The 65000-nt window shown below is 40.0% G+C and overlaps 4 protein-coding genes across 5 annotated transcripts in view; 2 read left to right on the top strand and 2 right to left on the bottom strand.

Annotated features, from left to right (window-relative positions):
* The window catches only part of smyd1a (SET and MYND domain containing 1a), a 35345-nt gene extending 25990 nt beyond the window's left edge, over window positions 1-9355 (bottom strand). The window contains exons 1-2 of one of the 2 annotated variants that reach the window (XM_079873238.1): window positions 9142-9355; window positions 3935-4111 (exon numbers count right to left, since the gene is read on the bottom strand). In XM_079873238.1, coding sequence (XP_079729364.1) covers window positions 3935-4111; window positions 9142-9278 — 314 coding nt within the window. In that variant the 5' untranslated portion in view covers window positions 9279-9355. Of the gene's footprint in view, window positions 1-3934; window positions 4822-4924; window positions 5124-9141 lie in introns of those variants that run through there. The other variant, XM_079873239.1, reaches the window with a different exon arrangement.
* Window positions 9356-15178: 5823 nt separating this feature from the next.
* Window positions 15179-32329, bottom strand: spra (sepiapterin reductase a). Its single transcript, XM_079873237.1, has 3 exons — window positions 31881-32329; window positions 30411-30701; window positions 15179-16231 (listed from the first exon to the last, which is right to left on the bottom strand). The coding sequence occupies exons 1-3, from the start codon at window positions 32212-32214 to the stop codon at window positions 16041-16043; spliced, it is 816 nt and encodes a 271-aa protein (XP_079729363.1). The 5' UTR covers window positions 32215-32329; the 3' UTR covers window positions 15179-16040.
* Window positions 32330-33705: 1376 nt separating this feature from the next.
* Window positions 33706-52371, top strand: exosc2 (exosome component 2). Its single transcript, XM_079872063.1, has 9 exons — window positions 33706-33917; window positions 34555-34656; window positions 36675-36720; window positions 36910-36999; window positions 37742-37807; window positions 49513-49581; window positions 49931-50107; window positions 51734-51862; window positions 51963-52371. The coding sequence occupies exons 1-9, from the start codon at window positions 33715-33717 to the stop codon at window positions 52041-52043; spliced, it is 963 nt and encodes a 320-aa protein (XP_079728189.1). The 5' UTR covers window positions 33706-33714; the 3' UTR covers window positions 52044-52371.
* A 5153-nt stretch (window positions 52372-57524) lies between these two features.
* Window positions 57525-65000, top strand: part of abl1 (c-abl oncogene 1, non-receptor tyrosine kinase) — a 44232-nt gene continuing 36756 nt past the window's right edge. Inside the window, exons 1-2 of the mRNA XM_079872094.1 lie at window positions 57525-58288; window positions 58443-58682. Coding sequence (XP_079728220.1) covers window positions 58547-58682 — 136 coding nt within the window. The 5' untranslated portion in view covers window positions 57525-58288; window positions 58443-58546. The remainder of the gene's footprint in view (window positions 58289-58442; window positions 58683-65000) is intronic.

The following is a 65000-nucleotide window of genomic DNA, read 5'->3' as shown; positions in this document are numbered from 1 at the left end:
AGTGCATCTATCCATCATAAAGTGTATCTATCCATCATAAAAGTGCATCTATCCATCATAAAAGTGCATCTATCCATCATAAAGTGCATCTATCCATCATAAAAGTGCATCTATCCATCATAAAAGTGCATCTATCATCATAAAAGTGCATCTATCCATCATAAAGTGTATCTATCCATCATAAAAGTGCATCTATCCATCATAAAAGTACATCTATCCATCATAAAGTGTATCTATCCATCATAAAAGTGCATCTATCCATCATAAAGTGTATCTATCCATCATAAAAGTGCATCTATCCATCATAAAGTGTATCTATCCATCATAAAGTGTATCTATCCATCATAAAAGTGCATCTATCCATCATAAAGTGTATCTATCCATCATAAAAGTGCATCTATCCATCATAAAAGTGCATCTATCCATCATAAAAGTGCATCTATCCATCATACAAGTACATCTATCCATCATAAAGTGCATCTGTCCATCATAAAGTGCATCTGTCCATCATAAAAGTGCATCTGTCCATCATAAAGTGTATCTATCCATCATAAAAGTGCATCTATCCATCATAAAGTGCATCTATCCATCATAAAAGTGCATCTATCCATCATAAAAGTGCATCTATCCATCATAAAAGTGCATCTATCTATCAAAAAGTGCATCTATCCATCATAAAAGTGCATCTATCCATCATAAAGTGCATCATAAAGTGTATCTATCCATCATAAAAGTGCATCTGTCCATCATAAAAGTGCATCTATCCATCATAAAAGTGCATCTATCCATCATAAAGTGCATCTATCCATCATAAAAGTGCATCTATCCATCATAAAGTGCATCATAAAGTGCATCTATCCATCATAAAAGTGCATCTGTCCATCATAAAAGAGCATCTGTCCATCATAAAAGTGCATCTGTCCATCATAAAAGTGCATCTATCATCATAAAAGTGCATCTGTCCATCATAAAGTGCATCTGTCCATCATAAAAGTGTATCTATCCATCATAAAAGTGCATCTGTCCATCATAAAAGTGCATCTATCCATCATAAAAGTGCATCTATCATCATAAAAGTGCATCTATCATCATAAAAGTGCATCTATCCATCATAAAGTGCATCTATCCATTATAAAAGTGCATCTATCCATCATAAAGTGCATCTATCCATCATAAAAGTGCATCTATCCATCATAAAGTGCATCTGTCCATCATAAAGTGCATCTATCCATCATAAAAGTGCATCTATCCATCATAAAGTGCATCTATCATCATAAAAGTGCATCTGTCCATCATAAAGTGCATCTATCCATCATAAAGTGCATCTGTCCATCATAAAGTGCATCTATCCATCATAAAGTGCATCTATCCATCATAAAGTGCATCTGTCCATCATAAAGTGCATCTATCCATCATAAAAGTGCATCTACCCATCATAAAGTGCATCTATCCATCATAAAAGTGCATCTATCCATCATAAAGTGCATCTATCCATTATAAAAGTGCATCTGTCCATCATAAAGTGCATCTGTCCATCATAAAGTGCATCTATCCATCATAAAAGTGCATCTATCCATCATAAAAGTGCATCTGTCCATCATAAAGTGCATCTATCCATCATAAAAGTGCATCTGTCCATCATAAAGTGCATCTATCCATCATAAAAGTGCATCTATCCATCATAAAGTGCATCTATCCATTATAAAAGTGCATCTATCCATCATAAAAGTGCATCTATCCTTCATAAAGTGCATCTATCCATCATAAAAGTGCATCTGTCCATCATAAAGTGCATCTATCCATCATAAAAGTGCATCTATCCATCATAAAGTGCATCTATCCATTTTAAAAGTGCATTTATCCATCATAAAAGTGCATCTATCCTTCATAAAGTGCATCTATCCATCATAAAAGTGCATCTGTCCATCATAAAGTGCATCTATCCATCATAAAAGTGCATCTATCCATCATAAAGTGCATCTATCCATTATAAAAGTGCATCTATCCATCATAAAAGTGCATCTGTCCATCATAAAGTGCATCTATCCATCATAAAAGAGCATCTATCCATCATAAAAGTGCATCTATCCATCATAAAAGTGCATCTGTCCATCATAAAAGTGCATCTATCCATCATAAAGTGCATCTATCCATCATAAAGTGCATCTATCCATCATAAAGTGCATCTATCCATCATAAAGTGCTCCACAGGCTCCGGGAGTTAATAAAGCCCTTCTGAAGTGAAGTGATGCGTTTGTGTAAAAAAATATCCATATTTAAAACGTTATAAAGTAAAATAACCAGCTTCCGGCCAAACGAACATACGGATTTGACTTAAATGTAAAGCACAACTTACGCAACTCATGAAGTCAGAAGTAGCGCAGTGTGTCATGGCATCGCGTAAATATCAGCGATACGTCGCATTACTCACATAAGTTGCGCTTTAGACTTCTCGAATCTGTATGTTCATTTGGCCGGAAGCTGGTTATTTTACTTTATAACGTGTTAAATATATTATAAAGCTTGGAAGAGTCAGGACAGTTTTTAATATAACTCTGATTGTGTTCGTCTGAAAGAAGCATATACACCTAGGATGACTTGAGGGAGAGTAAATCATGGGCTAATTTTCATTTTTGGGTGAACTATCCCTTTAACTATTCCTGACTCTAAAGGCCCCGATATACTTCAAGAGAAATTGAAGAAACGAATTGGTGCAATGATGTCATTACGAACAAAATCAGGCCAGTTTGTTTCTGGAGTTTGAACTGTTTTTTAACTAAAACTAAACATTTCTGTTCATTGAAATGAAGCTAAAATAACAAAAAACATAAATATTAGTTGAAAAACTTAAAGTAAATGAAAATCAGAAAATATAAACTGAAATGAGTTTAAATTGAAGCACTAAATTATTAACTGGAAATAAATAAAAACTAAACCTGAAAATAAATAAACCTAAATAACAACATAAAAAAAAAACCTGAATAAAACCACAAAGCCCACATAGCGAAATTACTAAAAACGTTAACATGAAAGCAAAAAATATAAAATAAAAATTTTAATTTAAAATATTAAAGTCCCCCTCTATTCAATAATTGTAAAACTAATCTTTGATCACCAAAATGACATATTTAAACGTTTCTGCCTTAAAATGTAACTCGACACCCTTGCCTCATTTCGTATATGCGGTTCTATGAATATAAAATGAGCCCCGCCTCCACTCACTCACTCACTCAGCTCAGAGATCCACTGGTTGACGATCACAAATTCATAAGTCGACAGCATTGCTGAGTATTTCCTCCTTAAAACTGCAGTGAACCAAAGACAGTCTCAAAAACACGCTTTGAAATCGCTGGTGTTTCTGACGTCACAAACTACCTTGTAACCAATCAGATCAACGTGTGATCGTCAACCAGTGGATCTCTGAGCTGAGTGAGTGAGTGAGTGGAGGCGGGGCTCATTTGCATATTCAAAGAACTGCACATACCAAATAAGGCAAAGGTGTCGAGTTACATTCAAGATATTTTAAAGCATGAATAATTTTTTTCAAGGAAAAAACTTTCAATATGTAATTTTGGTGATCAAATATGAGTTTAAAGGGATAAAATTATTGATTACAGTGGGACTTTAAGAATTTATATATTTATCTATATTATGGATGTCCTATTCGTATTGAGAGGAATGCGCAACACACAGGCCTATCTAACCCTAATCTATCTAACCCTATCTAAATGTGGATGTCATCAGGATGTTCGCTGACAGCAAATGTTTTCAAACCCTAAACGAAGAACGTTGTGCATATCGTGGCCTTAATACAAACACTAAAGCGCTACATTGTTTCAGCGTCATCACAGTATGTAAACATGTTACATTTAAAAATCCTTCGTTTTTCATTGGAACATTCTCAAGGTCAAGAAGGTCACATGACTGGACTCACCGCACATTCTCATTGGGAGCTTTTCCCAACTTTCTGATGGCAGAGCATTCGTGCTTGTGTTCGTCCCACGCGGCGCGCTGACACGTGCGATCGCAATAGTGCGCAAACTTACACTGAGCGCAACGGTGAGGGTTCGGCTGCCGGCGGAAACAGCTGTGACACACCTGCAGAGAGAGACTGACACACACACACACACACACACACACACACACACACACACACACACCTGCGTTACACTGCAGCTTCTCCATCCCAAACACAGCTCTCATAACGCCGTTAAGACTCTTCATTACAGTGACGCAATGTGACGCGCTCATGCTAACTGGGTGTTTATTAGAGCCCTAGAATCCAGTTATAAAATGGAATTTACTGTATAACGTGGAATGTCATGTAATTTGTATTAAATGTTTATAAATGTTAAAGTTTTATGAATTCAATTGATTAGACATTCAATTGAGATGACATATTATGCCCCTTTTCATAAGATGTAATATAAATCTCTGGTGTCCCCAGAATGTGTCTGTGAAACTTCAACTCAAAATACCAGATCATTTATTATTACTTGTCAAATTTGCCCCTTTTTGTGTGTGAGCAATAACGCACCGTTTTTGTGTGTGTCCCTTTAAATGCAAATGAGCTGTTGCTCCGCCTCCGTTCAGAAGAGGGCGGAGTCTTTACTCGAGCTTCAGAAACTCCGGCAATAACAGAACAGGCCAATCTCACTCATCCAGAATCCCAGTATAACCAGTAGCGAGTGCAGCCTTACGGAGAGACTCAGGAAGACCTTCTGAATGTTAGTGGAGACATTTCTGTAGTTGTTGTGGAGTTACACTGATCATCTCATCATCATGTTGAACTTCTCCACAAGTGTCCACAGTTCCTGAGGTCTTTATAAGACAGCGGTGACATGTTCTGGTCAATAGTGTTCAGTGCTCGCAAAATAATATAGAATTCATAGACAATTGGAAAAGTTTTTGGGGCAAACCTGACCTGTTGAAAAGAGATGGTATTCATCCCTCCTGGGATGGTGCTGCTCTTCTCTCTAGTAATATGGCTCATAGTCTTAGAGCTCAAACATGACAATCTGGGGCTCAGGTCAGGAAGCAGACAGACTGGCTAAACCGACCGTCTGCTAGCGGCCTCGCGTCACCAAGGTCAGATAAATCCCATCACATAGAGCCTCTTTCACCTAGATATCATCATATAGAGACTGTCTGTTCCCCGAATTAGGACATACAAAAAACTCCCAAACCCATCTAAGGTTAAAAATTTAATTGATGTTCAACAAATAAAAAACAGCTATAATACAGATGAGCAAATGCTAAAGCTTGGGTTGCTGAATATTTGTTCCCTTACTCCAAAAGCACTCATTGTTAATGAAATGATTTCAGATAATAACCTAGATGTGCTGTGTTTGACAGAAACCTGGCTAAAACCAAACGATTACATTACTTTAAATGAGTTCACCCCGCAAGATTACTGTTATAAACATGAGCCTTGTCTGACACGCAAAGGGGGAGGAGTTGCTGTAATTTATAGTAATATCTTCAGAATTACTAAGAAGTCAAGTTTTAAATATAATTCTTTTGAATTGTTGGTGCTTAATGTAAAAATATATAGTGTAAATGACAAATCACGTTTGAGATTTGTGCTGGCTTCTGTATACAGAGTTAGTACTGGCTGCAGATAAAGTACTAATTGTTGGTGATTTTAATATACACATCGATAATGAAAAAGATGCATTGGGATTGGCATTTAAAGACATTGTAAACTCTATTGGAGTTAGACAACACGTGTCAGGACCTACTCATTGTCGTAATCATACTCTAGATCAGGGTTCACCAATCTCGGTCCTGGAGGGCCGCTGTCCTGCAGAGTTTAGCTCCAACCCCAATTAAACACACCTGAACCAGCTAATCAAGGTCTCACTAGGCATACTAGAAACTTTCAAACAGGTGTGTTGGAGCTGGTTGGAGCTAAACTCTGCAGGACAGCGGCCCTCCAGGACCGAGATTGGTGAACCCTGCTCTAGATCTAATATTATCACACGGAATAGATGTTGATGCTGTTGAAATTCTGCAGCAGAGCGATGACATCTCAGATCATTACCTAGTCTCGTGTAAACTTCATTTAGCCAAGGCTGCAAAGCCGACTCCGTGTTTCAAATATGTGAGATCTATCACTTCTGCTACTAAAGATTGCTTTATTAATAATCTTCCTGATCAGTTTCACCATCTCAGCATCCCGGATAAGCTTAGAAGAACTCGATAATGCAACAGAAACTTTTAACTCTCTCTTTTCCAGCACTTTAGACACAGTTGCTCCGTTGCGCTTAAAGAAGATTAAAGAAAATAGTCCAACGCCGTGGTATAACGAGCACACTCGGGCCCTTAAGAGAGCAGCCAGAGAGATGGAGCGCAACTGGAAGAAAACAAAACTAGAGGTATTTCGCATTTCATGGAAAGAGAGCTCGATTGCTTACAGAGAGGCTTTAAAAGCTGCTAGATCTGCTTATTTTACAACCCTATTAGAAGAAAATAAACATAATCCTAGGTATTTATCTGAAACGGTGGCTAAACTAACGAAAAATAAATCTTCAAGCACCGAAGTTTCCAAGCAGCACAAAGGTAATGACTTTATGAACTTCTTCACTTATAAGATTGATAATATCAGGGAGAAAATTATAACTATGCAACCGTCTACTACAGTATCGCATCAGGCAGTGCATTGTAGTCTCCCTGAGGAAAAATTTGATTCATTCGTTGCTATAGGAGAGGAAGAATTTACTAAACTCGTTAAATCATCTAAATCTACAACATGTATGTTAGACCCTATACCGACTAAGCTACTGAAAGAGATGCTTCCAGAGGTCATAGATCCTCTTCTTAATATCATTAATTCATCTTTGTCTCTAGGATACGTACCAAAAACCTTTAAGCTGGCTATGATTAAACCGCTTGTTAAAAAAACGCAACTTGATCCTACAGAATTAGTCAATTACAGGCCGATCTCGAATCTACCTTTTCTGTCAAAGATATTAGAAAAGGCAGTATCCTCACAACTGTGTTCCTTTCTTGAAAGAAATGATATCTGCGAGGATTTCCAGTCCAGATTTAGACCGTACCATAGTACTGAGACTGCTCTCGTTAGAGTCACAAATGATTTGCTCTTATCATCCGATCGTGGTTGTATCTCGCTATTAGTGTTACTCGATCTTAGTGCTGCATTTGACACCATCGACCACAACATTCTTTTAAATAGACTTGAAAATTATGCTGGCATTAGTGGAATTGCACTAGCATGGTTTAAATCATACTTATCTGACCGTTATCAGTTTGTAGCAGTAAATGAAGAGATGTCTCATCGATCACAAGTTCAGTATGGCGTACCACAAGGCTCAGTACTAGGACCGCTGCTGTTCACTCTGTACATGCTACCCTCACACACACACACACACACACACACACACACACACACACACACACACACACACACACACACACACACACACACACACACACACACACACACACACACACACACACACACACTCTGTACATGCTACCCTTGGGAGATATCATTAGGAAGCATGGCATTAGCTTTCACTGTTATGCTGACGATACTCAGCTCTATATTTCTTCACGCCCAGACGAAACTTACCAATTCACAAAATTAACAGAATGCACAGCTGATATAAAAAACTGGATAACTAGTAATTTCCTACTACTTAATCCTGAAGAAACAGAGATTCTAATTATTGGACAAAAAACGTCCAATCTGACCTCTGACCTGTAACGCTGCCTGGATCATAATCACACACTGTTCGCTCGTTGGCCAGAGGAGAACTGACCGACTGAGTCAGGGTTCTCCCAGGTTTTATTCTCCATTCTGTCACTGATGGAGTTTTGGTTCCTTGCCACTGTCGCCTTGGCTTGTGGCTTGCTTAGTTGGGGACATTTCATATTCAACAATAGCACTATATAAATAAAGGTGACTTGACTTGACTTGTCTGTGCTCAACCACAGAACAGATTCATGCTTTGCTGGATCTTCTGCCATTGTGTTAGAACTGGTCTCTGTTGTCGCTTGTCGTGTGTGTAAACGTGCAGATTAAGGGCCGGTAATATTATAATAAGATCCTCTTCATACGTCGGAAGGAGAGCAAAATCTGATCGGCTTATTTTTTGACATGCTTGCAGAGAAAGGCTCACCAGAACACAGTTACTGGGTTTCACTTTTCACGTTCTGGGTTGGTAGAAGCACCGGGACCCGATTATAGCACTTACACACGGGAAAAGTCTGATTTTCATGAAACGTCCCCTTTAAAGTTTTTCATAGGGCCCTAAAAATTTCATTTTCATTACATTTTTTATTACTTTTTTGTCAAATTGAATGCGTTTTACGATTTGAATTAACTAAACGCTTTTTGATTATTAAAATTTAATTCACCTATTAAAAGTCCAGAAAAATTAAGGAGGAAATTCAGTCATAAAAATAGCATTTTCAATATAATGCAGAATGTCACATAATTTGTATCATTGTAAAAAAAAAAAAGAAAAAAAAAAAAGTTCAGTTGTTAAACCTTTATGAATTCAATTGATTAGACATGTTTTTTTGATTATTACAATGTAATTAAACCATTAAAATGGAACCAGAAAAATGAAGACAGAAAAATTAAATTCATAGGGTTCAACTTTTCATTCAAATGGTTAAACTTTTAAATAGTTTTCAATTAATTAATAAATAAACAAACATATAATTAATAAGTCCAGAAAAAAAAAAACTTAGCCAAGTTTAGTGTTTTGTTCAAACTCTAGACTTTTTAAGGAGGCGAAACTGTGATGGTGTCACATGAGAGTGGGATCTCTCCCATGAAAACGACAAGTCAATGTTTCTCCAGGGGAAAAACACAGAATGTGCAACTAACAGACTCCAAGGGTTTGCATTCCCAAAGCAATATTTAATGGAAAGCCACGGCGATAAGGAGAAACATCTCGACTGAATAATCACTGGTTTAAACCATCAGCCGACAAACATCTACACCCTGAGTGCAGAGATAAAATCATAAAGATGAATATGCCACGAGTTATTACAGAATCTCCGAGGTCAGCAGGTCAGAATCCTCAACAGTCTTCCGAAGTAAACCGTTCCCGGTTAAATCCCGATCTCACCTGTCGAGCCCGGTTAAACCCCACCTGTTAATCTCACCTGTCGAACACGACGGCGGCGAAGCTTGCCTCAGCGAACACCACCTCTCCCGCTGAAAGATGCTTCGTGACCCGGAGCCCACGGCCTTTCTCTCCGGCCGCAAACACTTCCACGGGATCCATGTTCTCCACAGTCATGACCACACACACACACACACACTGCTTGTGTTCCCAGCGCTTCTCTTCCCTTCCAGCCACTCCGGCTCGGCTAAAAATAGAGGAGAGTTACAGTTACTGTTGGAGTATTTCTGTCCGTCAGCTGCGTGTGCTCATCACACCAAACATGAGCTGACATCAGCAGACGAATAAATCATCTTTATCTGCATCCATATGATCTTTCAATAAGGGTCATTTCCATTTCATGTTCTTTTGGGTCAATTTTTTGGGTTATTTTTTCAGTGTTTGGGTAGTTTTTGTGTTACCCAGATCCTGGGTCAGACGTAACAACCCAGTGTTTGTGTAGTTTTTGTGTTACCCAGATCCTGTGTCTGACGTAACAATCCAGTGTTTGTGTAGTTTTTGTGTTACCCAGATCCTGGGTCAGACGTAACAACCCAGTGTTTGGGTAGTTTTTGTGTTACCCAGATCCTGGGTCAGACGTAACAACCCAGTGTTTGTGTAGTTTTTGTGTTACCCAGATCCTGGGTCAGACGTAACAACCCAGTGTTTGTGTCTTCTTTGTGTTGCCCAGATCCTGGGTCAGACGTAACAACCCAGTGTTTGTGTAGTTTTTGTGTTACCCAGATCCTGGGTCAGACGTAACAACCCAGTGTTTGTGTCTTCTTTGTGTTGCCCAGATCCTGGGTCAGACGTAACATCCCAGTGTTTGTGTAGTTTTTGTGTTACCCAGATCCTGGGTCAGACGTAACAACCCAGTGTTTGTGTCTTCTTTGTGTTGCCCAGATCCTGGGTCAGACGTAACAACCCAGTGTTTGTGTCTTCTTTGTGTTGCCCAGATCCTGGGTCAGATGTAACAACCCAGTGTTTGGGTAGTTTTTGTGTTACCCAGATCCTGGGTCAGACGTAACAACCCAGTGTTTAGGTAGTTTTTGTGTTACCCAGATCCTGGGTCAGACGTAACAACCCAGTGTTTGTGTAGTTTTTGTGTTACCCAGATCCTGGGTCAGACGTAACAACCCAGTGTTTAGGTAGTTTTTGTGTAACCCAGATCCTGGGTCAGACGTAACAACCCAATGTTTGGGTAGTTTTTGTGTTGCCCAGATCCTGGGTCAGACGTAACAACCCAGTGTTTAGGTAGTTTTTGTGTAACCCAGATCCTGGGTCAGACGTAACATCCCAGTGTTTGTGTCTTCTTTGTGTTGCCCAGATCCTGGGTCAGACGTAACAACCCAGTGTTTGTGTAGTTTTTGTGTTACCCAGATCCTGGGTCAGACGTAACAACCCAATGTTTGGGTAGTTTTTGTGTTACCCAGATCCTGGGTCAGACGTAACAACCCAATGTTTGGGTAGTTTTTGTGTTACCCAGATCCTGGGTCAGACGTAACAACCCAATGTTTGGGTAGTTTTTGTGTAACCCAGATCCTGGGTCAGACGTAACAACCCATTGGTTGAGTTATTTATCATGGGCTTTTTTTATATGGTTAGAAGATGGCTGTGTCTCATGTGACCTTGTTATTTGTACACGCTGTGACTATACAAATCACAACATGTAAATAGGAAAATGTTGGCGATATTTTGTCACTTATTGGGAGCAGTATGCTAGCTGGAGCCGTTTACCTCCAGTCTTTGTGCTATAGGCTAGCGGTGGGTGCATCAGGCAGAGTTACGGCACGCACGGAGATTAGAAGGGTATGTGTGGACTCATCTAACTCTGGGGGATACGCTGAATAAGCTAAAGTCCCAAAAACTGGGAGTATTCCTTTAAACAGTCAAACACACACAAAATCAGAATGCCGGTCGTGGCGAGTATTCACGTAAACACAGTCAGTTATGTTTTAACGTAAACAGTTGAGAAAGAAAACGCATGTGTAAAAGTATGATGGATCCGTGCGTCAGGTCTTAAAGTTACAGCAGCCTAACAAACCTGCTGCCAAATTATGAGATGGTATTGTGTCAGCTAGATCTGGTTATTTTTCTCAGATAATTGTCAGCAATCAGAGAAACCCTAAACAACTGTTTCACTCGATCAACAAGCTGCTTAAAAATCACAGCCTCTCTAATGTTCCTGCTTCAACTCACCTTTGAGTTTTTTAGCACCAAAATTGATAATATACGTAACCACATTTTTACCACTCATACTCTTGCTGCCTCCTCCTTAAATATTTCTGCATTTTCTGGTATCTCTTTCTCTAACTTTGCAATTCATGACTCCCAGTCTCTATGTAATATGGTTTCAAAACTGAAAGCCTCAACTTCCAGAGTTGATCCGATACCATCTTGTCTTTTTAAATCATGTTTTGATCCCTCTCTCCTGTTGTTTTGAGAATTATCAATAACTCTCTGTGCACCGGTGTTGTGCCGGCCGCACTTAAAATTGCTGCTGTCACCCCTGTACTAACAAAACTAGCCAAACTAACACCATGGACTTTGATAATCTGAATAATTTTCATCCCATCTCTAATCTTCCATTCCTTGCCAAAATTTTGGAACAAACAGTGGCTTCTCAACTGCTTTCTCATCTTTCCTCTAATGATCTTTTTGAGCCACTTCAGTCTGGATTCCGTGAACTCCACAGCACTGAAACAGCGCTAGTTAAAGTCACTAATGACTTGTTAATGGCTTCTGATTCTGGCCGTCTATCTATACTGATTCTTCTTGATCTTAGTGCCACTTTTGACACTATAGATCCCTCCATTTTAATCACCCGCTTAGAGACTATCTTTGAAGTTTCTGATTCTGCATTAAAGTGGTTTAAGTCCTACCTCTCTGATCGCAAGCAGTTTGTTGTGATGGATGATTGCAAGTCTGAGGTCGGTGTGGTGCACTCTGGTGTTCCCCAGGGATCAGTTTTGGGCCCTTTACTTTTTAGTATTTACATTTTTACATTTGGCCAACTTTTAAGAACACTTGGGGCTCTATCTTGCACCCAGCGCAATTGACTTTGTACACGACGCATGTTTCATTCCTATTCTGCTCCCGACGCACAGCGGACTTTTCCCTCCACAGACGCACGCCAGTAAATTAGGGAATGAACTTGCGCTCCCGGGGGCGGTTCAGGAAAAAGAGGAGGCGTGTTCCAGCGTAAACGTTCCCTGGTGCTATTTTGCAGTTTCAGAAAACAATTCCGCCACTGACCAGGAGAAACCTCGTCTAAAGTCAGTGGCGCGTTGCGCATGTTATTCAGATGCTATTTTAAGGGCGCATGCTTGGCCATAATCAATGTAGCGTGTGCACAATGCACACACACTTTGCTTCTCTCATCTACACAGAAACAGCAGTTTTCATTTTTGCAAATATAGGCTACATAATTACAAGGAAAAATATTAACACACGAGGGAAATCATTGTTGTATCCATGAAGATGTGAAAAAATCTAGCTTACACATTTACCCAAATTATCATACGCCTGTTTAACCGAAGCTAATCTGGGTGTGTTTCTCCATCCCCAATGTCACTTCTCTGTGTGTTACGGCCCTGACGAGAACGTTGGTCTCCTCGGCTGTGAACCGCTCCTGGCAAATCCGCCGTTATAATAGCAATCCGCCATGGAACAAGCGCGCCTGCTCTTAAAGGCAATGTGAGATGACGCTCTGATTGGTTTATTTCACGTTACGCCCAAACCACACCTATGAGTAATGAAGCGACTTCAGACCAACACATTTTAGATTTGCGTCGGGTGCAAGAGTCATTTATCCCGCCGGTATAACAGCAACAGCGCCCGAGATCCGCCCACAAAGTCACTTGCGTTTCGCGCTTGATACTTGCGTTTCAGATCGTTAAAACAGGGCCCTCAGTCTTAACTTTCACTTTTATGCCGATGACACTCAGATCTATATACATTCAAAACCTGATGTCAATATGCCTGTGTCTCTTCTTTCTCAATGTTTTACTGAGATTAAAAAATGGATGTCTGAAAATTGTCTCTGTCTAAACAGTGACAAGACTGAAGTGATGCTTATTGGTTCACCTCATCAGTTGCGTAGAGCAGAGTCCATAACCTTAAGTGTGGATGGCTCTGCTTTGCAATTCCAAACTAAACAAAAAAATCTGGGGGTGATATTTGACGCCAGTTTAACATTTGACCATCATGTTCGTAACACAGTCAAAGCATCATTTTTTCATCTCAGAAACATTGCCAAATTACATCCCATGTTGACTTTCTCTGTGGCTGAAAGTTAATCAACACTTTTGTTTTTTCACGTATTGATCATTGTAATGCTTTGCTGGCTGGAGTTTCTAAAGCTACCCTAAGTAAATTACATTAGCTGCTAGGATTCTGACTGGGACCAATGCAAGGGAGCACATCACACCTGTCCTGGAAAAATTGTACTGGCTTCCTGTTAGTTTTCGTATTGATTTTAAAATTCTCATGCTCATTTATAAGGCCTTGAATACTTTGGCCCCTCAATATTTGTATGAGCTTTGAACCCCTTACACTCCTACACGTGCTCTACGCTCTTCTGAAGCTGGTCTTCTGACTGTCCAAACAACACGGCTAAAAACTTTTCTGGCTCCTAAATTGTGGAATTCCCTGCCCTCTGAGATTAGGAATGCAGAATCCCTTAGTGTTTTTAAATCGTCCCTTAAAACTTACTTTTTTAGGGTAGCTTTTATGTGATTCATGTGATTACTTTGTTTGTTATTATATTGGCTTTTTATTTTTATTGTATGGTTAGTTTTTTACTGCCTGCACTGGTATGTGTATCTTTTAATTTCATATTTTTATGTAAAGTGCTTTGAGATGCTACTTTTAAAGGCGCTATATAAAATAAAGTTTATTATTATTATTATATTAAAAATATCTATATGGCAGTTTTTCCGAATGGTATCAATGTTGAAATTGTGGCCTGTGGAAAAGCTGTGTGGCTAACTTTGGAAAACCATTTGCCACAAAATGAATGTCAATCAAATGATCATCTTCGTGACACCAGCCTAAGATTTAAAAGACATCTATCTTTGATAAACACCCAATTTATACACTGAAAAATTAATATTATAAAAATAAAATTTACTTCTATATTTTTTTTTCTACTTACCACAGTAATGTACTGTTATATGTACAATTTATTTAATTTTACATTATTTTCTCTAGATTTTTCTACAGATCTTGAGAAACAAGTACACTAACTGTACAAATGACTTTATTGGGGACAAAACTGTGCTGGAAAAGACCGGGAGAGTTCAGTGTCTGAAAAATCAAAGCTCTTCAGTCAAAGATGTTCTCATATGGAGGATTTGGGAAAACGGCAGTGTTTACATCAGGTGTGTGTGAAACCCAGAGCTTCCAGACTTGATTGATTTTCGGAAAAAGTGCCATCGCTCCAAACAACTGTGTATGTTTTATCAAAACTGTTTACAGCAGGAGTGAGTGTGAAAGAGACGCTGGACACGATCAACACAAACATGACAGAGAAACACTGCAGGAACCAACAGGCTTTTAATCAGGAGACGCCAGAGACACACATTCACAATATTATATTAGTCATAATTATTTTACTGAATACACACAACACATACGCAAAAATCACAATTTTGATTATTGAAAAAACATTCTTAAAAACTACAAATAACATATATAAAATAATATCAGTATTTGAAAAAATATAGCAATTCAAGATATAAAGTGAGGAATCCTGAGTAAAAACCCATTTGCACATGAAAGCCTTTAGTGTAATTATTACATTCACCATTATATGAATGGAATAAAACATCAGTAAGGAATAATGTTTTTATGAGTTTGAGCACATACTGAAGAAACACTCGGCAAAACAATCAAAAACAGAGTTTTCTTTGGGTCCAGAACTTCAGGCTATAATCTGAGAGGAAATTAATCTGCAGTTTACGCATTAAGATCAAGGCACTTGAAATATTCCAAACCGTTTCAATACTGACTAAAGTCCACTTCTCTCTGACAGTGAGTTTTAATTAATTAGCTATACAGTATATGAGATTAGTTTATTACAGAAAGTCTGCCCTTGACGCAATCATTAAGTGAAATCAAAATGGACAATTATAGTTTTTAATGGATATATTTATTCTAAATGATTTATGGGTGCACATCATTATTGTGTTAATAATCTTGAATCAGAATAAGTTCCTCTTGCAGCGTCTCTTCTCTTCTCTGATGATGTGGGCGGGGCAACCTGTCACTCACATGAGATCAGCCAATAGCAAACCAAAATCATCCAATCAATTCCTCACAGACATGATCAAGCCCCGCCCACATTTGTTCTTGTTCCTGAAGCGTTTCACTCGTATATACGACACAATAGAGAAGAAAAGACCAGCACAACTTCAATTCAATGCCGAATTTAAAGTATTCGTTCACTTCAGAATTAAAATTTCCTGATACTTTATTCACCCCCACGTCATCCAAGATATTCTTATATTCACTCGAAAAGAAATTAAGGATTTTTCTCCATATAATGGATCTCAATGGGGTCCAACAGGTTGAAGGTCCAAATTGCAGTTTCAAGATTCAATACGAGCATTTGTGGTTAAAAGTATATAAATGTTTAAGTGTTCTAAAATGTCCGCTGGTTTGTCTAGATAAGACTCTTATTCCTCGGCTGGATCGTGTCGAGACTTTGAAGCTGCACTGAAACTCACATCTGGACCTTCGACCCGTTGGACCCCATTGAAGACACTATATGGAGAAACATCCCGGAATGATTTCCTCAAAAACCTTTCCACTGAAGAAAGAAAGACATGAATATCTTGGATGATGTGGGGAGGATCAATTATCAGGAAATTCTAATTCTGAAGTGAAGTACTCCTACTCCTATAGATCGTAGTAGTCGAGATGGGCTCCCGAGGGGTACGTGTCCTCCAGAAGGACCTTCATGAGTTTGCTGACGGACTGCTCACAGGTGAGGAGCTGACCGTTAGCATGCATGACGCTAAACGTGTTCCTGAGAGTGTCGTCAGCAGAACTACTCCTCGCCTGAAGCTGCATGTCCGTGTCCAGAGGGCCTGCGGGAACACCAGAACACAACGTTACAAACACCAGAACACAGCGATATAAACACCAGACCGTTACAAACACCAGAACACAGCGTTATAAACACCAGAACAGTGTTATAAACACCAGAACACAGCGTTATAAACACCAGACCGTTACAAACACCAGAACACAGCGTTACAAACACCAGAACACAGCGTTATAAACACCAGACCAGAACACAGTTACAAACACCAGAAACACCAGAACACAGCGTTATAAACACCAGACCGTTACAAACACCAGAACACAGCGTTACAAACACCAGAACACAGCGTTATAAACACCAGACCGTTACAAACACCAGAACACAGCGTTACAAACACCAGAACACAGCGTTATAAACACCAGACCGTTACAAACACCAGAACACAGCGTTATAAACACCAGAACACAGCGTTATAAACACCAGACCGTTACAAACACCAGAACACAGCGTTACAAACACCAGAACACAGCGTTATAAACACCAGACCGTTACAAACACCAGAACACAGCGTTACAAACACCAGAACACAGCGTTATAAACACCAGACCGTTACAAACACCAGAACACAGCGTTACAAACACCAGAACACAGCGTTATAAACACCAGACCAGAACACAGTTACAAACACCAGAAACACCAGAACACAGCGTTATAAACACCAGAACACAGCGTTATAAACACCAGAACAGTGTTAAAAACACCAGAACACAGCGTTATAAACACCAGAACACAGCGTTAAAAACACCAGAACAGTGTTATAAAAACCAGAACAGTGTTATAAACACCAGAACAGTGTTAAAAACACCAGAACAGTGTTATACACCAGAACAGTGTTAAAAACACCAGAACACAGCGTTATAAACACCAGAACACAGTGTTATAAACACCAGAACACAGCGTTATAAACACCAGAACACAGCGCTAAAAACACCAGAACACAGTGTTATAAACACCAGAACAGTGTTATAAACACCAGAACAGTGTTATAAAAACCAGAACACAGTGTTATAAACACCAGAACAGTGTTATAAACACCAGAACACAGCGTTATAAACACCAGAACAGTGTTATAAACACCAGAACACAGTGTTAAAAACACCAGAACAGTGTTATAAACACCAGAACACAGCGTTGAAAACACCAGAACACAGCGTTATAAACACCAGAACAGTGTTATAAACACCAGAACAGCGTTATAAACACCAGAACAGTGTTATAAACACCAGAACAGTGTTATAAACACCAGAACACAGCGTTATAAACACCAGAACACAGTGTTATAAACACCAGAACACAGCGAACACAGCGTTATAAACACCAGAACACAGCGTTATAAACACCAGAACAGTGTTAAAAACACCAGAACACAGCGTTATAAACACCAGAACACAGCGTTAAAAACACCAGAACAGCGTTATAAAAACCAGAACAGCGTTATAAACACCAGAACAGCGTTATAAACACCAGAACACAGCGTTAAAAACACCAGAACAGTGTTATAAAAACCAGAACAGTGTTATAAACACCAGAACAGTGTTAAAAACACCAGAACAGTGTTATACACCAGAACAGTGTTAAAAACACCAGAACACAGCGTTATAAACACCAGAACACAGTGTTATAAACACCAGAACACAGCGTTATAAACACCAGAACACAGCGTTATAAACACCAGAACACAGCGCTAAAAACACCAGAACACAGTGTTATAAACACCAGAACACAGCGTTATAAACACCAGAACACAGCGTTATAAACACCAGAACACAGCGCTAAAAACACCAGAACACAGTGTTATAAACACCAGAACAGTGTTATAAACACCAGAACAGTGTTATAAAAACCAGAACACAGTGTTATAAACACCAGAACAGTGTTATAAACACCAGAACACAGCGTTATAAACACCAGAACAGTGTTATAAACACCAGAACAGCGTTATAAACACCAGAACATTGTTATAAACACCAGAACACAGTGTTAAAAACACCAGAACAGTGTTATAAACACCAGAACACAGCGTTAAAAACACCAGAACACAGCGTTATAAACACCAGAACAGTGTTATAAACACCAGAACAGCGTTATAAACACCAGAACAGTGTTATAAACACCATAACAGCGTTATAAACACCAGAACAGTGTTATAAACACCAGAACACAGCGTTATCAACACCAGAACACAGTGTTAAAAACACCAGAACAGTGTTATAAACACCAGAACACAGCATTATAAATGCCAGAACACAGCGTTATAAACGCCAGAACACAGTGTTAAAAACACCAGAACAGTGTTATAAACACCAGAACACAGCATTATAAACGCCAGAACACAGCGTTATAAACACCAGAACACAGCATTATAAACACCAGAACACAGCGTTATAAACACCAGAACACAGCGTTATAAACACCAGAACAGTGTTAAAAACACCAGAACACAGCGTTATAAACACCAGAACAGTGTTAAAAACACCAGAACACAGCGTTATAAACACCAGAACAGTGTTAAAAACACCAGAACAGTGTTAAAAACACCAGAACACAGCGTTATAAACACCAGAACACAGCATTATAAACGCCAGAACAGTGTTAAAAACACCAGAACACAGCGTTATAAACACCAGAACACAGCATTATAAACACCAGAACAGTGTTAAAAACACCAGAACACAGCATTATAAACACCAGAACAGTGTTATAAACACCAGAACAGTGTTAAAAACACCAGAACAGCGTTATAAACACCAGAACACAGCATTATAAACACCAGAACACAGCATTATAAACGCCAGAACAGTGTTAAAAACACCAGAACACAGCATTATAAACACCAGAACAGTGTTAAAAACACCAGAACACAGCGTTATAAACACCAGAACACAGTGTTATAAACACCAGAACACAGCGTTATAAACACCAGAACAGTGTTATAAACACCAGAACAGTGTTATAAACACCTGAACACAGCGTTATAAACACCAGAACACAGCGTTATAAACACCCGAACAGTGTTATAAACACCAGAACAGTGTTAAAAACACCAGAACAGTGTTATAAACACCAGAACACAGCGTTATAAACACCAGAACAGTGTTAAAAACACCAGAACACAGCGTTATAAACACCAGAACAGTGTTAAAAAAACAGAACAGTGTTATAAACACCAGAACACAGCGTTATAAACACCAGAACAGTGTTAAAAACACCAGAACACAGCATTATAAACACCAGAACAGTGTTATAAACACCAAAACAGTGTTAAAAACACCAGAACAGTGTTATAAACACCAGAACACAGAGTTATAAACACCAGAACATAGCGTTATAAACACCAGAACAGTGTTAAAAACACCAGAACACAGCGTTATAAACACCAGAACAGTGTTAAAAAAAACAGAACAGTGTTATAAACACCAGAACACAGCGTTATAAACAACAGAACAGTGTTAAAAACACCAGAACACAGCATTATAAACACCAGAACAGTGTTATAAACACCAGAACAGTGTTAAAAACACCAGAACACAGCATTATAAACAGCAGAACAGTGTTAAAAACACCAGAACACAGCGTCAAAAACACCGGAACACAGCGTTATAAACACCAGAACAGTGTTCAAAACACCAGAAGAGTGTTATAAACACCAGAACACAGCGTTATAAACACCAGAACAGTGTTAAAAACACCAGAACACAGCGTTATAAACACCAGAACACAGTGTTATAAACACCAGAACACAGCGTTATAAACACCAGAACAGTGTTATAAACACCAGAACACAGCGTTATAAACACCAGAACAGTGTTAAAAACACCAGAACACAGCGTTATAAACACCAGAACAGTGTTAAAAACACCAGAACAGTGTTAAAAACACCAGAACAGTGTTATAAACACCAGAACACAGAGTTATAAACACCAGAACACAGCGTTATAAACACCAGAACAGTGTTAAAAACACCAGAACACAGCATTATAAACACCAGAACAGTGTTAAAAAAACCGAACAGTGTTATAAACACCAGAACACAGCGTTATAAACAACAGAACAGTGTTAAAAACACCAGAACACAGCATTATAAACACCAGAACAGTGTTAAAAACACCAGAACACAGCGTCAAAAACACCGGAACACAGCGTTATAAACACCAGAACAGTGTTAAAAACACCAGAACACAGCGTTATAAACACCAGAACAGTGTTAAATACACCAGAACAGTGTTAAAAACACCAGAACAGTGTTATAAACACCAGAACACAGAGTTATAAACACCAGAACACAGCGTTATAAACACCAGAACAGTGTTAAAAACACCAGAACACAGCATTATAAACACCAGAACAGTGTTAAAAACACCAGAACACAGCGTTAAAAACTCCAGAACACAGCGTTATAAACACCAGAACAGTGTTAAAAACACCAGAACAGTGTTCAAAACACCAGAACAGTGTTATAAACACCAGAACACAGCGTTATAAACACCAGAACAGTGTTAAAAACACCAGAACACAGCGTTAAAAACACCGGAACACAGCGTTATAAACACCAGAACAGTGTTCAAAACACCAGAACAGTGTTATAAACACCAGAACAGTGTTACCAGAACAGTGTTATAAACACCAGAACAGTGTTATAAACACCAGAACAGTGTTATAAACACCAGAACACAGCGTTAAAAACACCGGAACACAGCGTTATAAACACCAGAACAGTGTTCAAAACACCAGAACAGTGTTATAAACACCAGAACAGTGTTATAAACACCAGAACAGTGTTAAAAACACCAGAACAGTGTTATAAACACCAGAACACAGCGTTAAAAACACCAGAACACAGTGTTATAAACACCAGAACACAGCGTTATAAACACCGGAACACAGCGTTATAAACACCAGAACAGTGTTATAAACACCAGAACAGTGTTAAAAACACCAGAACACAGCGTTAAAAACACCGGAACACAGCGTTATAAACACCAGAACACAGCGTTATGAACACCAGAACAGTGTTATAAACACCAGAACACAGTGTTATAAACACCAGAACACAGCGTTATGAACACCAGAACAGTGTTATAAACACCAGAACACAGTGTTATAAACACCAGAACACAGCGTTATGAACACCAGAACAGTGTTATAAACACCAGAACACAGTGTTATAAACACCAGAACACAGTGTTATAAACACCAGAACACAGCGTTATAAACACCAGAACAGAGCGTTAATAACACCAGAACAGTGTTCAAAACACCAGAACAGTGTTATAAACACCAGAACACAGCGTTATAAATGCCAGAACAGTGTTATAAACACCAGAACACAGCGTTATAAACACCAGAACAGTGTTAAAAAAACACCAGAACACAGCGTTATAAACACCAGAACAGTGTTATAAACACCAGAACACAGCGTTATAAACACCAGAACAGCGTTATAAACACCAGAACAGCGTTATAAACACCAGAACAGTGTTAAAAAACACCAGAACACAGCGTTATAAACACCAGAACAGTGTTAAAAAACACCAGAACACAGCGTTATAAACACCAGAACAGTGTTAAAAATCACCAGAACAGTGTTAAAAAACACCAGAACACAGCGTTATAAACACCAGAACAGTGTTAAAAAACACCAGAACACAGCGTTATAAACACCAGAACAGTGTTATAAACACCAGAACAGTGTTAAAAACACCAGAACACAGCGTTAAAAACACCAGAACAGAGCGTTAAAAACACCAGAACAGTGTTCAAAACACCAGAACAGTGTTATAAACACCAGAACAGTGTTATAAACACCAGAACACAGCGTTATAAATGCCAGAACAGTGTTATAAACACCAGAACACAGCGTTATAAACACCAGAACAGTGTTAAAAAACACCAGAACACAGCGTTATAAACACCAGAACAGTGTTATAAACACCAGAACACAGCGTTATAAACACCAGAACAGCGTTATAAACACCAGAAAAGCGTTATAAACACCAGAACAGTGTTAAAAAACACCAGAACACAGCGTTATAAACACCAGAACAGTGTTAAAAATCACCAGAACAGTGTTAAAAAACACCAGAACACAGCGTTATAAACACCAGAACAGTGTTAAAAAACACCAGAACACAGCGTTATAAACACCAGAACAGTGTTAAAAAACACCAGAACAGTGTTAAAAAACACCAGAACACAGCGTTATAAACACCAGAACAGTGTTATAAACACCAGAACACAGCGTTATAAACACCAGACCATTACAAACACCAGAACACAGCGTTACAAACACCAGAACACAGCGTTATAAACACCAGACCAGAACACAGTTCCAAACACCAGAAACACCAGAACACAGCGTTATAAACACCAGACCGTTACAAACACCAGAACACAGCGTTACAAACACCAGAATACAGCGTTATAAACACCAGAACACAGCGTTATAAACACCAGACCGTTACAAACACCAGAACACAGCGTTACAAACACCAGAACACAGCGTTATAAACACCAGACCGTTACAAACACCAGAACACAGCGTTACAAACACCAGAACACAGCGTTATAAACACCAGACCAGAACACAGTTACAAACACCAGAAACACCAGAACACAGCGTTATAAACACCAGAACACAGCGTTATAAACACCAGAACAGTGTTAAAAACACCAGAACACAGCGTTATAAACACCAGAACACAGCGTTAAAAACACCAGAACAGTGTTATAAAAACCAGAACAGTGTTATAAACACCAGAACAGTGTTAAAAACACCAGAACAGTGTTATACACCAGAACAGTGTTAAAAACACCAGAACACAGCGTTATAAACACCAGAACACAGCGTTATAAACACCAGAACAATGTTAAAAAACACCAGAACACAGCGTTATAAACACCAGAACAGTGTTAAAAAACACCAGAACAGTGTTAAAAAACACCAGAACACAGCGTTATAAACACCAGAACAGTGTTATAAACACCAGAACACAGCGTTATAAACACCAGACCGTTACAAACACCAGAACACAGCGTTACAAACACCAGAACACAGCGTTATAAACACCAGACCAGAACACAGTTACAAACACCAGAAACACCAGAACACAGCGTTATAAACACCAGACCGTTACAAACACCAGAACACAGCGTTACAAACACCAGAACACAGCGTTATAAACACCAGAACACAGCGTTATAAACACCAGACCGTTACAAACACCAGAACACAGCGTTACAAACACCAGAACACAGCGTTATAAACACCAGACCGTTACAAACACCAGAACACAGCGTTACAAACACCAGAACACAGCGTTATAAACACCAGACCAGAACACAGTTACAAACACCAGAAACACCAGAACACAGCGTTATAAACACCAGAACACAGCGTTATAAACACCAGAACAGTGTTAAAAACACCAGAACACAGCGTTATAAACACCAGAACACAGCGTTAAAAACACCAGAACAGTGTTATAAAAACCAGAACAGTGTTATAAACACCAGAACAGTGTTAAAAACACCAGAACAGTGTTATACACCAGAACAGTGTTAAAAACACCAGAACACAGCGTTATAAACACCAGAACACAGTGTTATAAACACCAGAACACAGCGTTATAAACACCAGAACACAGCGTTATAAACACCAGAACACAGCGCTAAAAACACCAGAACACAGTGTTATAAACACCAGAACAGTGTTATAAACACCAGAACACAGCGTTATAAACACCAGAACAAGTGTTATAAACACCAGAACACAGTGTTAAAAACACCAGAACAGTGTTATAAACACCAGAACACAGCGTTAAAAACACCAGAACACAGCGTTATAAACACCAGAACAGTGTTATAAACACCAGAACAGCGTTATAAACACCAGAACAGTGTTATAAACACCAGAACAGCGTTATAAACACCAGAACAGTGTTATAAACACCAGAACACAGCGTTATAAACACCAGAACACAGTGTTATAAACACCAGAACACAGCATTATAAACACCAGAACACAGTGTTATAAACACCAGAACACAGCGTTATAAACACCAGAACACAGCGTTATAAACACCAGAACAGTGTTAAAAACACCAGAACACAGCGTTATAAACACCAGAACACAGCGTTAAAAACACCAGAACAGTGTTATAAAAACCAGAACAGCGTTATAAACACCAGAACAGCATTATAAACACCAGAACACAGCGTTAAAAACACCAGAACAGTGTTATAAAAACCAGAACAGTGTTATAAACACCAGAACAGTGTTAAAAACACCAGAACAGTGTTATACACCAGAACAGTGTTAAAAACACCAGAACACAGCGTTATAAACACCAGAACACAGTGTTATAAACACCAGAACACAGCGTTATAAACACCAGAACACAGCGTTATAAAAACCAGAACACAGCGCTAAAAACACCAGAACACAGTGTTATAAACACCAGAACAGTGTTATAAACACCAGAACAGTGTTATAAAAACCAGAACACAGTGTTATAAACACCAGAACAGTGTTATAAACACCAGAACACAGCGTTATAAACACCAGAACAGTGTTATAAACACCAGAACAGCGTTATAAACACCAGAACAGTGTTATAAACACCAGAACACAGTGTTAAAAACACCAGAACAGTGTTATAAACACCAGAACACAGCGTTAAAAACACCAGAAAACAGCGTTATAAACACCAGAACAGTGTTATAAACACCAGAACAGCGTTATAAACACCAGAACAGTGTTATAAACACCAGAACAGCGTTATAAACACCAGAACAGTGTTATAAACACCAGAACACAGCGTTATCAACACCAGAACACAGTGTTATAAACACCAGAACACAGCGTTATAAACACCAGAACAGTGTTATAAAAACCAGAACACAGTGTTATAAACACCAGAACACAGCGTTATAAACACCAGAACAGTGTTATAAACACCAGAACACAGTGTTAAAAACACCAGAACAGTGTTATAAACACCAGAACACAGCATTATAAATGCCAGAACACAGCGTTATAAACGCCAGAACACAGTGTTAAAAACACCAGAACAGTGTTATAAACACCAGAACACAGCATTATAAACGCCAGAACACAGCGTTATAAACACCAGAACACAGCATTATAAACACCAGAACACAGCGTTATAAACACCAGAACACAGCGTTATAAACACCAGAACAGTGTTAAAAACACCAGAACACAGCGTTATAAACACCAGAACACAGTGTTATAAACACCAGAACAGTGTTAAAAACACCAGAACACAGCATTATAAACACCAGAACACAGCGTTATAAACACCAGAACAGTGTTAAAAACACCAGAACACAGCGTTATAAACACCAGAACACAGTGTTATAAACACCAGAACAGTGTTATAAACACCAGAACACAGCGTTATAAACACCAGAACAGTGTTAAAAACACCAGAACACAGCATTATAAACACCAGAACACAGCGTTATAAACACCAGAACACAGCGTTATAAACACCAGAACAGTGTTAAAAACACCAGAACACAGCGTTATAAACACCAGAACAGTGTTAAAAACACCAGAATAGTGTTATAAACACCAGAACACAGCGTTATAAACACCAGAACAGTGTTAAAAACACCAGAACACAGCGTTATAAACACCAGAACAGTGTTAAAAACACCAGAACAGTGTTAAAAACACCAGAACACAGCGTTATAAACACCAGAACACAGCATTATAAACGCCAGAACAGTGTTAAAAACACCAGAACACAGCGTTATAAACACCAGAACAGTGTTAAAAACACCAGAACAGTGTTAAAAACACCAGAACAGCGTTATAAACACCGGAACACAGCGTTATAAACACCAGAACACAGCATTATAAACGCCAGAACAGTGTTAAAAACACCAGAACACAGCGTTATAAACACCAGAACACAGCATTATAAACACCAGAACAGTGTTAAAAACACCAGAACACAGCATTATAAACACCAGAACAGTGTTATAAACACCAGAACAGTGTTAAAAACACCAGAACAGCGTTATAAACACCAGAACACAGCATTATAAACACCAGAACACAGCATTATAAACGCCAGAACAGTGTTAAAAACACCAGAACACAGCATTATAAACACCAGAACAGTGTTAAAAACACCAGAACACAGCGTTATAAACACCAGAACACAGTGTTATAAACACCAGAACACAGCGTTATAAACACCAGAACAGTGTTATAAACACCAGAACAGTGTTATAAACACCTGAACACAGCGTTATAAACACCAGAACACAGCGTTATAAACACCCGAACAGTGTTATAAACACCAGAACAGTGTTAAAAACACCAGAACAGTGTTATAAACACCAGAACACAGAGTTATAAACACCAGAACACAGCGTTATAAACACCAGAACAGTGTTAAAAAAACAGAACAGTGTTATAAACACCAGAACACAGCGTTATAAACACCAGAACACAGCGTTATGAACACCAGAACAGTGTTATAAACACCAGAACACAGTGTTATAAACACCAGAACACAGCGTTATGAACACCAGAACAGTGTTATAAACACCAGAACACAGTGTTATAAAAACCAGAACACAGCGTTATGAACACCAGAACAGTGTTATAAACACCAGAACACAGTGTTATAAACACCAGAACACAGTGTTATAAACACCAGAACACAGCGTTATAAACACCAGAACAGTGTTATAAACACCAGAACAGTGTTAAAAACACCAGAACATAGCGTTAAAAACACCAGAACAGTGTTCAAAACACCAGAACAGTGTTATAAACACCAGAACAGTGTTATAAACACCAGAACACAGCGTTATAAACACCAGAACAGTGTTATAAACACCAGAACAGTGTTAAAAACACCAGAACACAGCGTTAAAAACACCGGAACACAGCGTTATAAACACCAGAACACAGCGTTATGAACACCAGAACAGTGTTATAAACACCAGAACACAGTGTTATAAACACCAGAACACAGCGTTATGAACACCAGAACAGTGTTATAAACACCAGAACACAGTGTTATAAACACCAGAACACAGCGTTATGAACACCAGAACAGTGTTATAAACACCAGAACAGTGTTAAAAACACCAGAACACAGCGTTATAAACACCAGAACACAGTGTTATAAACACCAGAACACAGCGTTATAAACACCAGAACAGTGTTATAAACACCAGAACAGTGTTATAAACACCTGAACACAGCGTTATAAACACCAGAACACAGCGTTATAAACACCCGAACAGTGTTATAAACACCCGAACAGTGTTATAAACACCAGAACAGTGTTATAAACACCAGAACACAGAGTTATAAACACCAGAACACAGCGTTATAAACACCAGAACAGTGTTAAAAAAACAGAACAGTGTTATAAACACCAGAACACAGCGTTATAAACACCAGAACACAGCGTTATGAACACCAGAACAGTGTTATAAACACCAGAACACAGTGTTATAAACACCAGAACACAGCGTTATGAACACCAGAACAGTGTTATAAACACCAGAACACAGTGTTATAAACACCAGAACACAGCGTTATGAACACCAGAACAGTGTTATAAACACCAGAACACAGTGTTATAAACACCAGAACACAGTGTTATAAACACCAGAACACAGCGTTATAAACACCAGAGCAGTGTTATAAACACCAGAACAGTGTTAAAAACACCAGAACATAGCGTTAAAAACACCAGAACAGTGTTCAAAACACCAGAACAGTGTTATAAACACCAGAACAGTGTTATAAACACCAGAACACAGCGTTATAAACACCAGAACAGTGTTATAAACACCAGAACAGTGTTAAAAACACCAGAACACAGCGTTAAAAACACCGGAACACAGCGTTATAAACACCAGAACACAGCGTTATGAACACCAGAACAGTGTTATAAACACCAGAACACAGTGTTATAAACACCAGAACACAGCGTTATGAACACCAGAACAGTGTTATAAACACCAGAACACAGTGTTATAAACACCAGAACACAGCGTTATGAACACCAGAACAGTGTTATAAACACCAGAACACAGTTTTATAAACACCAGAACACAGTGTTATAAACACCAGAACACAGCGTTATAAACACCAGAACAGTGTTATAAACACCAGAACAGTGTTAAAAACACCAGAACACAGCGTTAAAAACACCAGAACAGTGTTATAAACACCAGAACACAGCGTTATAAACACCAGAACAGTGTTAAAAAACACCAGAACACAGCGTTATAAACACCAGAACAGCGTTAAAAACACCAGAACACAGCGTTAAAAACACCGGAACACAGCGTTATAAACACCAGAACACAGCGTTATGAACACCAGAACAGTGTTATAAACACCAGAACACAGTGTTATAAACACCAGAACACAGCGTTATAAACACCAGAACACAGCGTTATGAACACCAGAACAGTGTTATAAACACCAGAACACAGTGTTATAAACACCAGAACACAGCGTTATGAACACCAGAACAGTGTTATAAACACCAGAACACAGTGTTATAAACACCAGAACACAGTGTTATAAACACCAGAACACAGCGTTATAAACACCAGAACAGTGTTATAAACACCAGAACAGTGTTAAAAACACCAGAACAGTGTTCAAAACACCAGAACAGTGTTATAAACACCAGAACAGTGTTATAAACACCAGAACACAGCGTTATAAACGCCAGAACAGTGTTATAAACACCAGAACACAGCGTTATAAACACCAGAACAGTGTTAAAAAACACCAGAACACAGCGTTATAAACACCAGAACAGTGTTATAAACACCAGAACAGTGTTAAAAAACACCAGAACACAGCGTTATAAACACCAGAACAGTGTTAAAAAACACCAGAACAGTGTTAAAAAACACCAGAACACAGCGTTATAAACACCAGAACAGTGTTAAAAAACACCAGAACACAGCATTAGTGTGTGTGAGGGGAGAGTGTGTACCTGGGGCGTAAGTGTGTGTGAAGGGAGAGTGTGTACCTGGGGCGTAAGTGTGTGTGAAGGGAGAGTGTGTACCTGGGGCGTAAGTGTGTGTGAAGGGAGAGTGTGTCCCTGGGGCGTAAGTGTGTGTGAAGGGAGAGTGTGTCCCTGGGGCGTAAGTGTGTGTGAAGGGAGAGTGTGTCCCTGGGGCGTAAGTGTGTGTGAAGGGAGAGTGTGTACCTGGGGCGTAAGTGTGTGTGAAGGGAGAGTGTGTCCCTGGGGCGTTAGTGTGTGTGAAGGGAGAGTGTGTACCTGGGGCGTAAGTGTGTGTGAAGGGAGAGTGTGTCCCTGGGGCGTAAGTGTGTGTGAAGGGAGAGTGTGTCCCTGGGGCGTAAGTGTGTGTGAAGGGAGAGTGTGTCCCTGGGGCGTAAGTGTGTGTGAAGGGAGAGTGTGTCCCTGGGGCGTAAGTGTGTGTGAAGGGAGAGTGTGTACCTGGAGCGTAAGTGTGTGTGAAGGGAGAGTGTGTACCTGGGGCCTAAGTGTGTGTGAAGGGAGAGTGTGTCCCTGGGGCGTAAGTGTGTGTGAAGGGAGAGTGTGTCCCTGGGGCGTAAGTGTGTGTGAAGGGAGAGTGTGTCCCTGGGGCGTAAGTGTGTGTGAAGGGAGAGTGTGTCCCTGGGGCGTAAGTGTGTGTGAAGGGAGAGTGTGTCCCTGGGGCGTAAGTGTGTGTGAAGGGAGAGTGTGTACCTGGAGCGTAAGTGTGTGTGAAGGGAGAGTGTGTCCCTGGGGCGTAAGTGTGTGTGAAAGGAGAGTGTGTCCCTGGGGCGTAAGTGTGTGTGAAGGGAGAGTGTGTCCCTGGGGCGTAAGTGTGTGTGAAGGGAGAGTGTGTCCCTGGGGCGTAAGTGTGTGTGAAGGGAGAGTGTGTCCCTGGGGCGTAAGTGTGTGTGAAGGGAGAGTGTGTCCCTGGGGCGTAAGTGTGTGTGAAGGGAGAGTGTGTCCCTGGGGCGTAAGTGTGTGTGAAGGGAGAGTGTGTACCTGGAGCGTAAGTGTGTGTGAAGGGAGAGTGTGTCCCTGGGGCGTAAGTGTGTGTGAAGGGAGAGTGTGTCCCTGGGGCGTAAGTGTGTGTGAAGGGAGAGTGTGTACCTGGAGCGTAAGTGTGTGTGAAGGGAGAGTGTGTACCTGGGGCGTAGTTGAGGACCCTGAGGTCCGGCTCCTCCTCGGCCAGCACTCGGAACATCATGTCTCGGGCCGCCTTCCCGCTGCAGTACAGGACCCAGGAGGGGAACGGCCTCAGCGCACACAGAGAGCTGATGTTCAGCACGACCCGGGTCAGACCTGACCGGCCCGGCACCGAGCGCAGGACCCCTGCCGTCACACACAGCGCCGAGCTCACGTTCAGGGACAGGTACGAGTCCACCTCACACACATCCGTGAAGTCACGACAGCGCCGAGACACGTCCCCGAGAGAAGCTGCACACACACACACACACACACACAGCAGGATCAGGACACACACAACACAGCAGAATCACACACACAGACAAGATTATGATATTAAAAATCGAAATTATGAGATTAAAAATCGAAATTATGAGATTAAGTCAAAATTTGGACAAAAAGTCAAAATTGACAAAAAAGTCAAAATTATGATTATGGAAATTATGGAATAAAAAAATCATGAAATACTAAGTCATAAAATTATGGGAAAAATATAAAATTATGAGATATAAAATTGAAATTATGAGATTAAAAATTTAAATTGACAGTCAAATTTATGAAATAAAGTAACATTTACGAGATAAAAAATAAAAATTATGAGAATAAAGATTAAAATTGAGATAAAAAGATGAAATTATGACATGTTAAGGCATAATTGTGACAGTCAAAATTATGAGATAAAAAACTAAATTATGATATAAAAAGTCAAAATATGACAAAAAAGTTTAAATTACGAGATAGTCAAAATTATGACAAGTCATAACTGAGATAAGTTACTAAATCATAATTGAGAAAAAGTAAAACATTTTGAGATAAAATTGAAATGAAAAGATAAAATTTGAATTTTTAAATTCTGACTTTTTGTCGTAATGCACTTATGTAAAAATCTTTCGGAATTATGACATGATAAATCATAATGACATGAAAAGATACATTTATGTGATAAAATGTCCAGATATGACAAAAAGCTTAAATTATGACATAATGCCATAATTATGCCAAATCATAATTGAGAAAAGTTTTAAATTGTGACATACTAAATCATAATTATGAGAAAAAAAGTTAAAATTACGAGATAAAATTTGAAATTATGACTTTCTGTCATGATGAATAACCCTTTTGTGTAAAAAAACTAAAACTAAATTATGACATATTAGGTCACAATTATGAGATGAAAAATCTACACACACATATGTTTAAAGTCAAAATTACAACACATTAATCATAATTATGAGCAATATAATAAATCGAATAATGACTTTCTATGTCATCATTTACTTTTTCACATTATTTCAATTTTTATCATAAATATGACTTAAGTATGTCATAACTGAGACTTTGCATCTCATCATTATGATTAATAAAAGCATAATTTCTTCTCTTGTGTTCTGGAAAGAGTCTTCCACATGTCGAACACATCTCGATCCGCACCGGCGTTATTGACGAGCAACAGAGTCTGGATCCCGGGATCGGTCGCGGACTCTCGGGTCTCGGTGATGAGGCTCTCCACGCCCGCTTTACACCCGAGATCCGCGGCCACACACCGGACCGTGATCCCGGGGTCCCCGCGGCCCAGATCCCGCTTCAGCTCCAGGAGCCGGTCCTCCGAGCGGGCCGAGAGCACCAGAACCGAGCCCGCCGACAGACGAGGCGCCACGGAGAGAGCCAGAGCCCGGCCGAAGCCTCGCGACGCCCCGGTGATGATGACCAGCGCTTTACCGAAGCCCGAACCCGGACCCGAACCCGAACCCGAACCAGCACTCATCCCGAACCGGTTGATCCTGACTAGAGCAGAGACAGAGAGAGCGCGCGCTGATGTATGTGTGCGTGTGTGTGTGTGTGTGTGTGTGTGTGACTTGATCGATTAGACACGCCCCCGGAAGACAAACGCCGCTTCAATGTGTTGTTTATTAATTTATTTGTAATTGTTTTCAATAAAAGAGTCAGTGGATGAATGTACTAAATATGTTGTTACAAACTTAAAAAATATTTTAACTTAAGAAATGCTACAATTTATGAATTGTGTTTCGTAACAATGTTTTTATTTGATTTTTTTCTGTTTTGATTTTACTGGCGTTTTGTCTTCTGTTTATAATTATATTATTATTGTTTAATTCTGTTTTGAGTTGTAACTATATGTATTTACTTTTATATGTTCAATAAAATAAAATAAAAAAACGAACGCGGTTTATACGTTATGTACATAGACTGTAAAAAATAGGTTATGTATGTACAATGTCCAATGTGTTTATATAATAAATAGTATTTTCTTGTAAAAATTAAAACACACAAAAAACCCTGTTTTACATCATTCACGAAAGAAATGGATATTGACTCAAAATGCAAAAAGCAGTTAAAACTTTGAAAATGTGTAAACGTTTCAATGTCTTTATGTAGAGCTACATGAAGTCCACTAGTGTGCAACTCTTACATTTTTTTTTTTGTATACTGTTGTATTTTTTTAACATATTCTTTTTTGTTAATTAAAAAAGTAAAATGTGTTAATACATTTATTAGTAATTGTATTCGATAAAAGAGCCAGTTTTGAGTGGATGAATGCACTTTATGTATTGTGTTGTGTATTTATTTACACTTATTTATTTTAATTCGCTCAACCTCTCATAATAAAATCAATGCTTCCCTCTAGCGGGCACTCATCTTATTACAAAAAATGGATGTATTTATTTATTTATTTATTTATTTATTTATTTATTTACACATTTATTTACACATTTATTTTAATTCGCTCAACCTCTCATCATAAAATCAATGCTTCCCTCTAGCGGGCACTCATCTTACTACAAAATAAAAGTTCACAAGTTTTACAACACACGTTTAAAAAGTCATTTAGCAAAATTCTTTTGTTATTTAACTAGTTAATAATTCAATGCCAAATGTCGTTATGTTAAATACGTTATGTATGTACAATGTATTTATTAATTTATTAGTAATTGTAATTGTATTCAACAAAATAACTTTTTTAACTTAAGAAATGCTACTTTTTAATGCATTGTGTTTTGTATGCGTAACATTGTGAACTTATTTAAACTTTATTTATTTATTTATTTACACTATTTATTTTAATTCGCACAAACTCTCATAATAAAATCAATGCTTTCCTCTAGCGGACACTCATCCTATTACAAAATAAAAGTTGCCAAGTTTTACAACACAAAATTAAAATGTGATATTTAACTAATTAATAATTCAGTGTCAAATGTCGGCGTCATGACGACTTTTAAATGAATACAGTCGAACTTTTATTATGAAATCGGCGCGCGCTTTCTGCCACTGTGCGCGGTTCCGGTCGGTGTGTGTGTGTGTGTGTGTGTGTGTAAGCATGGCGGTGGAGATGAGGCTTCCAGCGCTGCACAAACATGTTTCTCCCACAACATCACAGTCTCACCGGGACGACAAACACCTGGTGGTTCCTGGAGATGTGATCACATCTGACACGGGCTTCATGAGGTAAACACGAACCGGAAACGGAACCGGGCTGGATCTGATCTGTAAACATCAGGGACGTTTAAAAGGCCTTGAAAATAGTGTAAACTAAAGAGTGAAAACTTGAATTGTTAATATCAGTATTCCTGCTTTTCATTCCAAGTCATAATTATGAGCTAAAGTCGAAATTATTACATGTTAAGTAGCATTTACCACATGGACGTTATGATTTTCTCTCATAATTGACTTTTTATATCGTCATTATTATTATTTGCAATAGCAAAGTGGCAGAAATGTTCTTCCAGACTGGCTTGAACATTCGTCCATCAGTCTGTTGATATTATCAGAGTGTGTGTGTGTGTGTGAGAGAGAGAGAGAGAGAGAGAGAGAGAGAGAGTGTGTGTGTGAGTGTGTGAGTGTGTGTGTGTGTGAGAGAGAGAGAGAGAGAGAGAGAGAGTGTGTGTGTGTGTGTGTGTGAGAGTGTGTGTGTGATTGTGACTCCTCATCCTTAGTGTGTGTGTGTGATTGTGACTCCTCATCCTCAGTGTGTGTATGTGTGTGATTGACTCCTCATCCTCAGTGTGTGTGACTCCTCATCCTCAGTGTGTGTGTGTGTGTGACTCCTCATCCTCAGTGTGTGTGTGTGACTCCTCATCCTCAGGGGTCATGGCACGTACATGGATGAAGATCGGCTCACGGCGTCAGTGGCTGGACAGGTGGAGCGGGTCAATAAACTCATCTGTGTGAAGCCGCTGAAGACCAGGTGAACTCACTCACTCACTCACTCACTCACTCACTCACTCACTCACTCACTCACTCACTCACTCACTTCCTCTTTCACTCACTCACTCACTCACTCACTCACTCACTCACTCACTTCCTCTTTCACTCACTCACTCACTCACTCACTCACTCACTCACTCACTCACTCACTCACACACACACACACTCTCTCACTCACTCTCTCACTCACTCACTCACTCACTCACTCACTCACTCACTCACTCACTCACTCACTCACTCACTTCCTCTTTCACTCACTCACTCACTCACTCACTCACTCACTGACTTATTTACATACTCACTCACTCACTCACTCACTTCCTCTTTCACTCACTCACTCACTCACTCACTCACTCACTCACTCACTCACTCACTTCCTCTTTCACTCACTCACTCACTCACTCACTCACTCACTTCCTCTTTCACTCACTCACTCACTCACTCACTCACTGACTCACTGACTTATTTACATACTCACTCACTGACTCACTGACTTATTTACATACTCACTCACTCACTCACTCACTTCCTCTTTCACTCACTCACTCACTCACTCACTCACTCACTCACTCACTCACTCACTCACTCACTCACTTCCTCTTTCACTCACTCACTCACTCACTCACTCACTCACTTCCTCTTTCACTCACTCACTCACTCACTCACTCACTCACTCACTGACTCACTGACTTATTTACATACTCACTCACTCACTCACTGACTCACTGACTTATTTACATACTCACTCACTCACTCACTCACTCACTTCCTCTTTCACTCACTCACTCACTCACTGACTCACTGACTTATTTACATACTCACTCACTCACTTACTCACTCACTTCCTCTTTCACTCACTCACTCACTCACTCACTCACTCACTCACTCACTCACTCACTCACTTCCTCTTTCACTCACTCTCTCACTCTCTCACTCACTCACTCACTCACTCACTTCCTCTTTCACTCACTCACTCACTCACTCACTCACTTCCTCTTTCACTCACTCACTCACTCACTCACTCACTCACTCACTTCCTCTTTCACTCACTCACTCACTCACTCACTCACTTCCTCTTTCACTCACTCACTCACTCACTCACCTCCTCACTCACTCACTCACTCACTCACTCACACACTCACTCACTTCCTCTTTCACTCACTCACTCACTCACTCACTCACTCACTTCCTCTTTCACTCACTCACTCACTCACTCACTCACTCACACACTCACTCACTTCCTCTTTCACTCACTCACTCACTCACTTCCTCTTTCACTCACTCACTCACTCACTCACTCACTCACTCACTCACTCACTCACTCACTCACTCACTTCCTCTTTCACTCACTCACTCACTCACTCCAATTCAATTCAATTCAATTCAATTCAATTCAATTCAATTCAATTCAATTCAATTCAATTCAATTCAATTCAATTCAATTCAATTCAATTCAATTGAGCTTTATTGGCATGACTGTGTAAAATAGCACAATATTGCCAAAGCAATAGACATATACAAACATATACGTACAGGTAGATAAATAAAAGTGAACAATAAAATTTGTAAAAAAAAAAAACCTTTCCATATTATGCATAAATATATCACAATGAAAAAAAAAAAAAAAATACAGTATATATGGTAACAAAAATAAGTACAGAGAGCAGTTTAAGGGAAGAGGGTTCAGCCCTTGTCCCTCATATGATGGCAGGAAGACACACACTGCGCTGCCAGGAGAACACACTCTTCTTTCTCTCCCAGAATATAAGACAGTTTGTCTGTGAGGCTCGCTTGCTGGAATTGGGGTAAAATCTGTGCTATTAGTGTGAAATAAGAGTCTCTGATGCGTTTATACTTGCTACACTCTCTCTCTCACACACTCTTCTCTCTCTCTCTCTCTCTCTCTCTCTCTCTCTCTCTCTCTCTCTCTCTCTCTCTCTCTCTCTCTCTCTCTCTCTCTCTCTCTCTCTCTCACACACTCTTCTCTCTCTCCCACAGGTATAACGGTGAGGTCGGTGACGTGGTTGTGGGAAGAATCACTGAGGTTTGTGTTTATGATGGATGTGTGATGGTCGTCTCTGAAGCTCTGATCACGTGTGTGTGTGTGTCTGATCACGTGTGTGTGTGTCTGGTCACGTGTGTGTGTGTCTGGTCACGTGTGTGTGTGTCTGATCACGTGTGTGTCTGATCACGTGTGTGTCTCTGATCATTACGTGTGTCTCTATAACAACAGGTGCAGCAGAAACGGTGGAAAGTCGAAACAAATTCGCGTCTGGATTCAGTGTTGCTGCTGTCGTCGGTCAATCTGCCCGGAGGAGAGCTGGTGAGAAACTCCTTCATAATGCATCAAATATAATGACATGATATACAGTGGGGAGAACAAGTATTTGATACACTGCCGATTTTGCAGGTTTTCCCACTTACAAAGCATGTAGAAGTCTGTCATTTTTAGCGAGTTCAAACAGGTGCAGTTAATACAGGTAATGAGTGGATAACAGGAGGGCTTCTTAAAGAAAAACTTACAGGTCTGTGAGAGCCGGAATTCTTACTGGTTGGTAGCTGATCAAAGACTTATGTCATGCAATAAAATGCAAATTGATTATTTAAAAATCATACAATGTGATTTTCTGGATTTTTGTTTTAGATTCCGTCACTCACAGTTGAAGAGTACCTGTGATAAAAATGACAGACTTCTGCATGCTTTGTAAGTGGGAAAACCTGCAAAATCAGCAGTGTATCAAATACTTGTTCTCCCCACTGTAGTCAAGTCAAGTCATCTTCGTTTATATAGCGCTTTTAACGATGTAGATTGTTTCAAAGCAGCTTTACAGAGATAAACGTATAATTTAAGGTAACAGAGATTGTTTTGGCTTTATAGCGGTTCTTTAATAAAGTTAATTTCCAGCTAAAGTTAGTTTTGATTGATTCGCTTCCGTCGCAAACAATCATTTGTTATTAAATTATTAAATGTTTAATGTATAATGCACATCAAATATAATGCATTTTTTTATGAGCTTATATCGGTGCAGTAAAGTGTGTGGATGTTTGTTGCGTGTGTGTGTCAGAGACGGCGATCGACGCAGGATGAGCTGGCCATGAGAGATTATCTTCAGGAAGGAGATCTCATCAGCGTATCCTTCATCATTATCATCATCATCATCATCATCCACAGACAACATGACATCCACATTTACTGACTTGATTGGCATTATGAAAGTCTTTTCAGCCACACATTATCATTATTTCTATCTTACGATAACTCAATTATCACAGAAGTACTGGGATAAAAGTTTATAGTTCAGATATAAACTCAGATGTTTACAATAGTGATCAAAATAGAGCAAATCACCTTTAAAACACTGTTTCTGTTTACTTTAGTGAGTCATTGAATCATTCACTCAAGAGATTCGTTCAAAAACACTGATTCATCCAGTAATGAAACGAGAGAAGTATTTATGAGTGAGTCATTGAATCATTCACTCAACCTTTTTTTTTTTTTAATAATTCAAATTAATTACGTTTTTTTAAAACTGACTGCAGCAATTAACATTCTGTCAGAGTGTCTAGTAAATTACATGTTTTGTTTAGTTGTCTGTTCAGAATCGGGATCTGTATTTGAAACAACAAAATCGTGATTCTCAGTTTCTCCAGAATCGTGCAGCTCTACGTACAATATCATTATTAGATGAAAACTTATACTAAAGTCTTAAGCTGAACAGAAATATCAAATAACAAAACTAACAAAAAGCGCATAACAAAATTACTAAAACTTAAATAAAAATAGTTAAATATAAATATAAAATGAATTGTAAAAATTTACAAAGTGCATAAAAATACTAAAATTGAAATAAGTCTAAATAGGTATATTAATTTTTTTTTACAAAAGCACATAGCAAAAAATATTAGATCTAATACTGAAATGAAAATAAAGCTAAACAGAAATATACAAAAGTATTAAAAATTTCAAATGCATGCAACAAAAAAACTTGAGCTAGAATTAAAGCTAAACTGAAAATATGGAAATCAAGCTAATTCAAAATATGAATAAATACTATAATAGTATATAAATAATTGAAATAACACTGATTCCAAAGCAATACAATTTTGTCATAGTCTTTGATCAAAATGTAATAAACTCCTTTTGATTTCATCATGATCCGTTCAGTTCACATTGTTCCTCTAGCCCTTAATCACTCCTAAAAAAGGACAACACTTAAGGTCTTTGGGGTCATTTTGACCCCAAACTTTTAAAGAGCGATTGCATAAGGAAATATACATTTTTTATATGGAAACTATATATCATTTTTTTTATTTACTTCTCAACTATACATTTATGCTGTGTTTTTGTGGAAATTTTGAATTTTTTTACCTATTTACTGCACAATTACATAACTAGGCCATAAATTGTCTCATAAAAAATGATTTTTTAAAGAAAAAATCACTTAAATGATGATCTTAATTAAATCTAAATAGTTTTTGGACATTGCTCTATGTGTTAGGGATAGAATACTGACATCTGCTGGTTTGTGGAAAAACTTTAGAAATTATAATTAAAGAAAGAAATTGCAATGACCACATATATCCAATAGAGGGCCATAGAGACTCATTCATTTTCACTTCATTGTTCTTGATGCTTCAACTTCTCCTCACAACTTTATGATATATATTTTGTGAATATTTATTTAAACATTTTGAAATACATAAAAAATCTGTATTTTTGTCAGAGTTAGAATTTGTTGTTTTCTGATATATTTTGAATTATCTTGCTTTTGCAAATTATTATACATACATTTGCAGAACCATTACAAGTCACCACTATGACATGACTGTGGTGTGTGTGTGTGTGTGTGTGTGTGTGTGTGTGTGTGTGTGTGTGTGTGTGTGTGTGTGTGTGTACAAGCTTGTTCCATGTTGCATCTGTGACATTTTTCAGATTTATGCCAGTTTAGTTGATTTTATTTGCCAATTTCTATAAAAATGCTCTGTTGCAGTGACATACATGTGTGTGTTTGTGTGTGTTTGTGTGAGTGTGTGTATGAGATAGAAAGTTCGTTCCACTTTGGGTTTATGCTCTAGGACCAGACCTTGATTTAAATGTAATTTTTTTTAGATTTATGCCAGTTTTGTTTATTTTATTTGCCAATTTCTATAAAAATGCTCTCTGTTGCAGGGACATACACGTGTGTGTTTGTGTGTGTTTGTGTGTGTGTGTGTATGAGATAGAAAGTTTGTTCCACTTTGGGTTTATGCTCTAGGACCAGACCTTGATTTAAATGTAAATTTTTTTTAGATTTATGCCAGTTTTATTTATTTTATTTGCCAATTTCTATAAAAATGCTCTCTGTTGCAGTGACATACATGTGTGTGTTTGTGTGTGTTTGTGTGTGTTTGTGTGTGTGTGTGTATGAGATAGAAAGTTCGTTCCACTTTGGGTTTATGCTCTAGGACCAGACCTTGATTTAAATGTACATTTTTTTAGATTTATGCCAGTTTTGTTTATTTTATTTGCCAATTTCTGTAAAAATGCTCTCTGTTGCAAACACATACATTTGTGTGTTTGTTTATGTGTTTGTGTGTGTGTGTGTGCGTGTGTGTATGAGATAGAAAGTTCGTTCTACTTTTTATTTATGCTCTAGGACCAGACCTTGGTTTATATGTAGAAATTTTCAGATTTATAATGGATTTAATTTAATTTTTTTGACAAACAAAATAAAAAAAAGTCATTTTTTTCATTTTCCCATTCATTTTCAATGTGGGGTCATTTTGACCCCAAGGACCTTAAAAGGTAAATTTTTTTTTACACACCTTTAGAACAACCAAATCAAGCCCAGTTTTTTTGTGCATGTTTAGATAGATTATTTAGGAAAAGTCACAGAGTTTCATGCCCCTGAGATGAAGGTAACATTTTTAAAAAATGAAGGAAAAGTCCATTGGGGTCATATTGACCCCAAAGAGTGATTAAGGGCTAGACAAGCTTCTGACTTCATCAGTTCAGGTGTTCATCAGTTCAGGTGTTCAGGTGTTCGAGGTGTTCATCAGTCATCAGTTCAGGTGTTCATCAGTTCAGGTGTTCATCAGTTCAGGTGTTCATCAGTTCAGGTGTTCATCAGTTCAGGTGTTCGAGGTGTTCATCAGTCATCAGTTCAGGTGTTCATCAGTTCAGGTGTTCATCAGTCATCAGTTCAGGTGTTCATCAGTTCAGGTGTTCGAGGTGTTCATCAGTCATCAGTTCAGGTGTTCATCAGTTCAGGTGTTCATCAGTCATCAGTTCAGGTGTTCATCAGTTCAGGTGTTCATCAGTTCAGGTGTTCATCAGTTCAGGTGTTCATCAGTTCAGGTGTTCATCAGTCATCAGTTCAGGTGTTCATCAGTCATCAGTTCAGGTGTTCATCAGTCATCAGTTCAGGTGTTCATCAGTTCGAGGTGTTCATCAGTCATCAGTTCAGGTGTTCATCAGTCATCAGTTCAGGTGTTCATCAGTTCAGGTGTTCATCAGTTCAGGTGTTCATCAGTTCAGGTGTTCATCAGTCATCAGTTCAGGTGTTCATCAGTCATCAGTTCAGGTGTTCATCAGTCATCAGTTCAGGTGTTCATCAGTCATCAGTTCAGGTGTTCATCAGTCATCAGTTCAGGTGTTCATCAGTCATCAGTTCAGGTGTTCATCAGTTCGAGGTGTTCATCAGTTCAGGTGTTCATCAGTCATCAGTTCAGGTGTTCATCAGTCATCAGTTCAGGTGTTCATCAGTCATCAGTTCAGGTGTTCATCAGTCATCAGTTCAGGTGTTCATCAGTCATCAGTTCAGGTGTTCATCAGTTCAGGTGTTCATCAGTCATCAGTTCAGGTGTTCATCAGTCATCAGTTCAGGTGTTCATCAGTCATCAGTTCAGGTGTTCATCAGTTCAGGTGTTCATCAGTTCAGGTGTTCGAGGTGTTCATCAGTCATTCATCAGTTCAGGTGTTCATCAGTTCGAGGTGTTCATCAGTTCGAGGTGTTCATCAGTTCAGGTGTTCATCAGTTCAGGTGTTCGAGGTGTTCATCAGTCATCAGTTCAGGTGTTCATCAGTTCAGGTGTTCATCAGTTCAGGTGTTCATCAGTTCAGGTGTTCATCAGTCATCAGTTCAGGTGTTCATCAGTCATCAGTTCAGGTGTTCATCAGTCATCAGTTCAGGTGTTCATCAGTCATCAGTTCAGGTGTTCATCAGTTCAGGTGTTCATCAGTTCGAGGTGTTCATCAGTTCAGGTGTTCATCAGTTCGAGGTGTTCATCAGTTCAGGTGTTCATCAGTTCAGGTGTTCATCAGTTCAGGTGTTCATCAGTTCAGGTGTTCATCAGTTCAGGTGTTCATCAGTCATCAGTTCAGGTGTTCATCAGTCATCAGTTCAGGTGTTCATCAGTCATCAGTTCAGGTGTTCATCAGTTCGAGGTGTTCATCAGTTCAGGTGTTCATCAGTTCAGGTGTTCATCAGTTCAGGTGTTCATCAGTCATCAGTTCAGGTGTTCATCAGTTCAGGTGTTCATCAGTTCGAGGTGTTCATCAGTTCAGGTGTTCATCAGTCATCAGTTCGAGGTGTTCATCAGTTCGAGGTGTTCATCAGTTCAGGTGTTCATCAGTTCAGGTGTTCATCAGTTCGAGGTGTTCATCAGTCATCAGTTCAGGTGTTCATCAGTCATCAGTTCAGGTGTTCATCAGTCATCAGTTCAGGTGTTCATCAGTCATCAGTTCAGGTGTTCATCAGTCATCAGTTCAGGTGTTCATCAGTTCGAGGTGTTCATCAGTTCAGGTGTTCATCAGTTCAGGTGTTCATCAGTCATAGGTGTTCATCAGTTCGAGGTGTTCATCAGTTCAGGTGTTCATCAGTCATCAGTTCAGGTCTTCATCAGTTCGAGGTGTTCATCAGTCATCAGTTCAGGTGTTCATCAGTTCGAGGTGTTCATCAGTTCAGGTGTTCATCAGTCATCAGTTCAGGTGTTCATCAGTCATCATTTCAGGTGTTCATCAGTCATCAGTTCAGGTGTTCATCAGTCATCAGTTCAGGTGTTCATCAGTCATCAGTTCGAGGTGTTCATCAGTTCAGGTGTTCATCAGTTCAGGTGTTCATCAGTTCAGGTGTTCATCAGTCATCAGTTCGAGGTGTTCATCAGTTCAGGTGTTCATCAGTCATCAGTTCAGGTGTTCATCAGTCATCAGTTCGAGGTGTTCATCAGTTCAGGTGTTCATCAGTCATCAGTTCGAGGTGTTCATCAGTCATCAGTTCGAGGTGTTCATCAGTCATCAGTTCAGGTGTTCATCAGTTCAGGTGTTCATCAGTCATCAGTTCGAGGTGTTCATCAGTCATCAGTTCGAGGTGTTCATCAGTCATCAGTTCAGGTGTTCATCAGTTCAGGTGTTCATCAGTCATCAGTTCGAGGTGTTCATCAGTTCAGGTGTTCATCAGTCATCAGTTCAGGTGTTCATCAGTTCAGGTGTTCATCAGTCATCAGTTCGAGGTGTTCATCAGTTCGAGGTGTTCATCAGTTCAGGTGTTCATCAGTCATCAGTTCGAGGTGTTCATCAGTTCAGGTGTTCATCAGTCATCAGTTCAGGTGTTCATCAGTCATCAGTTCAGGTGTTCATCAGTCATCAGTTCAGGTGTTCATCAGTCATCAGTTCAGGTGTTCATCAGTCATCAGTTCAGGTGTTCATCAGTCATCAGTTCAGGTGTTCATCAGTCATCAGTTCAGGTGTTCATCAGTTCAGGTGTTCATCAGTTCAGGTGTTCATCAGTTCAGGTGTTCATCAGTCATCAGTTCAGGTGTTCATCAGTTCAGGTGTTCATCAGTTCAGGTGTTCATCAGTTCAGGTGTTCATCAGTTCAGGTGTTCATCAGTTCGAGGTGTTCATCAGTTCAGGTGTTCATCAGTTCAGGTGTTCATCAGTCATCAGTTCGAGGTGTTCATCAGTCATCAGTTCAGGTGTTCATCAGTTCAGGTGTTCATCAGTCATCAGTTCAGGTGTTCATCAGTCATCAGTTCGAGGTGTTCATCAGTTCAGGTGTTCATCAGTTCAGGTGTTCATCAGTCATCAGTTCAGGTGTTCATCAGTCATCAGTTCGAGGTGTTCATCAGTTCAGGTGTTCATCAGTCATCAGTTCAGGTGTTCATCAGTCATCAGTTCAGGTGTTCATCAGTCATCAGTTCGAGGTGTTCATCAGTTCAGGTGTTCATCAGTCATCAGTTCAGGTGTTCATCAGTCATCAGTTCAGGTGTTCATCAGTCATCAGTTCAGGTGTTCATCAGTTCAGGTGTTCATCAGTCATCAGTTCGAGGTGTTCATCAGTTCAGGTGTTCATCAGTCATCAGTTCAGGTGTTCATCAGTCATCAGTTCAGGTGTTCATCAGTTCAGGTGTTCATCAGTCATCAGTTCAGGTGTTCATCAGTTCAGGTGTTCATCAGTTCGAGGTGTTCATCAGTTCAGGTGTTCATCATTTCAGGTGTTCATCAGTTCAGGTGTTCATCAGTTCGAGGTGTTCATCAGTTCAGGTGTTCATCAGTTCAGGTGTTCATCAGTCATCAGTTCAGGTGTTCATCAGTTCGAGGTGTTCATCAGTCATCAGTTCAGGTGTTCATCAGTCATCAGTTCGAGGTGTTCATCAGTTCAGGTGTTCATCAGTCATCAGTTCAGGTGTTCATCAGTTCAGGTGTTCATCAGTCATCAGTTCGAGGTGTTCATCAGTTCAGGTGTTCATCAGTTCAGGTGTTCATCAGTTCAGGTGTTCATCAGTTCGAGGTGTTCATCAGTTCGAGGTGTTCATCAGTTCGAGGTGTTCATCAGTTCGAGGTGTTCATCAGTTCAGGTGTTCATCAGTTCGAGGTGTTCATCAGTTCAGGTGTTCATCAGTTCGAGGTGTTCATCAGTTCAGGTGTTCATCAGTTCGAGGTGTTCATCAGTTCAGGTGTTCATCAGTTCGAGGTGTTCATCAGTCATCAGTTCAGGTGTTCATCAGTCATCAGTTCAGGTGTTCATCAGTTCAGGTGTTCATCAGTCATCAGTTCGAGGTGTTCATCAGTTCAGGTGTTCATCAGTTCGAGGTGTTCATCAGTTCGAGGTGTTCATCAGTTCGAGGTGTTCATCAGTTCAGGTGTTCATCAGTTCGAGGTGTTCATCAGTTCAGGTGTTCATCAGTCATCAGTTCAGGTGTTCATCAGTTCAGGTGTTCATCAGTTCAGGTGTTCATCAGTTCAGGTGTTCATCAGTCATCAGTTCAGGTGTTCATCAGTTCAGGTGTTCATCAGTTCAGGTGTTCATCAGTTCAGGTGTTCATCAGTTCAGGTGTTCATCAGTTCGAGGTGTTCATCAGTTCAGGTGTTCATCAGTTCAGGTGTTCATCAGTCATCAGTTCGAGGTGTTCATCAGTCATCAGTTCAGGTGTTCATCAGTTCAGGTGTTCATCAGTCATCAGTTCAGGTGTTCATCAGTCATCAGTTCGAGGTGTTCATCAGTTCAGGTGTTCATCAGTTCAGGTGTTCATCAGTCATCAGTTCAGGTGTTCATCAGTCATCAGTTCGAGGTGTTCATCAGTTCAGGTGTTCATCAGTCATCAGTTCAGGTGTTCATCAGTCATCAGTTCAGGTGTTCATCAGTCATCAGTTCGAGGTGTTCATCAGTTCAGGTGTTCATCAGTCATCAGTTCAGGTGTTCATCAGTCATCAGTTCAGGTGTTCATCAGTCATCAGTTCAGGTGTTCATCAGTTCAGGTGTTCATCAGTCATCAGTTCGAGGTGTTCATCAGTTCAGGTGTTCATCAGTCATCAGTTCAGGTGTTCATCAGTCATCAGTTCAGGTGTTCATCAGTTCAGGTGTTCATCAGTCATCAGTTCAGGTGTTCATCAGTTCAGGTGTTCATCAGTTCGAGGTGTTCATCAGTTCAGGTGTTCATCATTTCAGGTGTTCATCATTTCAGGTGTTCATCAGTTCAGGTGTTCATCAGTTCGAGGTGTTCATCAGTTCAGGTGTTCATCAGTTCAGGTGTTCATCAGTCATCAGTTCAGGTGTTCATCAGTTCGAGGTGTTCATCAGTCATCAGTTCAGGTGTTCATCAGTCATCAGTTCGAGGTGTTCATCAGTTCAGGTGTTCATCAGTCATCAGTTCAGGTGTTCATCAGTTCAGGTGTTCATCAGTCATCAGTTCGAGGTGTTCATCAGTTCAGGTGTTCATCAGTTCAGGTGTTCATCAGTTCAGGTGTTCATCAGTTCGAGGTGTTCATCAGTTCGAGGTGTTCATCAGTTCGAGGTGTTCATCAGTTCGAGGTGTTCATCAGTTCAGGTGTTCATCAGTTCGAGGTGTTCATCAGTTCAGGTGTTCATCAGTTCGAGGTGTTCATCAGTTCAGGTGTTCATCAGTTCGAGGTGTTCATCAGTTCAGGTGTTCATCAGTTCGAGGTGTTCATCAGTCATCAGTTCAGGTGTTCATCAGTCATCAGTTCAGGTGTTCATCAGTTCAGGTGTTCATCAGTCATCAGTTCGAGGTGTTCATCAGTTCAGGTGTTCATCAGTTCGAGGTGTTCATCAGTTCGAGGTGTTCATCAGTTCGAGGTGTTCATCAGTTCAGGTGTTCATCAGTTCGAGGTGTTCATCAGTTCAGGTGTTCATCAGTTCGAGGTGTTCATCAGTCATCAGTTCAGGTGTTCATCAGTCATCAGTTCGAGGTGTTCATCAGTTCAGGTGTTCATCAGTCATCAGTTCGAGGTGTTCATCAGTCATCAGTTCAGGTGTTCATCAGTCATCAGTTCAGGTGTTCATCAGTCATCAGTTCAGGTGTTCATCAGTCATCAGTTCAGGTGTTCATCAGTTCAGGTGTTCATCAGTCATCAGTTCGAGGTGTTCATCAGTTCAGGTGTTCATCAGTTCAGGTGTTCATCAGTCATCAGTTCAGGTGTTCATCAGTCATCAGTTCGAGGTGTTCATCAGTCATCAGTTCAGGTGTTCATCAGTCATCAGTTCGAGGTGTTCATCAGTTCAGGTGTTCATCAGTCATCAGTTCAGGTGTTCATCAGTCATCAGTTCAGGTGTTCATCAGTCATCAGTTCAGGTGTTCATCAGTTCAGGTGTTCATCAGTCATCAGTTCGAGGTGTTCATCAGTTCAGGTGTTCATCAGTTCAGGTGTTCATCAGTTCAGGTGTTCATCAGTCATCAGTTCGAGGTGTTCATCAGTTCAGGTGTTCATCAGTTCAGGTGTTCATCAGTCATCAGTTCAGGTGTTCATCAGTCATCAGTTCGAGGTGTTCATCAGTTCAGGTGTTCATCAGTTCAGGTGTTCATCAGTCATCAGTTCAGGTGTTCATCAGTCATCAGTTCGAGGTGTTCATCAGTTCAGGTGTTCATCAGTCATCAGTTCAGGTGTTCATCAGTCATCAGTTCGAGGTGTTCATCAGTTCAGGTGTTCATCAGTTCAGGTGTTCATCAGTCATCAGTTCAGGTGTTCATCAGTCATCAGTTCGAGGTGTTCATCAGTTCAGGTGTTCATCAGTCATCAGTTCAGGTGTTCATCAGTCATCAGTTCAGGTGTTCATCAGTCATCAGTTCAGGTGTTCATCAGTCATCAGTTCGAGGTGTTCATCAGTCATCAGTTCAGGTGTTCATCAGTCATCAGTTCAGGTGTTCATCAGTCATCAGTTCGAGGTGTTCATCAGTTCAGGTGTTCATCAGTCATCAGTTCAGGTGTTCATCAGTCATCAGTTCAGGTGTTCATCAGTCATCAGTTCGAGGTGTTCATCAGTTCAGGTGTTCATCAGTCATCAGTTCGAGGTGTTCATCAGTTCAGGTGTTCATCAGTCATCAGTTCAGGTGTTCATCAGTCATCAGTTCAGGTGTTCATCAGTCATCAGTTCGAGGTGTTCATCAGTTCAGGTGTTCATCAGTCATCAGTTCAGGTGTTCATCAGTCATCAGTTCAGGTGTTCATCAGTCATCAGTTCGAGGTGTTCATCAGTTCAGGTGTTCATCAGTCATCAGTTCAGGTGTTCATCAGTCATCAGTTCAGGTGTTCATCAGTCATCAGTTCAGGTGTTCATCAGTCATCAGTTCGAGGTGTTCATCAGTTCAGGTGTTCATCAGTCATCAGTTCAGGTGTTCATCAGTCATCAGTTCGAGGTGTTCATCAGTTCAGGTGTTCATCAGTCATCAGTTCAGGTGTTCATCAGTCATCAGTTCGAGGTGTTCATCAGTTCAGGTGTTCATCAGTCATCAGTTCAGGTGTTCATCAGTCATCAGTTCAGGTGTTCATCAGTTCAGGTGTTCATCAGTTCAGGTGTTCATCAGTTCAGGTGTTCATCAGTTCAGGTGTTCATCAGTTCAGGTGTTCATCAGTCATCAGTTCGAGGTGTTCATCAGTCATCAGTTCGAGGTGTTCATCAGTCATCAGTTCGAGGTGTTCATCAGTTCAGGTGTTCATCAGTCATCAGTTCGAGGTGTTCATCAGTTCAGGTGTTCATCAGTTCAGGTGTTCATCAGTCATCAGTTCGAGGTGTTCATCAGTCATCAGTTCGAGGTGTTCATCAGTTCAGGTGTTCATCAGTTCGAGGTGTTCATCAGTCATCAGTTCAGGTGTTCATCAGTCATCAGTTCAGGTGTTCATCAGTCATCAGTTCAGGTGTTCATCAGTCATCAGTTCGAGGTGTTCATCAGTTCAGGTGTTCATCAGTCATCAGTTCAGGTGTTCATCAGTTCAGGTGTTCATCAGTTCAGGTGTTCATCAGTTCAGGTGTTCATCAGTTCAGGTGTTCATCAGTTCAGGTGTTCATCAGTCATCAGTTCGAGGTGTTCATCAGTTCAGGTGTTCATCAGTCATCAGTTCGAGGTGTTCATCAGTCATCAGTTCGAGGTGTTCATCAGTTCGAGGTGTTCATCAGTCATCAGTTCGAGGTGTTCATCAGTTCAGGTGTTCATCAGTTCAGGTGTTCATCAGTCATCAGTTCGAGGTGTTCATCAGTCATCAGTTCGAGGTGTTCATCAGTTCAGGTGTTCATCAGTTCGAGGTGTTCATCAGTCATCAGTTCAGGTGTTCATCAGTCATCAGTTCAGGTGTTCATCAGTCATCAGTTCAGGTGTTCATCAGTCATCAGTTCGAGGTGTTCATCAGTTCAGGTGTTCATCAGTCATCAGTTCAGGTGTTCATCAGTCATCAGTTCAGGTGTTCATCAGTCATCAGTTCAGGTGTTCATCAGTCATCAGTTCAGGTGTTCATCAGTCATCAGTTCAGGTGTTCATCAGTTCGAGGTGTTCATCAGTCATCAGTTCAGGTGTTCATCAGTTCAGGTGTTCATCAGTTCGAGGTGTTCATCAGTCATCAGTTCAGGTGTTCATCAGTTCAGGTGTTCATCAGTCATCAGTTCAGGTGTTCATCAGTTCAGGTGTTCATCAGTCATCAGTTCAGGTGTTCATCAGTTCATGTGTTCATCAGTTCGAGGTGTTCATCAGTTCGAGGTGTTCATCAGTCATCAGTTCAGGTGTTCATCAGTTCGAGGTGTTCATCAGTCATCAGTTCAGGTGTTCATCAGTCATCAGTTCGAGGTGTTCATCAGTTCAGGTGTTCATCAGTTCAGGTGTTCATCAGTCATCAGTTCAGGTGTTCATCAGTCATCAGTTCGAGGTGTTCATCAGTTCAGGTGTTCATCAGTTCAGGTGTTCATCAGTTCAGGTGTTCATCAGTCATCAGTTCGAGGTGTTCATCAGTTCAGGTGTTCATCAGTTCATCAGTTCAGGTGTTCATCAGTCATCAGTTCAGGTGTTCATCAGTTCAGGTGTTCATCAGTTCACTGTTGTTATTTCCTGCTGTGTTCTTTAACCCTTCAAAGGCAGAGGTTCAGTCGATCTTCTCGGACGGCGCTCTCTCTCTGCACACACGCAGCTTAAAGTACGGGAAGGTGAGAAACAAGACAAAGTTATATTCTCCTCATATTCTCCATTGTTGCGGCTCCTCTCTTCCCAGTCTGTCAGTAATGCTCTGTTTACTTCCTGTCTCTATGAAGCCCCTCCTCCTGAAAAGCACACTGAGCTCTGATTGGTCGGCTGGAGCGGTGTGTTTGGGAAATGTCCCGCCCCTTACCATAACCGCCAGTTTAACACACTACTGACTAACTCAACCAGGCCCCGCCCCTTTATTCTGCGCATGAATTATTATAATGAGGAATATTGTGACGTGTTCGTTCCCGGAAGGGAGGAGGTGTTTGAGGAGTTCAGGAACGCTGACACTGATGTTTGACTGCGTTTCAGCTGGGTCAGGGAGTGCTGGTGCTCGTCTCCCCGTCGCTGGTGAAGAGACAGAAGACTCACTTCCACAACCTGCCGTGCGGCGCGTCCGTGATCCTGGGAAACAACGGATACGTGTGGCTCTATCCCACGCCGGAGACGCAGGACGAGGAGGCCGGAGGGTTCTACACCAGCATGGAGGTCAGACTGCTTTAGCTCTCCATATCTCTGCCATAGCACTGCGGTCGGGCATCGGTGGAGTTTTAACGATTTCGATTCTGCTTATCGGTTCCTAATTTTGATTCCAATAAGGTAAAAAAAAACAACAACCTTGGATATCATTCACATTTAGTCTTATTGCCAAACATTTAATTGTATCTGAATAATCATCATCATCAGGCTAAAGAACACTCACACAAGGAGCGTTTGCCTGCGGTTTAAAAACACCATAGAAGAACAACTAGCCCAACTAATATAAACTTAAAACATTATTAAAGACAAGTAAACACTCAGTGATTAAAAAAGAACAAACAAAAACTTAGCAATCGCAACAAATAGACACAACTGAACAAAGATACGACTGAAATAAACAGTGTTTTAAGATTTTCAAGAGTTCAGGTTCAGAAACTGAAGTCAAATGTAAAATAACTCTGCACTTTATTAATAAAATATTAGGGCCGGGACTCGATTAAAAAAATGTATCTAATTAATTAGAGGCTTTGTAATTAATTAATCGAAATTAATCGCATTTTAATTGCATATAAATTAGGGCTGTCAATCAATTAAAAATTTTAATCTAATTAATTACATACTCTGTGATTAATTAATCTAATCTTTGCTGTGAAAGTATTAAATATTTCAATTCAAATGAATCAATGAATAATCAGCATTAGTGACATTAAAGTTCAAAAACTCTTTTATTATTATTTTCACTGTTCAAATAATTGAACATTATTATTATTAATAATTGTGTTGAACATGTTATTGAAATAATGTTCAAATGTTCAAAGGGTGAGCATTGAAATAATTGTGCCTAGCAAATAATCAATACAATACAATTGAACATTATTAAATTATTGAACATTATTAAATTATACATTTAATATTAAACATTAAATTATAAACATTATTTACACTTGCTTTACAGGTTTTTAACTGAAAATGCTGCAATTTAAAGTTTGAGATGTTTTTCATCTGTTTTAGAAAGTATTTTTAGACTTTTGTTTTTTCAGAATAAAACTTGTTTTACAATCTTGAGCATGTTATATTTTTATTAAATGTGTTTAATTAAGCCATTGCTGCAAGTAATTTGACAGTTAACAATATTTTAGTGTACAGTTAATCACAAATTCAGTCAGCATTGTCATAACTCATGTTTCAACTGCAAACTAGGTTGTAATTGAATGTACAATTGTATTATCCCATGATGAAAGGTAAGACGGTGAAACAACGTCACGATATCAACGTTGATTCAATTTGCAAAACCGAAGCATAATTCAACATTGATTCAACGTCGATATACAATCTTTATTCACCCAATCAATGATCCGGGCAGCGCCAGCGCGTTCTCGTCTCCCTCCCTCATTTTACAGTCGAATGGTGGCGAGAACGGCTCCAGGTTCAAAGGTCAATACGGAATGGATTAATCTGCGTTATTTTTTTTAACGTGTTATTTTTTCTCAGATTAATTAATCGAAATTAACGCGTTATTGTCACAGCCCTATAAAATATACATTACAAATATAGTTACAAAAGTTATTCAGTGAAGAATGAGTGAATTTTCTGTCTGTCTTCTGTTGTGTGATAATGTGTGGCGTCTCTGTCCAGCCGGTGTCGGTGTCGGATCGGGAGGTGATCTCGCGGCTCAGGAACTGCTTGCTGGCTCTCGCCACTCATAAGGTTCTGCTGTACGACACCAGCGTGCTCTACTGCTACGAGGCAGCTCTTCCACACAAGGTATCATCATCTCCTTCATCTCTGCGTATCATCATCATCTCCTTCATCTCTGTGTGAACGCTCATGAGGAGTGAAGCCTCACGTCTGTGTTTCCCTGCAGATTAAAGACATCCTGAAGCCGGAGACCATGGAGGAGATCGTTCTGGAGACACGGCAGCGCCTGGTCGAGCACGAGGGATAACACACACACCGCTTCACACAAACCCTACAGATAATACATAAATAAATGAATTTGACAGAAAACAAGTTTTATTGTTCCTCGTACAAGCAAAAACGCATCTGAAACCACCAGTTAATCTCGTACCAGTTTAGAAATGTTAAGTAATATTGTGCCTGGGATGACTGTCATCATTTACTCACCCTCAAGTTGTTCCAACCCTGTTCCAACCAACACCTGACTTCTTAAGATAGTTTAGAAACGTTTAATGTTTGTAATGTTAAGTAATATTGTGTTAAAGGGACAGTACACCCCAAAATTAAAACTTCTGTCATCATTTACTCACCCTCAAGTTGTTCCAACCCTGTTTGTGTTTCTTTGTGTTCTGCTGAATAACACAGTTGATGGACCCCACTGACTTCAATAGTGTAGGAAAAGAATACAATGGAAGTCAATGGGGTCCAAAATGTTTTCATTTTTGGGTGAACTGTCCCTTTAATAGAGTGACAGTCAGTATCAGGCCGCTAGAGGGCAGAGCTTCAATAATCATAATACTAACACATGCACTGAAATTATATACTGATTATATTATATATTAGTAATTATTTTATTTAAAAAAAATAAAGTAAAAAAAAATCAATCAATCAATCAATCAATCAATCATTTATTTCTAGAGCACATTTAAAATACAACCAAAGTTGACGAAGTGCTTTACAAAGAATAAAATAAACACAAGAAATAAAAATAATATACATATAAACCAAACAAGCCAAAATAAGTAATAAGCAATCAAAGCATCAAAATGTTTACAAATATTGACACGTTTTTATAGCTTTCTTACTTTTATTTTGAAAAATTAGTTTTGAGTTTGTTCAAGGAAATAAACAACTTTTTAAATGAAAGTGACATTATCATACATGTGTTTAATTGCATGAATTAAACAATGTATGATTAAGTTACTATAATACGTAAATCAAGGAAATAGATAGAAAATAAAGATAAAAAACAACTACAATATAAATTAATACAAATGTCGTGCCTGGGAGATGCAGAGAGATAAAAAAAAATATTAAATAAAAAAGTATAAGAATGAAAAAAGGAACTGAAGCGATTGGCGGAAGAGCTCTCCAGATCGGGCACGCGCAGCCCCGCCCACAACGCTTCTCATTGGTTAGTGGCAGTGATGACGTCGACGCCACAGTAAACAGGAAATGCGGTTGAAAACATACTTATGACTTATACAAAACAAACCTTTGAATCCGTTAATTACTTATATTTGGTAATAATATATAGTGTTATAAATATTGTTATTTTTTTGGAAAACGTTTAATTATGTACATTTCCAAGCAATAATCCAGTTACTTCTTTTAAACTTGTCACATTGCAACGTCAACGAACTTAGTTTCAAGTTATTTTGTATTCATTTTAATGTTATTTGCTTTACATTTACAAGTATTAATTATTAACATTTAAATAAAAGTCGAATATTTTCAGCAAGTCTCAAGATGTTATTAAAATGAATAAATGATGGATTTATTTGATAATGAAAAGGGTTACGGTTAAAATACCAGCATTGTTTGTGTATGAATAACATGCCAAGACAATTATTTCATTGCTTTTTATTTAGGTATCAAACGAACTTAATTAGTTCTGATAAAGATAGGTGAAACTTTACATCTGTACATATACATATCTGTTTGTACAAATTAATTAGATTTTTGTACATATACATCTGTGGTTAGACATTAACATCCTTTACACACTTCCCCCAGCTCACGTCAGCTGTAGCCGAAACACACCTGAGGTCGTGTTAGCCTTGATACCGCTTTAGAAAACGCAGGATTACTGTAAAACACCCATGAGGCCCTGTGCCGCTCACATGTAAACTCGAACACTCGAAAACCCTAACAGGAGAGCAGAGAATACAAGTCAAAATATACATGGTAAGATAAAAATGTCATGTTCAAATGTCAAAAATCACAGTATATCTTAGCTAATTAAATGACAAGCTATAATACAACATAAACATGGACACGCCAGTACTCCGGTCAGATTAACCCCTGTGTGTCTGACTCTATCACAGACGGACGCTCATCAACACGAGTCCAGACACACTGGCACTCTCAGAGACTCACTTCTGGAGTCGCACATTTGTTAACTAAGAAGATTTTATAACAGCTTTGCCCGTGGCAAGCCCTTTTAACTTTTATTCAGTTCCAGGATATGAATTGTTGATATCAAGAATTAAATTTTTGATTGTTGATATCTGTAATTGTATTTTCACTAGTGAAATGTCACCATACGCTGCCATTAGAAATCCATTGTTGATATCAAGAACTGATTTCTTACTAGTAGAAATATCATTTTTATATCAACAATTACATTGTTACTAGTAAAAATGCGAATTACTGATATCAACAATTGAATTGCTACTAGTATAATTTTTCATTTTTGATATTTGAAAATGTATTTCTGATATCAATTTTATTTCAGAAATCTAAAATGGCTTTCTTACTAGTAACAATCACATTCATGATATCAGAAATGAACATTGTTACTAGTAGCAATTCAATTGTTGATATCAAGAATAGACATTTCAACTAGTGACAGTTTAATTCTTGATATTAAAAATAAAGGTGTTTACTAGTAAGAATTGTATTTCTGATCTGTGAAATTGGAATTGTAACTAGTAAGAAATCAATTCTTGATATCAACAATGGATTTTGAATGGCAGCCTATGGTGACATTTCACTATAGTGAAAATACAATTACAGATATCAAGAATTATAGTTTTTACTAGTTGAAATTAAATTGTGGATATCAAGAATTAGCATTTTAACTAGTGAAAATTTAATTTCTGATATCAAAAATAGCCATTGTTATAGTAGAAATCTAATTCCTGATATCAATAACTATCATTTTATCTAAACATTGAATTGTTGATATCAAGAATTAGTATCCTGGAAATGAATAAAAGTTAAAACTGCTTGCCATATTGCCTTCTATTTACCATTAATCTTATTGGATAACCATCAATTATTAACAAGATAACGTCCCTGTTTGAATTCACCCGAAAAACAGTGGAGATTATTATATTAGAAAGGGAGCAGACAATGAAAGAGCAAAAGTGGAAGTGACACGTGATGGTGACCCATACTCGGAGTTATAGTTTTCTGCATTTAACCCATCCACACACACACACACACACACACACCCGGAGCAAATCTAACGGAGCACCGCAGTGAGATGGATCGAGTGAACGTTAAGTATTGTGAGTTGTTTAACCAATATTATCACTTATATATTCTATTCTATAAATATTTTGAAACAATTTTCCGTGACTCTTCCAAAACTTTATTATTTAGTTTTCCAAAACTTTTACAGGCCTGGAAATTGCTATGTTAACATTCCATGACTTTCCCAGGTTTTGCATGATCGAGTGCAGTTCTCTGAAAGCTTCTCTCAGACCCAAAAGAAGAAGAGCTCAGCATCTGCTCGTTGAGGCTTCGGTGTGACAGCACAGCAAAAACTAGTGAAAGTTCAAACATGTGGATTAAAAAAAGGCAGAAAACAAAGAAACCTCAAGAGGAATCCTCCAGGAACAGCAGACACCAAATAAGATACAAATAAATACTTTTAATAACACGGGGGTTTTGCATCGCATATCTTACTTTCCTCTGTGAAATCAGCGGCCCTGCGGTCACGAAGCCCAGTGAACACTGGAACGGTGGACATTACAAACACATTTGCTCACATACATGTAGTAAGCCACACATCAGCTTTATAAACTTCCCATCAGGACTGACCCATACACAAAATAAATATATTTGAAATATATTTTTGGAATATATGCAAATATTCGAAATTGGCACAATAAATATATTTTAGTTAAATATGTGAATGTATTTATATGTCAGTATATTTACTAACAACATATATGTTCATATATGTTTTAACTTTTGCAAATTGTTTAATTTGAAATATATTTTGAAATTTAAAAAGTTAACATTTTCACAAACAAACACCACATTTTCAATGTAAGTACAGTATTTATTATAGCTGTGTGTCATAATACAGTAGTGAAATATGGTAGCCTACTGTTGTGTATAGGGGAAAAGGTAGAGGAATTACTATGATCAAAATACATTTTCGACCCTTCTTTAGCAAGCTAAACATTTTATGACCATATATTTTGTCATATATTTTACATTACATGTTATAAATGTAAATATATTTCACACTTAACATCATATATTTTTGTTATATTTCAGAATATATTTCAAAATGATAAATATAAGTGAACAACAATGCAAATATATTTCAATGAATTTGGAATATATGCCACATATATTTTTGACACTTTAAAATATATTCCAATATATATTTTTACTGTATGGGGAGACACCACAGCTGTTGCCGTGGTGAAAAAGTAAAACAATTTCCAGTGCTTTTACAGTCATTTATTCAAATGAATATTGGTACTGTAATATCGTCGACACGGTGTTCATGCCCAGGCCCAGGAGACGTGATGTGTGCAATGCTTCAGTTACAGCACTGCATCAAACACAACCACACAGGAGAACTGGGGAATATGGGGCAGAACCAGAACGTGCCGTGAGTATTATATGATCATTTTCATTGACACTTTACAAAAGAAGTGATCTGTAAACATAATTAGATCCTAAGTCAGATGAACAAGTCACATAAAAACCCCACATGTTAATGGCCACAATCTTATTCAAATGTAGCACAGTCTCTGAACTCTGAACAGTGCACTATCAAGCCCGTAGATGAGCGTGCTTTCTTCCTGACTGAATGTTTTGCCGTGCAGAGGATCAAGGGAAATAATGTCATGCTCTCCAGCTTCATAATCGGTTGACATGTCACAATATCTACACTGAAAGACAATTGCAGTTTATATATCAAAAAGTATCTAAAAATTATGCAGACATAAGTTATCCCAGGTAAACACTACAGTTTCATGTTTAATTTAATACTTATTAATAATAATAATATAAAAATAGTTTACATTTAATAGATTTATTCATAGAAATATATGTGTGTATGTGTATGTGTGTGTGTGTATATATATATATTATATATAGTGTGTGCACACACACACACACACATATATATATGCATATTTACACATATACACACACACTATACTATACACACGATGCTTTTGGGTAACGTTGTTGTTGTTGCCCTAGTTATTTGTGTGATATGGTGAGTGAAGTTACACGATCTTATTTTTAAAATAGTTCCTTTTAACATCACACTAAACGCCACTCAGAATTAAAAATTGTAATTAAAATTAAGACAGAAAAAAGAGTAGCTTGCCTAGATGAAACCCCGCTAGAATCGACGTCATGACTTGACTCCACTAACCAATGAGTAGAGATGTGGGCGGGACGAGACGTGCAGCCCCGCCCCAGGTGCAGCCCCGCCCCGATCTGCAGGCTGCAGCCAGGTGCCTGTCGAGGAGCGCGGCGTGCGTGTGACGTCACGAGCTGAGCTCGCGTGCGCGAATATGGCGGTTCCTGCGACGACGAGCGACTTCAAGAAAAGTGCCGAAAGTTATGAAATGAAAGGAAGACATGGCGAGAACCAACACTAAAAAACTGCGGAAGAGTGCAGGGAATGTTCGGTGAGGAAACGAGCCCGACAGGAGAGGCATAAAGACTGCGCGGAGAGCGTTTATATTCGCCTCAGGATCTCGAGAGAGAGAGAGAACTGCACGCGGAAGTGACGAGAGACTCCACTACAACTCCAACAAACTCCAACTATACACTACAAGTCAAAGTTACACGAACCGAGGGTTTAATCGGGATAACACCGCGTGTGAGAGTTTCTGTGAGAGTACAGACTCTATTGTACACCTACATGTGTTTAATTAGCTGAAATCTCATCGTCGATGTGCTTGTTTACAGCTGCTGCAAACGTAATTAAATAGTTATTACTACATGTAGTAACATGAACGACACTACTAATCAGTCTTGACAATCACTATCGAAGATCTGCTATTTAAAAGTTATTGTTAGACATTTCTTCAAGTGAATAAGGATGATAATTGACTGTAGTTTCATGCACATCAGCATATCTGAGCGAGTTATTGACACGTCTGATGAGCCGGTGGCCTGGACATATTCATATTAGCGTGACGTCACTATGATTGACAGCTCATCAGCACACCCCTTCTGTTGATCATGTGGAGGTTTCAGTGACGTCATCGCCGTGAAGACTGATGTTACGTCCTCCTCTGACACGTGAGAATGACATTATTATTATTATTATTGTTGATATACATTATTATTACAATATTAATACGATATTATTAAGAGTGTATAGTGCGTCGTTTGGGACACAGCTCATGTCTACTCTTATGCACTTTAAGCGTTTAAACCTGTGATCTGTGGTTAGACCCGCACAGGCTTCTGGATCTGGCTGTGGATGCGTGACCGGCGCTGGACTCTGACTCGTCGGGACCGGGATCCGGTGTGTGTGTGTGTGTGTGTCGGGCCCTTATGGGGCAGCAGCCGGGGAAGCCCGTCGGGGACCAGCGGAGACCGAGTCTGCCGGCGCTGCCCTTCATCAAGGCCTCGGGGAAGCGGGAGGCGGCGCGGCCCGGAGCGCAGAACTGCAATGTGTTCACCGTTCACGGTCAGTCCAGGCTCATGCATTTGTGTTCAGGTCACATGACCGTATTGTGAGATCACATGATCGTGTTGTGAGGTCACATGAGCGTGTTGTGAGGTCACATGACCGTATTGTGGTCACATGACAGTGTTGTGAGGTCACATGAGCATTGTGAGGTCACAGGACTGTAGGCTTGTTTGACTTGAACCGGCGCTGCACGGACCTATCGGTTTATGACATCAAAATACCGCGAGAGCGATTCAAAAGCATAAGGAGCCGTCTGCTCTCTATTCGCTCTCGCGGTATTTTGATGTCATAAACCGAGAGGTCCGTGCAGCGCCGGTTCAAGTCAAACAAGCCTTGTGTTGTGAGTCCACCTTCATATGTTTGCAGTGATGCATGTGTTCAGGGTCACATGACCGTATTGAGGTCACATGAGCGTTGTAGGGCTGGACCCGAATATTCGAATATTCGTTCGGTGGGTTGGTATTCAATTTGACATTCGAATATTCGTTTTTTTTGTTGTTTGTTTGTTTTTTGCACACCTGGGGTCCCCCGCGAAACGGTTCCCATTCGCGCTTGAATAAGGCCGGCGACTCACTGGCTGCTGGCGTGAGCGTTTTTATTTCGGCTCCATGTTAACAGGTTGGAGTTTGCACACTGTGAGCCACGCGTCTCAGGCTCGAGCCACGCGGAAAACGCCTGCATGCTAGAAATAGAACCGACGCCTCAGTGTTCCAGCAACGGGAGTGTTCTCTGGCTAGAGCGCAGAACAGCGGAGTGTGTGTGTGTGTGGACAGAAGCGCATGAGAACAGCGGGGTGTGTGTGGACAGAAGTGCATGAGAACAGCGGAGTGTGTGTGGACAGAAGTGCCTGAGAACAGCGGGGTGTGTGTGGACAGAAGCGCATGAGAACAGCGGAGTGTGTGTGGACAGAAGCGCATGAGAACAGCGGAGTGTGTGTGGACAGAAGCGCATGAGAACAGCGGAGTGTGTGTGGACAGAAGCGCATGAGAACAGCGGAGTGTGTGTGGACAGAAGTGCATGAGAACAGCGGAGTGTGTGTGTGGACCGAAGTGCATGAGAACAGCGGAGTGTGTGTGGACAGAAGCGCATGAGAACAGCGGAGTGTGTGTGGACAGAAGTGCATGAGAACAGCGGAGTGTGTGTGGACAGAAGCGCATGAGAACAGCGGGGTGTGTGTGGACAGAAGTGCATGAGAACAGCGGAGTGTGTGTGGACAGAAGCGCATGAGAACAGCGGAGTGTGTGTGGACAGAAGCGCATGAGAACAGCGGAGTGTGTGTGTGGACCGAAGTGCATGAGAACAGCGGAGTGTGTGTGGACAGAAGCGCATGAGAACAGCGGAGTGTGTGTGGACAGAAGTGCATGAGAACAGCGGAGTGTGTGTGGACAGAAGTGCATGAGAACAGCGGAGTGTGTGTGGACCGAAGCGCATGAGAACAGCGGAGTGTGTGTGGACAGAAGCGCATGAGAACAGCGGAGTGTGTGTGGACAGAAGCGCATGAGAACAGCGGAGTGTGTGTGGACCGAAGTGCATGAGAACAGCGGAGTGTGTGTGGACAGAAGTGCATGAGAACAGCGGAGTGTGTGTGGACCGAAGCGCATGAGAACAGCGGAGTGTGTGTGGACAGAAGCGCATGAGAACAGCGGAGTGTGTGTGGACAGAAGCGCATGAGAACAGCGGAGTGTGTGTGGACCGAAGCGCATGAGAACAGCGGAGTGTGTGTGGACAGAAGCGCATGAGAACAGCGGAGTGTGTGTGGACCGAAGCGCATGAGAACAGCGGAGTGTGTGTGGACCGAAGTGCATGAGAACAGCAGAGTGTGTGTGGACAGAAGTGCATGAGAACAGCGGAGTGTGTGTGGACAGAAGTGCATGAGAACAGCGGAGTGTGTGTGGACCGAAGCGCATGAGAACAGCGGAGTGTGTGTGGACAGAAGCGCATGAGAACAGCGGAGTGTGTGTGGACAGAAGTGCATGAGAACAGCGGAGTGTGTGTGGACAGAAGTGCATGAGAACAGCGGAGTGTGTGTGGACCGAAGCGCATGAGAACAGCGGAGTGTGTGTGGACAGAAGCGCATGAGAACAGCGGAGTGTGTGTGGACAGAAGCGCATGAGAACAGCGGAGTGTGTGTGGACCGAAGCGCATGAGAACAGCGGAGTGTGTGTGGACAGAAGCGCATGAGAACAGCGGAGTGTGTGTGGACCGAAGCGCATGAGAACAGCGGAGTGTGTGTGGACCGAAGTGCATGAGAACAGCAGAGTGTGTGTGGACAGAAGTGCATGAGAACAGCGGAGTGTGTGTGGACAGAAGTGCATGAGAACAGCGGAGTGTGTGTGGACCGAAGCGCATGAGAACAGCGGAGTGTGTGTGGACAGAAGCGCATGAGAACAGCGGAGTGTGTGTGGACAGAAGCGCATGAGAACAGCAGAGTGTGTGTGGACAGAAGCGCATGAGAACAGCAGAGTGTGTGTGGACAGAAGTGCATGAGAACAGCGGAGTGTGTGTGGACCGAAGCGCATGAGAACAGCGGAGTGTGTGTGGACAGAAGCGCATGAGAACAGCGGAGTGTGTGTGGACAGAAGCGCATGAGAACAGCAGAGTGTGTGTGGACAGAAGTGCATGAGAACAGCGGAGTGTGTGTGGACCGAAGTGCATGAGAACAGCAGAGTGTGTGTGGACAGAAGTGCATGAGAACAGCGGAGTGTGTGTGGACCGGAGTGCATGAGCTTGTGTTTTGGGTTAAGCTGCGTTGCTTTGACATTGTGGAAAATAGAATAATAGAAACAAAGGCCCGGTTTCACAGACAGGGCTTAGACTAAGCCAGGATTAGACCATAGATCAATTAGGACATTTAAGTAATTTTTATAAACATGCTTAGAAAAAAACATTACCGATGTGCATCTTAAAACTAAAAAGGCACTGATATATTTTTAAGATCAGTCAGTGCAAGTTTATTTCAGTGGAAACAGCTCAGACTTACATTTTAGTCTAGGACTAGTCTTAAGCCCTGTCTGTGAAACCAGGGGAAAATGTATTAGCCTTTTTACCCGTTATTATCAATCTAAATTAATCTCGTTTTTAATTTAACTTAATTTGTTTTTTCTTTATTCAAATTTCGTTTTTCTTTATTTAAATTTAGTTTTTTCTTTATTTAAATTTAGTTTTTCTTTTTTTAAATTTAGTTTTTCTTTATTTAAATCTACCCTTTACTGTGTCAGTAATTTGTTAGTCAGAAAAATATTAGACTACCTTAAAAGTATTGCTTAATTTAACAGACCTGTGTGTGTGTGTTTTATATCACTAGTGCAGTGTCCGTTCTCGCGTGAGGTGCGCCGCTTCCCGCTCGCGCTGTTCTGTAGTTTACTAAAAGTTTAAATTCTGAATGTGTCGCGTCTCGTGTCCATCTATATTGCACCAAATGCGACACTGCACTCCCGTGTGAAGTCGATTGGATGAACGGTTCTCGAAATAATAAAAATGCAAACGGACAGACAGAGATTCCTGCCTTTATTAGAGAGAAGAATATGTTCAGCCCCCTCTCTCCGAAGCTTCGAAGCTCAAAAAATGGTATTCGGACCAGCCCTAGAGCGTTGTGAAGTCACATGACAGTGTTGTAAGGTCACATGAGCATGTTGTGAAGTCACATGCAGGGCTCCAGACTAACTTTTTTTACTAGGAGCGCTGGAGCCCCTGACTTAAAATTTTAGGAGCGCAAGCAGAACATCTAGGGGCACACCTTAAATCAGCTTGCAATGCAATTATTCACATTTTCCCCCAAAATAACTGCATTACTGACAAATGCTTTGATGATAAATAGACTTAACGTACAGAAATTACAATGTGCAGTTTTATGTTAAGTTCACAGGCTCCAGACTAGCATCTGAGGGCACTGAGGTCTACAGAGAGTGTTTGGTTGCCTAACCCTGTGGGATGACAGTGCACTGAGCTTAATCTGAGGTGTATAGATGAAGTTAACTTTAACTATTATCATTCATAATGTCTTACTGTGCGTTCACACCGGACGCGAAAATGCGTCAAAATTCGCGCCTGCCGCGTCTAGTTATACGCGTGACCACTTTGTGTGCATTCGCGCGACAAGAGCGAAATTGACGCGCGTAAAATCAAAAGTTTGAAGCGAAATTTACGCGCGTCAGAGGCGAAAGTTTCGAAACCTGTTGGCGGCCATCTTTTTTTAGATGTTTATCGAGCATTAGCATTAATCGAGAGAGTCACCGCTCGTATATGCTCTGGAGAGCAGAAACAGCTGCGTAGGGGACATCGTGGCTGTACTCGGGTCCACCGAACCCTCCGGAGGGTTTCAGGAGTTTCGCAATTTGCTCCAGGATGTAGGTTTGGTGGATCTAACGGTGAGGACGCTGACGAGGACAGCGTAGGCCGTATAAGCCTCGGCCTCGAGTGGTCGCTGCATGACGAGCCCGCGCTGTACAGCCCGCACCTAATCTGTGATTTATTTTTGTTTTGATAATAAATGGAGCCAGCCTTCAAAAGTGAAACCTGTCCTGTGATTTTTGTTTTTATAGACTAAATTGTGTTTGTTGTCTTTACATTAGATTAATAATGTTTCATATAATCTAGAATAGATATGGAATAAATAGCATTCAATACAAAATGAGTATCTCTAATATATTGAAATCGAGTTTTATGTTTTTATTTGCTTTATTGTGCATTTTAGTCATATTACAAAATAATTTATTGAGGCCAAACATAAAATAACATTATAAACTGTCACTTCACCACGTGACAGCAGCATGCAAGCAGGCTCCTGATTGGTTAACGCGGCGCGAATTGACGCAGAAGTTCAGATTTTTCAACTCGGGCGGCAGACGCGAATTCGCGTCAAACGCGTGAATGCACAAAGAGCACTAATAAAATCATTCGCGCTTAACGCGCCAGACGCTCAATTCGCCTCATTCGCGCCGCAGGAATTTTTTACGCGCGTAACGCGTCTTTGCATTGACTTAACATTGAAATCACTCGCGCCTGACGCGCTGTTCGCGTCCGGTGTGAACGCACCATTAAAATTAATTCAAAAGCAAAATGAGTGGCAAAATAGATATTAGGGAGTGAAAATAGGCAATAAGCGTCCTCTGCTGCCACCTACTGTTCACAATGGTAATTTAATCTTTTTTTTTTTTTTTTTTTTTTAAATAAGTGTGAGTTCTTGAAACTTTTAGTTTTATAAATAGGGACAATCTTTAAAGGATGAACAAAAAATGTTTTGGTCAACACATTAAAAATAACATTTAAATATGATATTATAGTTTTGAAGTGCTGGAGAAAGATGTGTATGCTACTGTTATAGCCACAGTATACCACAGTTACAGTGAGTGTTACTACAGTAAACCCATGGTGATGTTGCTGAAGCCTTCTGTAACGTGTTCGCTCATGGCACATGTTTCTGCTGGCTTCCACGTCAGCGCTGTTGGATCCGATATGGTTTATAACAGAGAATTCTGCGTCGAATCTGAACGTTTCTCACTGGATCTCGCAGCGATGTTATTAATTCTGTCGCGAACTCAGTGGATGTCTTCACTGGATCTCCGCGATGTGGCGGTGTGGCGTGATCGAGATCCGCCCGCGGCTGGCGAGAGGAGCTCTGCGCTGTCTATTACTGGTTCAACTATTCAACGGTCCGTGAAGCAGAAATGAGTAGCGCAGTTTTTCCTCATGTCACGGCATACTCTGTGCTTGAGGCTGAGATTGCGTCTGACTAGCGTATTGTGTTTAGACTGCGAAGTGCACTGTCTGCAAACGTGTTCCCGCAGTCCTGGGGTCGCGACTGCAACACTCGCAGCTCATGGAGTTCGTCTCCTTACAGCTCCTCAACCAGCTGAACTCTCTCAGCCAGTCTTCCCTTTATCGCCTCACAAACCTCTGACTCATCTCCGACTGTGTCTGCGACACTGATATGTGTCTCCGTCTCCTTCCCACGGACGTTTACGAGCGCTCGGTTATCTCTAGGACCCCCCCCCCCCCACACACACACACACACACACATTAGCCAGTTACAGTGGCCATTCCCTGTTCTTCTCACACTCATCATTGGCCTGCCACACATCCCGGATTCATTGACGCGCCCCTTCCACGTTTAACGTGTAAAAAAAAAAAAGGGGGGGCAAATTTACTGGTCGCACACTCTCAAATTTTGGTCGCAAAATCAGTCTGGAGCCCTGACATGAGCGTGTTGTGAGGTCACATGAGCGTGTTGTGAGGTCACATGAGCGTGTTGTGAGGTCACATGATCATTTTGTGAGGTCACATGATCATTGTGAGGTCACATGACTGTGTTGTGAG

The sequence above is a fragment of the Squalius cephalus genome (genome assembly GCF_949319135.1).
Source record: "Squalius cephalus genome assembly, chromosome: 5".
NCBI lineage: Eukaryota > Metazoa > Chordata > Actinopteri > Cypriniformes > Leuciscidae > Squalius > Squalius cephalus.
The sequence above is the reverse complement of the archived record's forward strand: the minus strand, read 5'-3'. Positions and strand labels throughout refer to the sequence as shown.

Excerpts from the sequence above, each read along its gene's own strand:
- exosc2 (XM_079872063.1), top strand. The coding sequence starts at position 33,715 with ATGAAATCGGCGCGCGCTTTCTGCCACTGTGCGCGGTTCCGGTCGGTG. Across the intron at positions 49,582-49,930 it reads GCAGCTTAAAGTACGGGAAG|CTGGGTCAGGGAGTGCTGGT; the intron begins GTGAGAAACAAG and ends ACTGCGTTTCAG. Across the intron at positions 50,108-51,733 it reads GGTTCTACACCAGCATGGAG|CCGGTGTCGGTGTCGGATCG; the intron begins GTCAGACTGCTT and ends GTCTCTGTCCAG.
- spra (XM_079873237.1), bottom strand. The coding sequence starts at position 32,214 with ATGAGTGCTGGTTCGGGTTCGGGTTCGGGTCCGGGTTCGGGCTTCGGT. Across the intron at positions 30,702-31,880 it reads GTTGCTCGTCAATAACGCCG|CTTCTCTCGGGGACGTGTCT; the intron begins GTGCGGATCGAG and ends GTGTGTGTGCAG. Across the intron at positions 16,232-30,410 it reads GGTCCTCAACTACGCCCCAG|GCCCTCTGGACACGGACATG; the intron begins GTACACACTCTC and ends GTGTTCCCGCAG.